Below are 60,948 nucleotides of genomic sequence, written 5' to 3' on the forward strand. Positions count from 1 at the left end.
AAAAACATCCGACAAGATAAATGTTGAATGAGTTAATATTGTACAGTATATCACTTCTCATAGTGGTATTTATTGAGACAACAGGTAACATTGTGCTCAGACTTAAAAAAAAAAAAAAAAAAAAAGTTAAGCCAGCAATTTACCTTCCCTGAGATGTAATCACATGTTTTTATGTAAAAAAAAAAAAAAAAAAAAAGTACTATTTATTCTTGGTAAGTATTTTTTTTAATATAGACTATTTTTCAGTTAGCTTACAGGTATTTTCGGCAGTTAGTGTTATATACTACTTGAGCTGACTTAAATATTTAAATTGTGAGATGAACCAATGTAAGATTTTGAACTGGGTATAGATAGTGTGAACTAAAAAGCAATGTGAACTGTTTTATTTAGCCAGCAAATTTCTCTAAAAGTTGTGCAACTTGTTACTAAACCTTTTTACGTTGAGGCGGCTTGTTCGTTTTTCTACAGTTCAGGTGGTTGGTGACACCAGTGTTCCCTGTCAGGGGATGATTCACTTCTACCCGAGTAAACACTCTGTGTTTGTTGTCACTGTCACAAAAGCATGTTTCACACCATTTCATCCACACCCAAAGCTCACACCTGATTAATTTCCATTTGTTGTCCTTTTCTGGACAAACAACCTTAATCAGCAGTTTTGTTTATATATTGCACTGAACCCCCAACTTTGTGAGGACATTCTGTTAATATGATTAGTTATTATGTTCTGGCTCATTTACTTTATATTAAAAAAAAGCTGCATTTTTTTTGTCATATATTTTCCAAGTGTAGACCATACAAAAGTTTAAGATATCCTATCCACCTGATATATATATATATTTTTTTAATACAGGTTCTCATTTGCATTTAAGAACTGAGGTGTGTTAGAACAGGTTTAACATATGGTCTCAAGTCATACTCTGAAAAAAGAAAGAAAGAAAGAAAGAAAGAAAGAAAGAAAGAAAGAAAGAAAGAAAGAAAGAAAGAAAAGAAAGTCGACTACACTGGATACCTCAGACAGCAGCAACTAATGAACAGTCTCACTTATTTCCTGTCTTACTAAAAGTTTTAAACAAGACCATTTATCTCAGTTTTTGTCTGTCTATCTCTCGCCATCTTACCCAAAGCAACCTTCAAGATCCTGACTGACCTGGCTTCAAAGTAGTACACATTACAGAATCTGCCATTTATTGCCAAAAATATCAATTGAAAATATTTTGAAAATTGCCTGTCTATTATATGATAAAACCCCTATATTTGAGTATATGATTATTATATATGATACTGTATGATTATTGCCATAACTTTTTATTTTGATTCCAGAGGGAAGTCAATTTATCTGCCAAAAAACTAAGATAACTTAAAGCTTGCAATATGTAGTATTATACAAGATGAGTTTTTATCTGATCGATAATACATAAAACATAGTGGCGTAGTGGTTAGTTCTGTCGCTTTGCACATCCAGAGTTCGTGTTTGATTCCTGCCCTTGTGTGCATGGAGTTTGCATGTTCTCCTTGTGCTTGGTGGGTTCCCTGATATCCTCCTCATATTTTCTGACAGAATGTGTGTTTTTATACATTTGTACATCGCTATTTCACTGCTATTTTTGATATTTTTCTACAGACTCCTGTACTGCTTAATTACTTTGCTCAATATTGTGTCAATTACAGCTCTGCAACTATACTCAATCTGAGGTTTCACATGTTAAAATTCAGTTAATTCAGTTTCCATCAGACATCAGAATGGGGACAAAATCTAATCTCTGTGACTTTATCAGTGCCATGGTTGGTGGTGCCTGATGGGCTAGGTTAAGTATTTAAAAAACTACTCTTCTCCTGTGATTTTTACACTCAACAGTCTTTAGAGTTTTTACACACACAAAAAAATTCCTGTGTTTAATGGGTCTGCGGGTCAAACCACCTTATGGATGAGAAAGATCGGATGAGATCTTTGCTTGATGCAGCCCAATAATTTCAATACTTACCTGAAATGACAATGGCTATATAGATAGAATTACACTATAGAGCATAAAAGTGCAACCTACTTTAATGAAACAGTAACAATACTTTGTTACATTATTAAATAATTATAATTTGTTTAACAACAGAACTGCTTGTGAATGATTGATTTTCTATATTAGTCCTGGGTATCCCCTTTGTGATGACGGGCTGTTAGCTATAACCTCTTTCTGATAGACAGCTTCGCGCTCGAACCACAAAAGGCAAATGCAAGCGCATATTCAGCACAAAGGACAGCTCCGCTGGGTACAGGGAAGGAGGTACCCTAATTCACTATTCAGATACATATGGCCTATAAAATATTGGCGTATAAAAAATAAAAACTTTTATAAATAACTTTATAAAAAGTCCAGATTGACTTCACGCAAAAGACACCCACACAGAGTGAATGAGTGCAGTTGCCATTTGTCATACGTACTGTAGATTATGTGTGCTGCTACACTAAAGTACTTTTGGTTACTTGCTGATGCCCAGTGGTCTCCAGTAAGTGCAATTAAACTAGCTTCTGCCAAAGGCCACTCTTTTATAAAGTTTTTCAGTGTCTTCCTAGTAGAAGTAGTGATGTCCAAAGCTTGTGTCGAGCAGAAAGGACATTTCCAAAAAAAGTCTCATTTCGAGGCATGTGTTGTTTCATTGAGAGTCATGTGACCAATGAAAAAAAAAGATTCGCAATCACATGACTGACTCGTTTGGACTTCAACTGGTTTACGTAAAGGCTCGATCAAAATGATGTCTCTCTGTTGTCAATCATTATATTGATTGTTAATTGTAATTGTGAGGCTTGTTAATTGTATTCATGTTTATGTTTACAATACAGAAGGAAAGAAAAAAGAAAAAGAAAGAAGAAAGAAAGAAAGAAAGAAAGAAAGTACTTCCTTCCTCATAAGCCTTCTCTGTTTCACGGTTCTTCACTTTTCTGTTCTAGTTCTTCACTTAATTTTCAAAGATTCAGAGATGGTGATTTTCAAACAGGAGCAGCACACACACACACACACCCACACACACACACGTCAATGACGTATGCAACATTAAGTGCAGTTCCATGTCCATAATAATTCTGCTATTTGTGAACCTAAGATATATTTGTTACTCATAATTTGTCCACTAGATGGCAGTATAACGAGCTCCTAAATGTAGTTTTATGAAATGAACCCATCTGGAAGCTTTTTATAATGAAACTTGCTGTTCAGCACACCTGGTAATGTTTCCTCAGTCATCTTATTATTGGCGTTAAACCACTGTGATCATGGAAAACTTGGTTTTATGATTAATTTGCATTTAAAAATAGTAAAGTGTAAAATATAGTGTATGTATAATATAAGTATTGGTCAGGCCCAGTACATAAGTATCTTCTTTGACACAAACCATTTTGTTAAGGCATTGTCTTTCTTGAAAAGATTTGGTGTAGGCCTCTTTAGCAACAGTAAAGGGAAACATTAACTCTTAATGTTCCAATGTTCCGACATTCTAGAAGATGATTTCGACAAATATAAAGTGACATATATGTCATATGTTTAGTGTAAACATGACACATGCACGGCCTGCAGTCTCAGCGTTGCAGCTAGTAGATGATGTTCTCCCACTGCATGTTTTTTTTTCAATGCTGGGGTCCCCTTCATTAAACGTCTTCATTCATCTGCATACATTGCTCTTGTCAATTTCCTTAAGCATTCTGTAGCACAGTGGGAGACCTGCAATAGCTATAAAGAGGATTTCCAAGGAGGATTTGAGAGTTGGATTCATATATTGGATTTATATTGTGAAAATGTTGACACATTTCTTGTGTCAAGCCACTCAGAGACAACATCAGAGGGGACTTACCTGGACTAAACATGGTTTAGAAAAAAGAATGGACTGCTGCTTACTTTCAGATGAAAGTAAATTTTGCATGCAGTTGGAGCGGTGGTTTGGGGAGACATGTCATCTGCTGGTGTGTATCCACTGTTTTATCAGGTCCCAGGTTAGTGCAGCTGTCTACCATAAAGTTTTAGAGCATTTCATGCTTCCCTCTGATGACCAGCTTTATGAAGATGCTGATTTAATTTTCCAGCAGGACTTGGCACCTGCCCACACTGCCAAAAATACTAATACCTGCTTTAAGAAACATGGTATTGTAAAGAGGAAGATGAAATACAACGCAGAAAAGCTGAAGGCTGCTATTAGAGCAACCTGGGCTTCCATAAGACCCCAGCCCTGCAACAGACTGATCGCCCCCATGCTACGCTGCATTGCTGAAGTAATTCATTGTCGTTGTCGCAAAGCAGCTTTACATAATCAAAAGAATTATTTAAGTTTGTATGGAATGTGAGTGTGCATGAATCAAAATGGTCAGTTTGTCCCTGGTGAGCAAGCCGAGGGCGACAGTGGCAAGGAAAAACTCCCTGAGATGGTAGTAGGAAGAAACCTTGAGAGGAACCAGACTCAACAGGGAAGCCATCCTCATTTGGGTGAAACAGAAAGCAGGAATTAATCTGCATTTATACAGTGTGTTAGGTGGCAGCCAGTTGAGCTATAACAGTTGATGTTAATTGATGTTAATATGGAGTCCAGGTAGTTATTGGAGACTCAGGTAAACTTGTAGGAAATTCCAGTCTCGAACTATCGAGCAACTGCAGCCAAGTCAAGTCCTCAGAAATACAGCTGTCAACACCAGTCGAGGCCAGAACTATCTTCATGGTAGAGTGAAACCATCCCCTGACACCAGACGCATCTCAAAGAGACACACGGGGCATCCATGCGACGAGATCTCCAACCAGAAGCAGGGCACCAGGATGGGTCAGACAGGTCCGGAGGGCAGAGGGAGTCTGGATCACTGGCAGCGCCGGAGCGACATGTGTAGCTCGACTTAAACACTAAGACTGTGTCTGAGTCCTGAACACTATTTGGAAGACTATTTTATAATTTTGGGGCTTTGTAAGAAAAAGCTCTGCCCCCAGCTGTAGTTTTCATAATACGCGGTACTGACAAGCAGCCTGCATCCTTTGATCGAAGTAGGCGTGGCGGATCGTAAGACACTAGCAGCTCACTCAGATAATGCGGCGCGAGACCATTTAATGCTTTATATGTCAAGAGTAGTATTTTAAAATCAATCCAAAATTTCACCGGGAGCCAATAAAGTGAAGATAAGATGTGTGATGTGCTTATATCTTCTGGTTCTAGTGAGGACTCTCGCTGCTGCATTTTGGAGTAGCTGAAGCTTGTTTATGCACCTAGTTGAACAACCAGACAGTAAGTCCAATACGATAGTCCAATCTAGAGGTGATAAAAGCATGAACAAGTTTTTCTGCATCGTTTAGCAACAATATATTTCTTATCCTGGCAATATTTCTGAGGTGAAAGAATGCTATCCTGGTAATATTATTTACATGAGCTTCAAATAAAAGACTGGAATCTATAATCACACCAAGGTCTTTTACTGTTGCACTTGATGGAACAGAAAGGCCATCTAAAGTTACAGTGTGATCTAAAATTTTACTTCTAGCTGTATGCGGTCCTATGACTAGAACTTCTGTCTTATCAGGATTAAGCAAAAGAAAGTTAATTAGCATCCAGTCTCCATTTATCATCCAATTATGTCCTGAACACATTGCTCAACTTTAATAAGCTCGTTTTTCTCATCTGGTTTTGCTGAGACATATAACTGTGTGTCATCAGCATAACAATGAAAACTAATTCCATGCTTACGGATTATGTTGCCCAAAGGAACCATGTAAAGGGAAAAAAACAGTGGGCCTAAAACTGAACCCTGTGGAACACCAAACTCCACTAGAGAACATGCAGAATAATCACCATTTAAGTCTACATACTGATAACGATCGGGCAAGTAGGATCTGAGCCAGGAGAGGGCTGTACCCTTATTTCGTACTACAAACACTTGAAATATATTGGTTTGTAATTATTCTATGTAATATGAGTTTCATTTTTTAATTGATTTACTAAACTAAATCAAATTTTCAATAATATTCTAATTTATTGAGATGCACCTGTATATAAAGCAACTACTGTGGGCAGCTGTGGCTTAAACACCAGGTACTGGATTACTGTGAAAAGGTTAGGGGTTCAAGCCCCAACATGCTCCAGGGACGCCATATCAGGCACCTGTATTCAGACCCAAGCTTTCTGAGATGAGATAGAAGTATTTAACTATACAGTATCCCAACTTATAAAACAAGTATACACTTGCTTTAGTACTGTTGCTTAAATAATCAAAATCCTTAGAATTCACCTTGATAGATAGCATGTGTACTGGAACTGATGCTATTTTAAAAACTACAAAAGAATGTGTTCACATACATATTATGTTCACATACTATATGCAGCCAGTGAAGGTGGCATTAGGAATCTTAGAAACATATTTTTCCCATAATTAGAAAATAAGGACATGTCTGATAATACAGACAAGTCAAGCTCAAGTGTTTATATATGTGCATGTGTGACAGTCTACATTATATTAGCACTAGTTCCTTAGCAACCACTTCCGTTGTAGAGATAACAGACACTTTTGTAAGGTGCGAAGGCAGAAAAAAATAAGAGAGAGGTCTAAATACATAGATATAACAATGACAAACTATAATATAAATTATGTATGTTAATTATTTTTATTTACTATTTAAGTGCTTAAGACATCAGCTGCAATAAATTGAGAAATGCAGTATTGTTAATTTAAACAAAGAAGCCGAAGTGACACTTCCTTATTTTAATACTTACGTCTTACTTGTTTCTAACTTATTTCTAAATAATGTTGGGAAGTTGTCTAAGGAAAAAACTAAGTGCTAGTTGAGAAATGAATTATTGTATACCATTCTGCTACATAATCCTAAACATTTGGTGTTTTTTGGAAACTGTAAAAACTGTTGTAGTTTTTTTAATATACTAATCAAATGCTATTCACGCCATTATGCCAGTACTGGCATGACATATTTATTTATTTTTAACACAAAGGATCCACACCTGAAGAGCCTTTGTAATCTTTATTACTCTAGAGAATCATCAATTATGTTTGTACAGAGTGTGAGGAGAAAAAAAAAAAAAAACCTACATCCTGTTTCAATGAGTCATTTGTCAAGCATTACGCTGTATATGGAACTGACTAGTGGTTGCAGTTCTTGTGTTTTACACAATATATAGGCATTGATAAAAGAAATACATGTAAACTTATCTGTCCTTGATCTATTCTCAATCCTAGTTAATACTACATGTGTCATGTGTCCCTTTTATATGCAAGCTTAAACTCCTTTATTTTGCACTGCATTACATTGTTATGGGAAACTTTTCCCAAACCAACAGACTTTGCTTAATTAAAATGCATTATATGATTATAATAATAAATCCATCCACAAAAACAAAAGTAGTTAGCACCTGCATTTAATAAGGGGTGCATACACAATAATATTCAGTAGAAAAAAAAAAAAAATTTCCAACTCTGACGCTATTCTTCTTCTGCTTTTACTTTTTTTGAGCGGTTGCTTTCTTGTGCATCTGGTAACACTGTTCACAGGCAATAGACAGACCGACCACAAGGGCCACAAATTCTTCAAAGTTCACTTCTCCATCCCCATTGGCGTCCAGATCACGCATCATCCTGTCAATGGTGGCTGGGTCTTTCTGAGACTGCACAGAGAGAGAAAATTTAGAGGGAAAAAAGGAAAAAAGTGGTACAGCAACAACAAAAGTGCAAAAAACAAAAAGAAAAAATTACAAGCTCATGGTCTGGTATGGGGGAAAATCTATGTGAAATGTCTGAGTTACAGAGTAAAATACAAGACTAAGTACAAGACTTACAAAATCAGTAAACATTATTAGTTGTAATGAGGACAAAAATGCTTCTAAAACCAAAGTAAGGTGTTTGTGTGGTACCTTAAGAAAGTTGGCGAGCTCTGCCTCCATGAGCTGCCTGAGCTCTCTGCGGCTCAGCGTGTTGCTGTCTCCCTCTTTGCCCGCATAACGGTGGAACACTGTGATCAGTGTTTCCATTGCTCTCTCCAGATCAGACGGCATGCTGACTCACTGCACAGACACAATGAATAGCACGTTAGCAGCATCCATATCATCTCTCACCATGTCTCTCTCTCTCTCACTCACTTTTGACTTTCGTACACTGCATTAAATGAGGTAATAAGGAAATCTTTAGAATAAGACCAAGCCTGACGCTTAACATTCTTTCTAGGTAACTTCCTCTAAAATCCTGTCTTGCTCTTTCTCCAGTAGTGAGTCATTTCTGCACAGACCACCTCCCCATCTCCGCCCTAATGTTCAGCAAATTCCTGGTCCACGCCTGTCCTGCGCAAAGCAGTAGTAGCTGTTTGTTTGGACTCGACAAACTGATGTCTTACAACATGCACTACTTTGTCAGACAAAATTTCCTGCATGCGGGCATGCACACACTCTGATTTCTTTTTTAAAGCCACATGATTCAAATATGGGTATAACTCCTAGAATTAGTTAGTAGCAACATTAGTTAACAAAAAAAAAAAAGAGAAGGAAAAAAAAAAAAACACAACCAGAGAGAAACAGATGGACTGATGTTACTATAACTATGTTCATTACTCTTGGTCTGTGAGAAGTGTCATGCAACCTGGACTGACATATGTGTGCTTCAAGCCCAGTTTCATGATTTATTATCATGATTTATTATTCCTGAAGGAATAAAGCAAAGGAACGTGATTACAAATGACCAATCTGGCAACACCCATCTCCCTTCCCTAGCGCAGTGGTGGAAAAGTACACAAGATCTCCTAGACAACGTAGAAAAGTATCTACTAGACAAACTTTTTTTTGTATTAAATGTTAAATAACACATTTTATTCTACTGAGTAAACCTATTGCCCACCATCAGATTTTCAAAAGAACTACTTTGAGGTATTGAAAGTAAAGGAAAGACAAAGAGATTGGCGTTTTAATTATTTTTCAGTTTATAGACGCAATGTGTTAAACAAAAACAAAGCAAATTATCAGCAAGACGGTTATTACGTACAAAGAAAAAACTTACCCTTTTTTTTGGAGTGGACAGACAGGAATTTATAAAGCAGAGATTTCCCCTTGGAACTGAAGAAATCTGCGCATTCCCCGCACGGTGTATTTATAAAGCGGCTCCACCCGACCTGGATGTGGGTGTGGAAAAGCAGAGCATTAACCCCTGACTGCTGCTGCTGAGTCACTTTGATGATTCGATTCTTTGAACTACGTTTTTAAGTGAATCGAACTTTTTGACTCGATTGCGTAATTCACCACTGAGGGCGTCGTCCAGAGTCAAAACTCTCTCTGTAATTACTGCGGCCTACACTTTGTATTTTTTTTGTTTAAAGGGAAAGCAGGATCTTAAATCAACCATCACAATTTACTTGATAAACTTGAAGTTTAGCGCCCAAACGGATAAGATTTAAATATACAATGAAATATGTATTCGAATTTAATTCGAGTTTCTCAAGTGAAAATTCATATTTGCCACACAAATCTTTCTATAAGAAATAATGACAGTGCAGATAATCCGTTCCAGCTACCCCCGAAAAAATGATCAATATTACCAACTTCCAACTCCAATAATATGTTTGCATATCAAAAAATTTAGAGAAGACATGTAAATTAAGTAAAATATAAGACATTAAAAAATAAAAGACATTAAACCTCATTTAACCTTAATTTATTATTCCTCTTGGTACCGGCTGCCTTGAAAAAAACAGAACTAAAAGTGGCTCTCTTTTCTTCTTGCTACCGTCCTTGCTAACATTCATGGGACCCATCTTCACAAAATCTTGCACAAAATGCAACACACACACACACACACACTCACAAATACTTGCTTTTCTTGAAACAGCTTTTGCTGAGTGAAAAAAAAATCTTAAAATTCGTAAACTTGCTGTGCTTGGCTTTCCAGTGACGCAAACAAGTTTTGAACAGATTTAGTTTGGTTTGGTGTATTCGTTCGTATCCCAAAAATCTTTCATATGCAGATGCAAATTTCTTGCAAAATTTTAATTCTTATGGCAAAAAATGACAATGGAGTGCATTCATATGCTGATTCTGTATACAAGTGCATTCTCATTAGTTCCACAGTTATTTTAATTGCTGTGCTATCATGCATTAACATTAAGATTTACATTTACTTTCTGGTCAAGCCGTAGTCATAATTTGTTTTTTTCCCCCTGAATTATGTTTAAACTTTACAATTTTAAAAAAAGTTTGTATTTGCATCCTGCCTCCCTAGTTCCTGACACTGCGTAAAACAAATCATAAAAGAAATAATAATGTTAGATTGACCTTGTTGAAGGTGGATTAGGGATAGCAGTCTAAACTATACTTTATACAAGTTATTTCTGGTCAAGATTGTTTAAATGACTTGTTCCAAGATTGCTTATATTTAGTATAACTTCCCAGAAATGTTTTCACTATCTACAGATATATTACTCCAGCGTCTGTGTTCAGTAGGTAAAATTCAAACAGCTACATTTAAAACCATCACTACAGTCAGACATAGTGACATCATACTACAGAGTTTGTGATATCATCAGCAGACATGGCACATGAAAATTTTGACTTAAAATATGTTGTAAGATGCATATAAAAATAAGAAGGGAATGGCAGTTTTACTGTGTGCAGATCTGTGTGCAGGTTGGATAGTCAGTTATCCAACCTGCTATTAACTGAATGGTGCTTCTGTGGGATGTCATATGTGGCAATATTATTAAAAAAAAATTCATTTATTCTATATAAAGTTATTGTTTGTGTAATTTGTAGGCGTATGTGAAATACACTATAACCATATAACCCTTTTGACCACCATTTTGAAACACCCATGATGCAATATTCTCCTGTGGTGGTAAACTGGAACGACCGTTTAATGATGAAGTTTAGCAATTAGTGGTGAAAATCCAGCTTGGTGTGACCAACTACCAGTTGCCAACACACAGACCAAACTCAAACCAGTCAAACTGGTAGATCATCTTTGTCAGCTCTTAAGGTATTTTCCTTATTTCTTAATACTTGCCTGAATTTAAAAAATAATGCTAATTAAATGCTAATGACAGAGCATTTATAATAGTAATTTAGAATTTAAAAATCTTTTTTTTTTTTTTTACTATCACTTGCCATTTGGTACAAATGTCTCCATCATCTCCATCATCAATCAGCTCAGTTTTGGGGAAATACATATAAGAAAGTGATTTAAACTCAGCTTACAATAATTGTATTGTATAATGTTAAAATTTTGGATTTGTTTTTGAAAAAATAGTAAAGGCAGAATGTTTGTTTAAACTTCTGCCATGACTTCCGTCAGATATCATCATCGTCTATACCGCTTTATCCTGCATTCAAGGTCGCAGGGGCCTGGGCATTTAAACATCTAAAAAAGCTTAATAATCAGAATTCAGTCATGCACAAATGGTGTTGTTTTGAGCAAAAGTTTACCGAGACACTGGAGTCTGGTTCCACCCTTTCTCACCCTTTCTTTTCTCCTCTATTTCCCAACTCAGTGAGTCACAGCTTCCAGCACTGCCCTTAAACCTAGAATCCTGTGCGTCCACTTGAGAGAGTGGGAGAGATAGAGAGAGAGAGATAGAGAGAGAGAGAGAAAGACAAAAGTGTCTATTTTGGATTGTAGTCAAAAACCAGCCCTTTATTTTGAAGGGAATGGCTGCGTTGGGCCACATACCACACATACTACCTCAGATCCGCAGATCCTTTGTAACCTAAGCCAGCGACTGCAAAGTTAATTTAGGTAGACAAACTGAATACACAGCAAAATCACCCAAGTTATGTTGTAGTGTGCTTTTCTGTCCATGAACATAATGTGTTGGTTCAACAATGAGGACTGTTTAGGCTTACTCATGCTTATTCGGCCTACACAAGTACTGTAGCCCCACCACACTTTCGTTATGTTTAAATCAGACCACAAGACATTTTCTTTTGTTTTAAACTGTTTCATGCAAATGTAAATTAACAAGTAAGGAAGAAATTTCAACCAAACCATATATATATAAATGATGGTAAAGTAACATCATTCTAATGCAAACATGGGGGAAAAAATGTCAATTTCTTAAAATTGAAAATCCTCTAGTCAGTCAGAGCAACATTCCAGCATGTATCACAGAGCATGCAAACAGAGACAGAAGAGAGGTGCAGCTCAGGAAATAAGGGCTTGCATGAGCCTGTTAGAATCCCCACTCCCTCACTTCGGGTGTGTCTAGTGGCATTAGAGCCCTTGAGTTGGAATGAGTTCACTGTCCTGTCCTATTGTTGTTGTCTTTTAACATTTTTAGCAGACATTTTATTCTGTACATTACAAGGCATGTCTGCTTCAAGTGTGAGCATTACACACTATTACATGAATCTTTTTTACAAATCATTCTTACTGCACTTCACATTTATTCAATTTGGCTATTTTAGTTTTATATTATAATAAATGTAATGATTTTTCATGTACAACATTGGAAATATGCAAAAGTGATACACTTTACTCCTGTTATATTTAGCTCAGTATTGTGCTCTAAGTGGATTTTCACATGTTTGTGTCCATTCTAGAATCAGGTCCTCTTTTTGTAGTCCTTCTGCCTCAACGTTTCGGTATGCTTTTTGTCCTAAAACACCTTTCTGCTCAACACTGTTGTAAAGAGTGGTTATTTAAGTTCCTAGAATTGTAGTTTTGACATTTTCAACAAGTAGACTTTCTACCTACAATATTTATTTATTTATTTATTTTTTTACTCTATGCAAAATGTACTGAGAGTATATTGTAGGACTGATCTAGACAATTAACCGTATACTTAAGCTTAACATAATTTTGTCTATTCCTTAATATTCCCATTTATTAATGTATCTCACAAAGAACTAATTTTAAAAAATTTAAATTCAAACATTGTCATTTCATAAACCTAAACACTAATCTAAAACAGTTATCATTGTAGCACTTATAGTGTATATACTGTGTATTGCAGAACATCATAATGTACATACAATTTAGAAAACACTAAGTGAAAAAATGCATTGGAGTGTCACGGTAAGAGACATTTGGCATATGGAAAAGATTGTTGTGACCTGTTTTTGTGACCTGTTTTTCCTGATTTTATTAGTATTCTGTAAAGCGTTAAAAAGTATGTAGTTATCAGTAACATCAGTAACTGGTAACAGCGGCGTTCCATTGTACAGTAGTTTGGTTTTGTGTGTGTGTGTGTGTGTGTGTGCGCATATACAGTACAGTATATAGACCTCTGAAGGTGTGCTCTGGTATCTGGCACAAGGCCTTTATGCAGATCGTTTATGTCCTTCCAGGGTCAGAGGTGGGGTCATCATGGATTGAACCTGTTTTTTTCCAGCACATCTCAGGGATTCCCGATCAGAGTGAAATCTGCGGAATTTGGAGGCCAAGTTAACTTAAGTTCATTCCTGAACCGTTCTGTAGTGTGCCAGGGCTCATTATCCTGTTGAAAAAGGCAAATGGTAACAACAGTGTACTTGGTTTGCAATTTCTGCTACAATAGATAAGTCACTTCCCAGATGCATCTATGAGCATTGTCACCAGCTTCCTTGGGTGACTTTTGGTAGAAACTAACCACTGCATCGTGGAATCGCAAGATCTGCTGTTTTAGGAATGCTCTGACTCAATTATCTGGCCATCACTATTCAGCCATTGTTCAGTCATATTTTTATGCTTGCCCATGTTTCTTTCTTCCAACACACATAACTGGATTTTCACTTGCTGCCTCGTTTATCCCACCCCTTGATAGTTGCCACTGCCATACTTTTTATTCTTTCTTGGGTAATTTCTAGAGAAATGTCCTATGGCAGGTCAGACCATAAAGGTAATCAAGCCCTCCCTTCGATTCAGGCATGAATGAAATCTGATTAGATGGTGAATGTGGTGAATGACAAGAGCTGCACCCAGTCAGCACTAAAAGGAAAGAGCGTAAGTATGTAAAACATAGCAAACAGGACTGACAAGGAGTCTAATACAATGAGTTGTAATTATTTTTTTCTTCTTGCTAAACTATTTCATTTGTTCTCTGATTTGTTCGGAGGCTACTGAATGACAGATAAGCTCGATAAGTCAGCTGAGTGATCCTGACTGTGGAATTGTCCAAAGTCAACTTTATTGTTGATTCTATTATGTGCACAGTACATACATATAAATAATTTCAATTACACTACTCCCAGTCCCCGTACAAACAATACTAAGTACAAAAATTTTAATGTAAAAGAACAAAATAGTGTTAAAAAAACAACAACTAAATAACACAAACTAAAACTAGGTGTTGCAGGTAGTGACCTGCAACTACAATGCATTACAACCCCAATTCCAAATTCCAAGTTGGGGCAGTATGAAAATATTTAATGGCATGTATACAGAAATATAATAGGCAATAAAACAGAAAAAATGCGCAATCTTTACCTTGTACAATACTTAAAACTCACAACACTACTCAACTTCTTATTTGGTGATTTCCCATGTGAATTGAGAAATTGGTGAAAATATGCACTAATTTCAAATCTGGTGGCTGCAACATCTTCCAAAATAAAAAAGCTTTGGGACAATTAACTGTTTAACAATGTGTACTATCATCATTTCTGTTTATAACATTTTTTAAGCAATTGATAACTGAAGACACCAGTTGGTCAAGTTTCGCTAGCAGGAGTTACCCCAATCTTCTATTATGCAGGTCTTCAGCTGCGCAATAGTACAGGGTCTTCATTGCCATATTTTGCACCTCATGATGTGCCACACATTCTCAACTGGAGTAGACAGGCTTGAGTTGAACAAGCATGCATATGTAATCTGAGCAGAATGTTCTTGGCTTTGTCTTACCAAAAAATACAGGAACATCTTTCAAATTGTATGGATTGCATATGGTGCGAAAAAAAACCTTTTCTGCAGTAATGGTGCCCTGACAACTTAACCATGACACAAGCGATGGAACACCCCATACCATGACTGATGCTAGCTTTTCAACCTAAACAGCTTAGATGGTCCTTTTCCTCTCTGACCCAGAGAACACGACAGCTGTTGTTTCCAAAAACTATTATAAAAGTTGTTGACAATACATGTTTCCAATGTGTCACTTTCCATCTGTCCATGTTTCCATGATGGTTATTTATGACAGTGATATCTGCGGGATCAGGATATCACTGTCACATAGAGATTTGATAAGTTTCCTTGAAATTCTTGACATTGTGTACTTGGGGAATGTTTTTGTAAAAGTATTGGATAATTTGCTCGTGTATCTGTTGGCAAATTGTCGGTCCTTGCCCCATCCTTGCTCTGTTATTTAACAGCACTTGTTTCTCATCACCTTGTAATTTCTACTTGTCACATTGTTATTAGTATTAAGTTGACTGTGTCCCACCTTTTTCCTATCTTTGGGGGATGGTGCAGCCACCAGAATGGAAATGAGTGCATATTTTAACCAAATAATTAAATTTACGTGGTATATCAACAAATAAAAATGTGTTTTTTTCAATATAGTAAGTAAAAACTTTACAGATGCCTCATTGGTCTTACTGCCAGTTTCCATAGTCCCAACCTTTTTGGAATTAGGGTAGTAGCAAGTTTTTTTTTGTGTGTGTGTGTTTAAAAACTTAAAAAAATAAACATGAAATGAATGTTGAGGGAATTGCGTTACATTGGGATCATCATGGGATCATCATGAGTCTTAGCCATGACTGCTTTGTGTGCAGTGCAGAAAGAAGTCAGACAGCAGCACAGTCTTACAACTCAGACTCTTGCCTAGGTGTCTACACCATCTTACATTCAATAACGAGCATGTACACTAGGTGGCAGTGGACCATAATAATAAAATTTACATAAAAGGACAAAAAAGATTGATTTGGAGTCGCTTCTGGGATTTGCATAACAATAGAAAGGAGCGAGAGTGACAAAGTTACCAGAAGAACTCATATTGTCCAGAAAGCTCAGTATATATATATATATATATATATATATATATATATATATATATATATATAAACAAAAAATAGAAAACAGAATTTTGTTTTTAGAACAAAAAGCTCAGTTCAGTTATTTTGTGTGCAGAAACACATCTATTCAATCCATAAGACATTTACATCTTGAAAAGGATATATTATCATATTGTAGCGTTTTTACGCCGAGAAGAATGCTGGAGAGACGAGTGAGCTTATTTGCTACCCAATGCAATGGCTGGGAGTACTTTATTTAGCACACAGCCAGTAATGGCATGAGCAGCACCTTCACTCAGGAGCCTACCTCTAATTCAGCGTCAGCCTGAACTAGAGCACATTTCACACGTCACACACCTCAACACACACACAACAGGGCCAAAGTCACTAACCCAAACACCTTTCCCCATCATGGTGAACACACCGACATCCCCGCAAGGCATGCTGGTCGTCAGCCGCCGCCCCGCCCACGCCACACTATCATATAGTCTTATGAGATAATACTTACAGTTGTGTTCAAAATAATAGCAGTGTTTTGAAAAAAAGTGAGTAAAGCTCCATATCCATATAATAACTTTTAATTTAAATCACACAAATGCTTTGGACACCCTGCACGTTCTATTCTTAATGACAACATGAAGGAAAATGTGCTAAATGGATTATTAATCCATCTCTGAACTAATATTTAGTTGTATAACCATGCTTTCTGAGAAATGCTTCATATCTGTGACAATTGTACTACACACCCCAATTCCTCTGCATTTCTTGGTTTTGCCTCAAAAACAGCTTTTTTATTGTCAGGCCACAACTTTTCTATTGGATTAAGGTCTGGGGATTGGGCTGGCCACTCCATAACGTCAATCTTGTTGGTCTGGAACCAAGTTGCTGCTCGGTTACTGGTGTGTTTGGGCGTCGTTGTCTTGTTAAAACACCCATTTCAAGGGCATTTTCTCTTCGGCATTAGGCAACATGACATTTTTAAGTATTTTGATGTACTCAAATTGATCCCTGATCCCTGAAATGTAATAAATAGGCCCAACACCATAGTATGAGAAGCATCACCATACAGTATCATGATGCTTGTGTCTCCATGCTTCACTGTCTTCACAGTGTACTGTGGCTTGAATTCAGTGTTTGTGGGTCACCTATTAAGCTCTCTGTGGCCTCTAGACCCAAAAACGACAATCTCGTGTTCATCAGTCCACAAAATATTGTGCCATTTCTCTTTAGGCCATGCTGGAACTGATCATTGGCTCAGTCTTTGCCAATTTTGTTTTTCTTTGATCCATTCGAATGGTAGTTTTCCATTTTCTTTCACATCTTTCTGGTGGTAATCTCCATTTTAAAGCATTTGATATTTTAGCAGAGCAGCCTATCATTTTCTGCACTTCTTTGTATGTTTTTTTTTCATCTCTAATCAACGTTTAAATTAAAGTACGCTGTTGTTCTGAACAACGGCTGAAACGACCTGTTTTACTCTGATTTTCAGAGGGAAATGCACAGGACAACCTTTTTTAATTTTATTTATCCTTAAATAAGGGGAACTTGTTTGACACCTGTTTTTAAACAGAATAATTTACCTCTCTAATTGAACTTTACACTGTTATTATTTGGAACGTGCCCCATTTCAATTAATGATTAAATTACACAGAATCAGGTGCATCCAATCATGACTGTTGGGTCTGTTGGTTTTCTATTACTCCACAACACCTACAAGTAAAATATTTACCATGAAGAAATAAAATTTCTTCCCAAAACAATTATTGATCTGGTTACTGATGTTGGACTGCTATTATTTTGAACACAACTGTATGTGCGGCAATACTTAGATAAGCTCCCTCATTTTACAAGTGATCTCATTTACACTAGAATTAATTTTTAGATACTCTCAGAATATGACTAATAATTTACCATAACACTATACATGAACACTATACACTTTAATTTTACATTAAATGCTTTTAAGGCCTGCTTCCTGAAAATTAAAATTAATAAATATTGCCATTATTTTGTCACAGAATAAAAAACAAGCACAATTTAGGCTTTATTTTAGACTTTAGTTGTTTTAATAGCAAATTCTTTAACAAAAATACTTTTGAGAAACCAGTTCGCACAGTTACAACTAGTAAAACATGAAACCGAATCAATGCTGTATCAGGAACCAATGCTGCATTCGTGTCAACAGATAAATATGTACATGTACATGAATAGTGTGTGTATTTTGTGTTAGTGATAATCTGTGTCTCTCCTGAATTTGGTTTTAGATGGCTTGTGTAATGGAATGTAGCAATCATAGAAAGGGCCAGATTTTAAACAAAACATTACTGCGAATAATGATTTTTGGGCTGATGGGGCAGATTCAGTCATTTAGTTTTTCCTTTTGCCCTTGCCAGAGGGTTTTGTGGGAGCTGCTACAGGAGCAGCCACCTGGTAAAGAGCTGCAGATACTTTGTTGATGTAGTACAGAGCGAAGAGCGAGAAGATCAAGCTGTAAAACAAAGTCAAGGGGTAAAATATTGAATGTGTGCATCATATCACTTTTTATCAGGTGAAAGTTACCAGGGGATTCACCCAAACAAGGCCCTGGATATTCTGTAATAGCTCTCGCTATGTGTTCCTTGGTATATGGAGCTTCAAACATGTACTCCTTTACTCAGTCACTTGACTTTTCCTGATGTACCCTCAGATGGATATTCAGAGGATTGTATAGAAACTGGAAAACAACAGGATCACTAATTCATTCTTATGGTGGAGGCCTTACGCAAATTTCGCAGGACAGAATCAGTGACGTGAAACTTTGTCTGCAGCGCCACCTATGAAATCTCTAAGACAGGAGACACTCAGACAAAGACAGGACTAGAAGATCCTATTCAACATGTCAGAGAGCTGCGAAAAGGGCAAAAGTGTGTGCGTATTGTGTCACTGTCGTTCAGAAGCTCAAAGCAAGAGATATGGAGAAGAGAGTCAGATACTGTCACTGGTTCTGGTACGTTCAGGAACATGGAGTGCGGCGTAGAAAATGTGTGTCTAGCATCGCATGTAATGCAATCGATTACACATAAGTCAAGGTATGTAGCATGTTTTTGTGGTTCCGATTGCTTTATCATAGAGAGAGCTATTACAGAATATTCAGGGCATCTTTTAAGGGAATCACTCTGTAGGTATAACACTCATACAGTAAAAGTGGTGAGATGCCATAACATGCCAATTTATTATACAGTGGCTTGCAAAAGTATTCAGCCCCCTTGAACTTTTCCACATTTTGTCACATTACAGCCACAAACATGAATCAATTTTATTGGAATTCCACGTGAAAGACCAATACAAAGTGGTGTACACTTGAGAAGTGGAACGAAAATCATACATCATTCCAATTTTTTTTTCACAAATAAATAACTGCAAAGTGGGGTGTGCGTATTTATTCAGCCCCCTTTGGTCTGAGTGCAGTCAGTTGCCCATAGACATTGCCTGATGAGTACTAATGACTAAATAAAGTGCACCTGTGTGTATTCTAATGTCAGTACAAATACAGCTGCTCTGTGACGGCCTCAGAGGTTCTAAGAGAATATTGGGAGCAACAACACCGTGAAGTCCAAACAACACACCAGACAGGTCAGGGATAAAGTTATTTAGAAATTTAAAGCAGGCTTAGGCTACAAAAAGATTTCCAAAGCCTTGAACATCCCACGGAGCACTGTTCAAGCGATCATTTAGAAATGGAAGGAGTATGGCACAACTGTAAACCTACCAAGACAAGGCCATCCACCTAAACTCACAGGCCAAACAAGGAGAGCTGAGCGCTGACTCTGGACGAGCTGCAGAGATCTACAGCTTAGGTGGGGGAATCTGTCCATAGGAAAACTATTAGTCGTGCACTGCACAAAGTTGGCCTTTATGGAAGAGTGGCAAGAAGAAAGCCATTGTTAACAGAAAACCATAAGAAGTCCCGTTTGCAGTTTGCCACAAGCCATGTGGGGGGACACAGCAAACATGTGGAAGAAGGTGCTCTGGTCAGATGGAAAAATGGAACTTTTTGGCCAAAATGCAAAACGCTATGTGTGGCGGAATACTAAAACTGCCCATCACTCTGAACACACCATCCCCACTGTCAAATATGGTGGTGGCAGCATCATGCTCTGAGGGTGCTTCTCTTCAGGAGGGACAGGGAAGCTGGTTAGAGTTGATGGGAAGATGGATGGAGCCAAACACAGGCCAATCTTGGAAGGAAACCTCTTGGAGTCTGCAAAAGACTTGAGACTGGGGTGAAGTTTCACCTTCCAGCAGGACAACGACCCTAAACATAAAGCCAGCGCAACAATGGACTTGTTTAAAACAAAACATATCCATGTGTTAGAATGGCCCAGTCAAAGTCCAGATCTAAATTCAATCGAGAATCTGTGGCAAGATCTAAAAACTGCTGTTCACAAACGCTGTCCATCTAATCTGACTGAGCTGGAGCTGTTTTGCAAGAAGAATGGGCAAGGATTTCAGTCTTTAGATGTGCAAAGCTGGTAGAGACATACCCTAAAAGACTGGCAGCTGTAATTTCAGCAAAAGGTGGTTCTACAAAGTATTGTCTCAGGGGGCTGAATAATTACGCACACCCCACTTTTTAGTTATTTATTTGTAAAAAATGTTTGGAATCATGTATAATTTTCGTTTCACTTCTCACGTGTACACCACTTTGTATTGGTCTTTCATGTGAAATTCCAATAAAATTTATTCATGTTTGTGCCTGTAATGTGACAAAATGAGGAAAAGTTTAAGGGGGCCGAATACTTTTGCAAGCCACTGTATATGGAGGCTGTCAATTTAAGCTTAATTTTGTCTAGGTTTTGGGTCACTCTGTATATTACACAGTACCTATGGTGGGTTTAAACTCATGGTTTATTCCACAATCCATGGAATTGGCATGTCATGTATGACGTAAAAAATTCACATTTTTTCTGTCTCTAGTTTTGGAGATATGATTATATTTAATCAGGAAAGGGATTGTACAAGGTAAATAGAAACGTTGCTCTCTTGAGGTGAATCCTAACAGACAGCAGGAGAGACATAAATGTTTTGTGTATTAACAGTACAAGTATCTGTAAAACCCACCCGAAAAATTTATAAAAATATATATATATTCAAATATAGCCAGATTTCACAATATTCAATTAGATAGGGATTGCATTCATTTCTTCTATGCCCATGTATTTTTTAACTGCTGTTTGTTCAAGAAAAAGCATTAATCTACTTTAATACAAATCCTCTTTGAAAAATGCCCTGTCACAGTTAATGATCTCCCACCACTTGGCTTGACTGCAATGCTAATTTCTGCTTCTTTATCCTTCCTTATCTATTTGTGCAGTTTTCTCTTGTCAATGGGGTCAAATTCATAAATGTTGTGTAGCGCAGTGGGAGACAATCAATTGAGACAAAGAGGATTTCAAAACAGGATTCAAGAGTCGGGTTCAGCTATGATGCAACTGCATAGCTTGTGAAGGGTTGAGTAGTACTTTTATCTAGAGCATAGTTACTCTATTAACAAGTGCATTTTAGAAAATCAGTGTTAAAACATTATGAGTGTTTCTATGCATCCACCTAGCTATTGCTATTTAGCATATATTTTATTACTCACCATGTGGTGACGCACACACGATGCACCAAACCAGACGCAAACAGGGAAAGACACAAGCACAGAAAAACTGTGGCGAGAAAGACAAACAGGGAGATATTGATTTGAATTATTTCTTTCCATACATGTTCAAGTACAATCAAAAAAAAAAAAAAACCTGCAAAAAGATTTTATAAAAATTACTGAAATAAAATCCAAAAAGGATGTAACATAATTATGGTGTGAGTGTTTTGAAATAAAAGCCTTGGTTTGAATACTCACTCTCTGGGAAGATCTTCGCCTGGAAACCTTTACCGAAGAAGAGATTCTCCAGATTGTTAAAGGCCTGAGAGTGATCGTTAAGGTGAAAGAAACTCAGACATCATTTTTACTTAAAAAAATTCACAAAGGTGGACAAATCATAGAGGAAATACACTGTAGATCTCACGTTGTAGATCCTTCCTCATGGCAAAGGCAAAGTTCCAGGATGGAGTCTAATGAGTAACTAAATCATCTTAAGATTTATAATGACTTTTTTTAGAACTAAACAGTGAAAATGTATAATTGAAAATAACAAAACTAATTCATGCATTAGTTAAATTATTAATCTTTCACCCCAAGTGACTATATGGAAAGAAGAATTATGATTCAAGAGCAGTGTTGTTTAAGATCCCACATCACAGTCGCTCTGTGCAACACAGCTACTAACATATGGTAGTTGTACATTCCCTTCATATCTGGTACAATGTAATGACCACAAACAGTACTACCCAGAATTCAGCAGCCATGTTAGGATACAGTGAGAGAGCAGATGAAAAGCATGGAGCCTAGGAAACCTCCAAGGATGGTAAGCCACTCAGAGGAGGCCAGCTGCTTGCTAAACATCTGCATTCCAGCAAAGACCAGCACGGACAGCAGGCTGGACAACACCAAAGAGGTTCCTGTATTCACCGCTGAGAAAAAGTTGACAAAAAGCACTCATCATTACAATAGTTAATACAAATCAAAGGACTACAATGTTATTCCTTCACTCCAACAACAGTGTTAAAGCTGTTACAAATTAGTTATATTTTCAATCATATTTTTTATAGACTAACTGCCAGCAGTGATATGAACCTTATTATACTGTTATTATACAGAACAGAACAGGTGACTCCAGGGCTGGAAAGCAGACTAGAAAGTGGGCAGGGGTAGCTTGGTGGTTAAGGCATAGGGAGATGGTCGGAAAGGTCCCAAGCTTAAACCCCACCACCACCAAGTTGCCCATATAGGGCCCCTGAGCATCAACTGATGATGTAAAAACATACCTCGCTCTGCCAAATGCTGTATATGTAATGTAAATGGGAAGTATGGCTGTGATGTATGCAAGAAAATCCCATATATGGCAAGTTAAGGGAAATTAAGCAGGAAAAATATTGATAAATAAAAATTAGAATAAAATAATAATACATTCCAATAATTATCACAAACCATTAGTGGACCCCATAGTGCAATAAACAAATAACGCCTGGTGTGTGTGTGTGTGTGTTGACTTTTGCAGGCGGAAACATGTAAGACACGGCACTAGTAAGAGGCCACGTCAGTGTCCGTCTCTCAATATGTTCCGACTGGAAACAAGGACAGCAATTTCCTCTGCCTTGTTTCATTTTTTAATCAAAATTCAGATTTTTTTGTCAAATAAACATACAATTGTCTTCCAAACTGAACACTGTGCTAAAAATGCATTCCAATACCTAAAAAAAAAAAAAAAGGAAGACAATAAGTTAAGGTCAGTGATGAATGCAATGGAAATGAATGCGGCTCAGAACTGAGCAAACATTCCCTGAACAAGCCCTGATACCGCACTTTACAACATCCTCTTCGGATATCTGCAAATTATATCTGATTTACATCTGCTAATGAACAGAAACAACGCGCGAGGTAGTCCTGCTAATACACTACTGACACTCTTCTCCTTATGCAGGTGATGTGTAGTCGCGTCTTATCATCAGTAATATTTTTAATTAAAAAATGTATTACCTGCTCTTGTTTCTGATAGCTTATAAAAATAAACACATACCCATGTTTTATTCCGAGTGTGTGCAGGACTGTAAAAAAGCAGAGAGCTCAGTATTCAGTACAGCACCTCCGGCGAGCGGCGACATAGAGTGACGTCACACCCAGCGACATAACAGCCATCTCGCAAATAGTGCACTAGAGGGCAGCAGCACACACTCGTAACGCTCTTATTGCTATATTGCCTACGTAGTGTACTTGATTTGGATCAAATAGTGTATTTGGGAGTAAACCAGAGTGAACGCCCCTTTCTTTATTCTGCGTTTTCAGCAAAGAAAAACTACCAATGACCAATAAGAATACCGCCACCCAGCGGAATAAACTTGCAATAACAATAACAGCAGCAGCAGCGTAAATTATATTTTTAATAGTAATAATAATTATTATATATTTTTAAATCATCACATTATACTGATTCCGAAGGACGTTTCCAACATCCAGTAGTAAGGATAATAAGACAATAGACAATAAACATGTACTGTAGTGGCAATTTAAAAAAATAAAAAAGATGTAAGTTCACCATGCTACAACACAAACGACTAAGAGAAAAGAATATAATATATAAAGAATGAATTGAATCGAATATGTGCAAATATGGATGAATGAGAATACGTAGAATATAAGTGAGTGCAATGAGTTATACCCATTGAAAGGAGGACATGCTTATGTATTCAGTTATATATAACTTTTCTTCTTCTTCTTCTTCTCCTTCGTATTATTATTATTATTATTATTATATTGATGCCTTTTTAAATAAAAGTTTTACTTGTCCTGATATGCAGTATGATATGTAATAAATGCGTATATGACATAAATTTATTTTTATTTATCAATAAATATGACATAAATAACTGAATTTCCTTTTTTTAATTTATGAAATAATGAAAGAATTGGGATGAAATCTAATATATACATTTACACGTTTACAGATTTACAAAAGTTACAAATAAAATTCAAATAGAAATATACAGAACTATATATATATATATATATATATATATATATATATATATATATATATTATACAGAAAATAAAGTGAAGGATAAATACTCTTGCATACTTTACTATACAAAATATATATATTATTAGTAGTAGTAGTCATGGTCATGTGGCTCTGTTCATTTCTCCTCCTGTGATGTTACATGTGACTCATTGTCATGTTTACAGTGTTGTTGCAACGCGCCCTCTGGTGGCCAGGACTGGGCTGCACAGGTTTACTTTACATCTCGCTCGTACCGATTGCGGGGGATAAATCCTGGACCGTGATGAGAAAGTCAGAGGCAGCGTACAAGCCATTTTTTCAGTTTTTGAAGACAGGAATATACCAAGAGGGTTTGTCTTTCTAGATTTGGCTCATACAGAAATCCCCAGTAGCCTCCAGCCTGCCCCCAGCACGCATGCTCTACATTGAGTGAACTCGTTTCATCATCCTGGACGTCTGTTTTTGACATTTTATTTCTCTCTCTTTCTCCTTTTCAGAAAAAGAGAGCCTATTGCATTTAAGTGTACAGTCATAATAAACCAGGCCGTGCAGTGCAGATGAATATTGTGCTGGAAATGAGTTGATTGGGATGTGTAACAGGCTGTATTTTATGTGTGTCACGGTAGCTCCAGGTGAAGGCCAGCGCCGTGTTCCGATGCTCCGTGTGTGGCGTTACACCTTTAACCAGATGGGATAATCTTCTGCACCTTGCCTGGTATAATCGCAGACATGGCAGACGCGGAGCTGCAGACCTTCACGTCTGTAATGGATGCGCTCGTGCGCATCAGTGTGAGTACATGTTTTGCTTTTAAACTGTTTTATTTGTTATTTTTATTTATTTATCTGGCATCAGTTTGTAACGTTGATAACGATTGAAAAGCCACCTTCCCCGCAGGCCGCCGAGCGCGTGAACCTCCTCATGTGGTTTCATGTCATGATTAGCTATTTTTATCAGGAAAATTCCTCCTCCTCCTCCTCCTCCTCCTCGGCGGCGCGCGCCTTGTTTATGCGCTTGAAAGGGAAACGCAGACCGTTATACTCGCCTAAGAAAAGCCGTTACTGTATGACGTTTGTAAATGAACACAGTACATATATACAGTACTGGATTATGTCTGGTTTATTTCAGAACCGCCTGGGAATAATCACAGCGTTTATGATTAAAACACAATGCCGCGTGAAGGGATGCGCGAGTGGCACATGTTGCTATGGTGACGGACGGTGCGACTGCGCGGGGAGGTGGGGGGAGGTGTGTGTGTGTGTGTGTGTGGCGGGGGGGGGGAGGTAAACCTCAATAGGAGAGACTTATTATTTTTTTATTGCGTCTAATAGTCGAGTCTAGTCTGGGTGGGAAAAAACATTTATTAGGTAAATACTACATACACAAATGTAAATGTTCAGGGAGAAGGCACGATATCTTCCATTTCAAGGTTGATTTAAAAATTATTTTGGAACATTACAAGGACTTTTAAGCCGGATAAGGATGCATTTAAATAACTAAATTCCTCCTCTCTATTATAATTATATAAGTATACCCGTCTTGTTCTTGTTATTTTCTTTTGTATGTTATTTTTCTTTCCGATGTAATATAATAATATGTGAATATAATGTTTATAATGTTTTATACATGTTCTTTAATGTTAAAAAGACACACACACACAATATATATATATATATATATATATATATATATATATATATATATATATATATATAAAAATATATATATATAAACATAGCAGTGAAAAAGGATTTTACCTAAAAAAGTGATATTATATATATCAGAAAATATTGGCATAATGGGACATTGGCAAAAAAAAAAAAAAAAGAAAGGGAAAAAAAAAAATCACATAAAAGCTGTAAGATAGTGTATTTGGGAGTAAACCAGAGTGAACGCCCCTTTCTTTATTCTGCGTTTTCAGCAAAGAAAAACTACTAATGACCGATAAGAATACCGCCACCCAGGGGAATAAACCTGCAATAACAATAACAGCAGCAGCAGCAGCAAAAAATTATATTTTTAATAGTAATAATAATTATTATATATTTTTTTAAATCATCACATTATGTAGATAGATAGATAGATAGATAGATAGATACTTTACTGATTCTGAAGGACGTTTCCAACATCCGGTAGTAAGGATAATAAGACAATAGACAATAAACATGTACTGTAGTGGCAATTAAAAGAAATAAAAAAGATGGAAGTTCACCATGCTACAACACAAACGACTAAGAGAAAAGAATATAATATATAAAGAATGAATTGAATCGAATATGTGCAAATATGGATGATTATGGATTTAATAAAAAAAATATATATATGTATCGAACATACATATATATATATATATATATATATATATATATATATATATGTTCGAAAAATAATAACTCTATTATTAGAAAAAAGCTAGAAATTATTAGCTAGAAAAAAAAGTCAATATATTTCAAGGAAAAAAATGCCCTTTTTGTTTATGAAAACTCGCCAATATTTCGCGAGACACCGTCGAAATACGGAAAGGGAGAGATCCGAGTGCAAACTGAATGTCTGTCTATTTTAGGCCAAGCTGAAAGTAAAATTCAAAAATTTTTTCCATACCTGTTTAACAATGCAAGTACAGTATAACTTAGCTTAGTTTAAACTGTTGGCAGCCAGCTTTTAGATACATTACTGCCACTCACTGGATCAGCAACGCTCTGTATCTCGCGTAATGTTCATGATATCTCGCAAAATGTTAAAGAGATCTCAAACAAAAATGCCATTTTTTCCCTTAAAATATTTTTGTCCTCACATTTTTTTTACATTTATATACAGTATTATTTTTTAAGGGTCAGTAGGAAAGACACTTCCATCTACTGGGAATTAAAAATGAAAATGTTTCAAAAGGTAATTAATACTAATAACAATAAAGTGCAATAAATAATAAATATTTACAGTGTCAGTGTTACAAAATTATTCCCAGAACAGACAGTGGAAAAAGTAATTCTAGCCTATATTGTGTTTCAAATCTATAGATCAGCTTCAGCACCAGCTCAGGGCATCATGTAACTTCTACTTAAAAATGTTTCTGTTATGACTGTGTCTTGTTGTGGTGCCACAGTTGGTGTAGTGGTCATTACTGTTGACTCGCATCTCCAGAGTCGGGGGTTTGGTTCCAACCTTGAATGCATGTGTGGAGTTTGAATGTTTTCCCCATGCTTGGTGGGTTTCTTCTGGGTACTCCCTCAGTCCAAAGACATGCAGATTAGGCTAAGTGGTGTTCCCGAATTGCCTGGAGTGTAAGTGAGTGTGGGCGTGTGTCCTGCAATGGACTGGCACCCTGTTCAGGGTATACCCTGCCTTGTGCCCATTGTGTCCTGGGATAGGCCCCAGGCCCCCATGACCCTGTATAAGGATAACTGGTATAGCACATAAATGAATAAATGAATAAATGACATCAATATATTGAATTAAATATGATTTAAACTTGGTAGCAACATCGGAATAAACCTGGAAAGATTTTTGGAATGTCCAAAATAAACCCTATTCTGAATTTAGTGCATTATATGTGCCATTAAGTTGACATCCCCAAAAATATTGCGTAGGATGTTTAGCACGCTTACATAAATAACATTATAACAGATCCAACGTGTATGTATAACCGTTTGGATGGAATAGGTAGTTAGGCACGATTTCAGACACAGAGAAGCAATGGAAGGCAAATGAAAAAGCACAAAGTAAACAAGTATAGAGTATATACAGCACTGTGAAAATTCGTATTGTGAAATTTCCTATTTGTCCATAGGAAGTAATGTAAATGCAGATAATCCATTCCAAAAATATTACCAATATAACCAATATAAAAACAATCAAACCATTAAAAAAATACAATGTTATGAATTTGGAACTTGAAATGTCTGAAAGTGACAGGGGTCTTAGTTGCTTTTCTGCAAATGTCTGAAAGTCACACTTGTCTGAGTGCCACCCAGGAGGTGGCAATAGTTAATCTTCCTGCCATCTTAACCTGCATAGATGCATGTATTACTGAAGTCATGGATAAGGCCATAACTTTGTATTTAGACAGGTAAGCCACTTTATTAAGCTCTGTAAAGCAGTTATTTAACATGCATATAATGTGGGAGTCCTCCCAGAATGTAGATCTGATCTGGGAAGATTCTCAACTACAACAGCAGATGGACTGCATGCTACCAATATGCTGTGAGCTTGTTAAGTATGATGTAATGTTTACCTACCAGGTCCAGTTATATTTAATAGTCCTTAGTTTTCACGCGTAATTTCATTGGTGTAAAATGTGTCAATGCATGCTATTTGACCTCCTGTTTGCGGTTTATTTAATTTACTTTCCATCACAAGGAAAGTGGAGGACCTAAAACAGTACATGATCGTCACTACTACACGTCATTACTTAACCAAGCCATAGCATCAGTACCTTTGGCAGAAATGCTGGGTTTAGCCACGACGTGGCATGTTTGAACGCAACTGTTTCTAAAAGTTTCACTTGCATATGTAACAATAGTCTTCCTCTGAGTGCACACCCTTATACTGTGCTTTATTCTATGGGTGCTTTATTTTGCTATGCTCTATTCTATCAAAATCCCAGGGTTTGTCCTGTGCTGTGGTACCGTCATAAATTTTCATTCCTTTTAAATCCATCATCTGTATATTTGGCCAATTATGCACCAATGCATTCTGGACCGAACACTTCTTCTCTGTCAGTTCACAAACGGATCATCCTATTTATTCACCCTATGGATGTTGTTTTAAACATGTTTTTATGTCTAGAGAATTATATTAAATCAAGAAAAAAAAGCATCTTCATTCTGATGAACCGTCCTCTGCTAACACCCCAAAGAATTTTCACTCTTTGGATATGAAAGTGGAAAAATTTCACAGAGATCAGAAAGCTGAAGTGTTTAATTACTGCTCACATTTAAATCTGGTGCTGACAGCGGTTTTAAGAAAACTTCTTAGATGCAGTATGGAGCAGTTTCTGCAGAATGATTCCGATTCTATTCCTGTGTCTCAGTGATCTAATGCACAACACTACTACGCCCCCTATTGCTCAGAGGTCCGCCCATAGGATTTCTGCAGTCTCGATCTGCTGCGTCAACACTGCTACCTGCTGACACAATCACCAATGTGTCTGTTCAAAAGATACAAAAATGGTAGAATAGGAATCTCAAACACTAGAATTGCAATCACAGGTTAGAAAATTAGACATTTAATGAGAAACAGTGAAATAAAGCACTATATTTGGCTTTTTTGATTCCTCAGCCTCTTTGGGGCATGAACATGATGCACTGGGTGTTGGTTTAATTCATGGTGAAGAAGTAAAGACATTCTCTCTCTCTCTCTCTCTCTCTCTCTCAGTCCAATATGAAGAGTATGGAGCGGGAGCTCCGCTGCCCGGTATGTGAGGAGATGGTAAAGCAGCCGATCGTGTTGCCGTGCCTGCACAGTGTGTGTGTGTTATGTGCGGCGGAGGTGCTGGTGCAGAGAGGTTATCCTCCTCCTGAACTCCCGAGGGAACCCAACACGCCCACGTCAAGCCCCAGCACCCGGTCACCACGACACGCTCGCCGACCACCACCCAAAACTGACCGCCTTGAGCATGTGCTCAAAACAGGTGTGTGTGTGTGTCAGTTTTTCATGTTACATAAAAATGTGTGAATTCACCGCTTCAGTGCCACAGTAAGAGAGAGAGAGAGAGAGAGAGAGAGTCTTTTTAATAATCTGAAAATTATGTTCTGGTTTAATGTTATACAGATCGCTCTCTCTTTCTCTCTCTCTTCTCCCTCTCTTTCAGTATGTGGCACATATCCGGGACGGAGACGGAAAGACACAATTCCTTTGAACATGTTGTTCCCGTGTCCCACTTGTTGCCGGGACGTGGAGCTGGGAGAGCGAGGCCTTACTGACTGCCTGCGTAATCTCACACTGGAACGTATCATTGAGAGGTCAAACACACACACACCACATGCAATTAATGTTAATTATTGCTCTCAGCTGTAATACCTGCACATTTTTATATAAATGCAATGCAAGACCAATAATAATAATAATAATAATAATAATGATCGAAAGTCATTGAGATAGATACCTAACATGGGTTTATTATATTGCTAGTATAAAGCTGGTTTATTACCATCATAACTAATAATGCAAATGCAATTAGTGCAATGCAAATGCATTAATTTTGTATCAAGCAGCATGTAGAGTATATTATCAAAAATGTTTTATCTTCTATTGTACAATACACAACCAAATATACACACACCTAAACACACACACACACACACACAAAGACACAAAACATAATTATTTCCTGAATGCTTTAGATGTTTTAGCTGATGGTAATAATAACTCATGTACTGAACATTTCTCATAAGTACACTCATTCCGCAGAAAGATCTTACCAGATAAACAACTGTTTCTCGGCACGCTTTCTTTCTTTATGTTCAGCATGACATTATTTAAGGAACAGCGTGGTACAAACCGGTTTAGGTAACATAGCAGAGAGGCTGTGCATTAAAAAAAAAAAAAAAAGGATTGATGCAGAATGAGGAAAATGCTCACAGACAGACTAGGACGCTTTGCCTGCTTTTTTCCCCTTAGAACAGCAGACAGAAAGTCCACGCAGCCCTACATTCTTTATACTGACAAATGTGGCTGTCTTGATCTGGGCCAAAAAAAGCTCCTACAGAAGGGAGATCAGAGACATGCTTAATTAAAGAGAAGAGAAGCGAGAGGGACTGAAAGCAAGCAAGCGAAAAAAGAAAGAAGGGCCCTTAGTGGTGTGTGATGTGATGTTTTGTACTTTTAATACGCTGAGCTGTTGCAATGCGTGAAGATCTGCTGAGAACATTCCGTTCCCGAAACACTCTCAGGTGTTTTCACACACAGACAAGCGGAAAAAAAAAAAAAGAAAAGAAAGAAAATCACATACTTTACTATCATTGAGTCTTATTTAGTCTTATCATGAACAACTTTGTTTATAACTAATTTATAGAGCAATGTACACAAGAAAGTGTCATATTATACAAGAGATGCTGAGATTGGTTACATTATTTATGAAAAGAAAAATAGTATGTAAATTATATGAATAGATTAACAATAATGTTATGATATATATAAATAGCAATACATTTAGTGCTAAAATATTTATACAAATGTATTTTTCCTGAAGTGTGTATACATTTTATTTTGCTAACACTGTGTATATATACAAGATATAAGATAAGATATACCTTTATTCGCCCCGCGGTGGGGAAATTTCTTTTATAGATTCTTCTACAAAATTCTTCTTATATATATACACTGTATATATGCACACACACACACACACACACACACACACACTATACAGCTTATAATTTTGGGATCACTTGCAAATTTCTTTGTTTTTGTTTAGTGATTTATAGTAAGTACGTTGATGAAACTGGCTCTCATGAAGACCTTCCCAGAAAAGCAAGACCAAAAGGAGGAGAAGTTTGTTTATGTTATTGCATTATTTGGACGCCTTCAGCATTGCTTTACCATGTAGAAAGAAGTTAAAATCAGAAACGACCATGGAGTTAGAAAGTGATTCCAAAGTTTTGAACAGTAGTGTGTATTCTTATGTATAAGCCTTGGCGGTGTGTATTTTATTTTATTTTTTTAATCTTTGCTGAGGCATGTTTGCAATTGTTTAAAATTAAATAACATTCAATCATCAAATTTCCTGGGTTGTGCAGAAAAAAGGATATGTCTCTCGATACTTCCCAATCCTGGGTCCTATATACCTGTATGGTTATTTAAAAAGCTCCAAAACAAATAATTGAGAGTTTTAAGGATGATTTTGTCCTTGTGATTTGGACTTTTCAGAGGTAACTTCTTGTTGACTTGGGCGTCATTAAATGCCGTGCACTCTATGCAAGTGAATCCAAAAGTAATGTGTATGTACTGTGTATGTTTAGGTACAGACAGACAGTGAGTCTGGGCAGCATGGCAGTGATGTGTCAGTTCTGCAAGCCCCCTCAAGCACTGGAGGCCACCAAAGGCTGCGCTGATTGCCGGGCTAATTTCTGTAACGAGTGTTTTAAGTTGTACCACCCCTGGGGTACCCCACGTGCCCAACATGAGCATGTTCTGCCCACACACAGTTTCCGACCCAAGGTAAGCCGATGAGACTCCTAGGTATATGAGGTCATCATTGCAGGTTTAATACAACATTTAACACAGATTATTTTTTTTATTATATAGACTTAAATGCATTAAATCCAAACCTCAATAGTTATTACAGGCAAAAAGTGTCAACCTGGACCTAACAGCTTCCATCAGTGGAACATAAGCTATATGGCTCCAATAAATAACATTTTACTGTGCACATTCACAAGGGACGTTCAATTACCCTAATGATATTAACTGTGATCCGGCATGGGTGAAAGTAGATCGGTAGGGTCAGCAGTACTGAGGAGAAAGCAGTGGCCTGGCAAAATCCACATCTGAAGTCATACAGATTAAGCAATGAGAAACGTGAGATTATTAGAATGTTTATAAAAATATGTTTTTCATTTAATTATTTTATTGAGGCCCAAAAAAGTCGCAGTAGAGACAGGGTTACTTAACAAATTAACTGTCATCGTAATCATGCTACAGATGCACTGCAATATTCTTTTGCCATTTGTTAGGTTACATTTTAATAAGATCTCTCATCCTTTATCGAGATCATTATTTATGATATACCTATATGTGCATATGCCTTCTAAAAAATAGGAAAATAAACATACAGTAATGCCATGTTATTAGACTTTATTCCCTCTGAATAACAAAGCATATAGAATGTCTTTTAATGCACATGCTGCCTCCTTCAGCTGTTTTGTAGGCAGCAAAAATGCTTTTTTTATGTCACATTTATAACACTTACAGTGTTTTCTTTTTACAATTCACTAAAAGTGTAAGATGCTGATCTTATTCTGTTTTGAAACTTTATGTTTGGCTCAATTTTTGTGATGAAGTTAAAGAACATAAAAAAAAAAAAACAGATCACTACTGACTTTTTTCTGGAAAAATTATTAATAATGAATAAAACAAACTGGTGATTTATGTAATCCGTGAGCCAGACAGCAGTAATTCCCAATCCTAACATGTGTGTGTGTGTGTGAAAGTCATCCTACAAGCCGCCACCCTCTGTTATTCCTGTCAGGGGTATATGCTGTTATACCCCTATCTTACCTACGCGGTTTGACTATGCAAGGGCTGACGGACGGAAAGATGGAAACCTAATCACTGCGCCAAATCGCGTGGTGAATCATGATGAACCGTACTTCAGCAATTGCGCGAAACCGCGTAGGTGAGATAGGGGTATTAGTAGTTAACAAATTATGGACCAAACTTTGCTAAGTGATGATGGTAGAATAATTATAAAGGTCTAAAACAACATGCATGAGGAATCACAAAGGAGTTTTTATTTTCTGCAATGGAAAAGTACTCTAACTAGTTACTTTTATCAGAAAGTAACGCTGTAATGTAACTGATTACTTTTTTAAGACAGTAATTTTGTAATGTAATTAGTTACTTCTAAAAGTAACATCCCCCAGCAGTTTAGCACAACATTGGTTAATTCTTTAATTTCAGTATTAGTTTAAACCACATTAATATACATTATGTAATTTATAAATAATTATGGTGATTATTAAAATAATAATAATAATAATAATAATAAAGATTGCAAAGCTGTTCCCTTCTTTCAGCAAGCTTGTGGAAGGTTAAGAAATCATGCCTTCTGCATTATGATTGGTTATAAGGAGCAAAACTTTTGCAAGATTGCACAAAATGTTTGTAAAGTTTTGTGAAATGTTACAGTTAAAGGAGTTGTTTCTTCTATTACATATTTTTTTAGAATTTTTTTTCCTATGTTTTTTCTTTTATGTCTCTTAAGGGGCTCTGTAATTTTTTTTTTTCATAAACATTACTTATATTGCTAATAAGACATAATTAGTACTTTCTTAGTAATTTCTCTTTGGGATTATTAAAGTACTTTATCTATCTATCTGTCTGTCTATCTATCTATCTATCTATCTATCTATCTATCTATCAATCTATCAATCTGTTAATATACCTACTATCATTATATACTATATACTATCACATTAATATACAATATAATTATTATCATAAATAAATAGATATAGATGTTAATAGATAGCTTGTTAAATGTTTCTCCTGTTTTTCTCCCTCTTTCAGGTGCTGGTGTGTGTTGAACATGAGCAGGAACGGATGCAGTTTTACTGCCGCTCGTGTCAGCGTCTGTTGTGTGCACTCTGTAAGCTGCGCCGAGTCCACAATAGCCACAAGGTCATGCCCATAGCACTCGCCTACCAGACGTTGAAGGTACTTCCTTAAAAACTTTATAGTGTTTTAGTAGTGTTTTGCTTCTTTCATCGTCAGGCAAATACATCCCCTGTTCGGTAATCGGAGAGTGAGTCGCAGATGATAAATCTAAAAAAATTAACTCAAGATTTTGAGTTCACTTAAGGTGCAGATCAAACTTCAAAAGTTTTACTAAATTCTTTCCACACTGTTTTGCATGATAAAATGATGTTGTAATAGACATTTTATAGTGATTATGTGTGGGGGGGCTCTCTTCATTAGCGCCACAGTTTTTTGGAACATATGAGACTTTCTGCAGTAAGAATAAACATTAATCTGTTTATTTCATATAGACACACCCACCTCGAGGAAAACAGTGCTAAATAGAGGGGAAATTTTTCTTCTAATTTTTTGCAAAACTTTCTACAGAGATTACATGGAAAGGTGTAGAACAATAAAAAACACCCAGCAGTTATGTACAGTAGGTGGAATTGCTTTGTTAATGATAAAGGTCAGATTAACCTCTGCTTCTGGTTAATACTGACAGGAGTGGAACCCAATATAGACTTCAGTTATTGGTTACATTTGAGTTATTGTAGCCTTTCTCACTCTGGCCAGCTTGAACTGCCACTTACTGGATGTGTTTTGGTTTTGTAAATCCCAGGAAAACTGCAGCCTCTGAAATACTTAAACCGAAGCCCTTTTGGCTCCAACAACTATACCATAATCAAAGTCATTGAAAACATTAAAAACAAAATGGCATAAGGGACAAATATATAAACCTGGCTATGCTGTAATACTGGTATAGCCAGCTAATAGAAAGTACAGAGCGTACATTTAGATAAGTATGTGTTTATTACTAAGTTATGTGTAACTCAATACGCAGGGCAAGTAAAAAAAAAAGAAAGAACAGAAACAGAAACAGAACAGAGATTATACTCAGTGTGACTTAAGCTCCACATATCTTTAAGGTCTACCTACCGTTAAGTATGAAAAACAAGTATAAACAAATGATAAGTGGAAGTTCTTTAAAAAAGGCAGGCAGGTTTCAATTGAATGGCAAACTGAAGCTAAACCAGTTTCTGTGATAAATTAATGCCTATTGGAACTATTGTTGGAACCTTGTATTGTGAGCATAATTCGTTCTGGAAGCATGCTTGTATATCAAAGCACTTGTATATCAAAGCGAATTTCCTCATAAGAAATAACAGAAACTCTGATGGTTTGTTTGACAGCCCAAAAGTATTCATATAAAAATAATGAATTCAAAATATAAAGTAATAATAAATGAACAAATGAACCTTCAATTTACCTTTGAAAGGTAAACGCAACGTTGTTGCAGTACAGTTACTAAAGAACAGTCACCACATTTGGACACAAAAATACTCGCGCTACAACACGCACGCACACACATGGTCACAATGTTATAGTAAACAGCACTATTAGCACTAACAGTGCATGGATGTTGACTATACAGGTAACGCACGTGCACTAAGACGATGATTACGAACAACCCCGAACCATTGGCTCAGTTGTGATCACGTGATGCTCGGCGGACAAAGCACATGCATACTACTCGTATTTCAAGACCACGCTCGTTTATCAAGTTAAAATTTATTTAAAAATTTTATCTTCTTGAAAAACGCTGCCACACCAAGTTACTCGCAATCCAAGGTTCCACTATATTTTGTTTTACCATGTTCTTATAATGTTTATTTATTATGTATTATTGGTAAGAAGTATGGTCAGAGTATGTTGGCTAAGTTTTTATAATAACCATTGTTAAGTGTATGAGTGGTACATTAATGAGAGATGCAGAATAACTATGATACTTCTTTTCTTAAAATAACACCCTGCTACACCAATAGACTTACCCAAGCATTTCACGAGTGCTAGAATGCCATCAACATCAGACTGCCTGCTTCACGGTTGAAGCACTGGCCTCCCAGGAACTCCTTTAATGGCCCAAATATGAGGAGCAAAAGTACCACTAACACAATAATTTATTCATCATTCATTTTCAGTTTTACTTTATCCAGGGCAGGTTTAGTGTGGCAGATCTGTCCCTTGCACCACCGTACTGCCTCACCTCAAACACAGACTTAATTTTTTATTAGTAGATTGTTGTTCCCGCAGTGCTGGAATCCTTGTGACAGCAGCGTGGGCTGATTTAAAATTAAATGTTCGTATGATTAATAATGACCCTGAACTGCATTATATTGCATGAGTCAATATCACATTGAAGCAAATATGAATCAAGTTATATTGAGTCCCTGGCTGCTATAAATATATATTTCATCAAGTCATGGATTGTGATGATTCCATGTGACATTATATCACTGAAGGACCAATGTGCATCGACTCTTGGTCAATATGTAACTTGTAAAACCAGTGTAACAATGTTTGTTTTGCTTCATGTGACTTCATTTTGTGATTGAACAGGATAAAATTACTAAGCAGATGAACTATGTTCTGGCCCATCAAGAGAGAGTGCAGGCCCAAATCACTCAAGTGGAGAGTGCCATCGCTCAGACAGAGGTAAGTTTTAATTCTTTTATCTATTGGACACTCGAAAGGTGTGAATATTTCAAAATAAATAACTCTAGCACTTGCATTTATATTAGCATTGCAATTACCAATAATACAACTACAAATTAAGACTTTCTGGAAAGGTTTATGCCAAACAACAGAATGTGGAAAAACGTGATCTCAGTACCTCAGACTGTAACATATTTCCTGGTACCAGACAGGCAGGTTTGAGTAGTTTAGAGTTTCATTTTCTCACACAAAAAAATTGCTAGAATTTATAAAGACAGGTACAGAATACAATAAACCATCCGGTTCTGCAGGTGCAAGCCAAAGTCTTGTACAATAGACAGAAGTTAGTGGACACTGCATAGGCTAGTTTGAACTAACAGGAAAGCTAATGTGACCCATATAACCACTTTTTATCACCATGTTGGGCTGAAAAGCCTCTCAATAAGAACATAATGTTGTAATACGCCGCGTTCCAAATTATTATGCGAATTGGATTTAAGTGTCATAAACATTAAATGTTTAGTTTTAAATTAAACTCACGGATGGTATTGTGTCTTAAGGCTCTTTGGATCACTGAAATGAATCTCAGACATGTGTGATAATTAGTTTGCCAGATAAGCTCAATTAAGGGGAAAGTACTGAAGAAGGTTGTTCCACATTATTAAGCAGGCCACAGGTTTCAAGCAATATGGGATAAAAAAAAGAATCTCTCTGCTGCGGAAAAACGTCAAATATTGCAATACCTTGGACAAGGTATAAAAACATTAGATATTTCATGAATACTTAAGCGTGATCATCGTACTGTGAAGACATTTGTGGCTGATTCAGAGCACAGACAGGTTCGTGCAGATAGAGGCAGAATGAGGAAGGTTTCTGCAAGACAAATTCATCAGGTTAAAAGAGCAGCTGCTGAAATGCCATTACAAAGCAGCAAACAGGTATTTAAAGCTGCTGGTGCCTCTGGAGTCCCACGAACCTCAAGGTGTAGGATCCTTTAAAGACTTGCAGTTGTGCATCAACCTACTATTCGGCCACCTCTAATCAATGCTCACAAGCAGAAACGGTTGCAGTGGGCCCAGGCATACATGAAGACTAGTTTTTAAACAGTCTTGTTTAAGGCTGTGACATCAACAAGGAGGTGCCGGAGTCATGTTTTGGGCCGGAATCATGGGGAAAGAGCTGGTAGGCCCTACCTGTCCTACTGCAGAATACATTTTCGGGCCAATCAGACACCACCCTGATGGTATTGCATAGAACTACTTGTTCTAGAGCACATGCTGCCATTTTTTTGCCCTCCAGTTTCTATGTTTTCGAAAAACTGCACAGTACATTAAATATGTGATTCTTGCTGATTGATTGATCTCACCTGTTCCCACTTTTATAATTTAAACAGGATTGTTAAAATGTTTTTCTTAGAAAACTCCATGCTTTTGTGACCCTAAACCTTTCCTTGTGCATCTGTGTGTTAAGGTGAACAGTGCGGTTGCTAAAGAGCACCTGAACCAGTGTGTGAACAATATGCGCGAAGAGCTAGATGAACGGCAGTGCGCTATGATCAAAACTCTGGAGGAAACTCGTGTTCAAAAATCAGATGCTCTAAGCACACAACTTTTAGAGAAACAGAGTCTTCTGGAAAACACGGGGCTCGTCATGTACACACAGGAGTTACTGAAAGAAAACGATCAGCCTTGCTTTGTGCAGGCTGCCAGAGTCACCCACAACCGGTACGAATGTGTCTGTGTGTCCAAATGCATGTGCATGAGAGTCGTAAACATTTCAAGTGTGATTGCAGTGGAGGTGGAATATTGTGGAATATTTTCAGCATCATTACCACATAACCTAAGTATGCTACAACACCTATTTGTATTTTTAGCTTGGTTTGTTAGAATAAGGATGATGGCTGTACAAGTATTAAAATATTTGCTTTAAGCACTAAACTTGCAGCTTAGACTTGCTTTTTTTCAGTATCATTATCTATTCATGTACAGTGTCTCAAGATAAAAGTCTTAAACCACCCAACATTTCTTCAAATTAAATTAAATAAAATTAAATTTAAGGAATGGGAACCAACGTTTTACTGCACGTTCTGCAAAGGGCCTAAAGATACAATTAAAAAAATGGTTCTTTTATCATTTCCTTTTAAGTCTATTACAACCACTCAGCATTCAGCATAAGAAGTATAGTATCCTAACCACCAGCTTGATTATCTTTCATCATCTGCACTTGTTTGTCACTGCTTCCTTGAGATGATGCCTTAACATTTTATTTTTTCATTTATTACTTTATTGATTTTATGCATGAATGATTTATTGGTCTCGTTGTGGCGTAACAATGATACAACTACAATAAATATTTCTCTTAATACGTAATTTTTGAGTCCGAGTTCTTGTCCATTCTTGTCTTCTCTGTTTCCCGTGCGCAGGTTGGTCACAGCCATAGAGAACCTGCAGCGCTTCTCCCTCTCTACAGATCCCTCATTCCATCATTTCCATGTGGACATCTCCAGAGAGTTAAAGCTACTCAGCAGCATCAATTTCATACAAGGTTGTTATCAGATCTACCGAACTAAATGCAGTCTCACAACAGAGCTGTTATATTTATTTAAATGTGCTTTCACCGGGGTCGAAATACAAAGATGAATCTGTTTAGAGGAGTGATTCCTGTAGTGGGTGTGTGTGCACACGCGCAAGAGTGTATGAAAATCGTCCTACACAGCTCCTGCTTCTGCTCTTGTCTAACACCAGTCATGATTCTTTTCAAATGTTTTTTTATATGAATCTTTTTGGGCTGTGGAATGAATAATTTCAGTTTCCATTATTTCTTATAGGGAAATTCACTTTGATATACGAGTATATAAAGGCACGCTTCCAAAACGAATCATGCTTGCAATACAAGGTTCAACTGTGAATGACCTAGTCAAGCTAGGTGAAAAGTGTGATAATTCAGTGTACAAATTTGGAATTTTGCTTCGGTTTAATGATAGAGTGTGATGATTCGGTATGCTGATTCAATTTCATGATTTTATTTTTTGCTTTTTTTGATGACTGTTGATTTGGTGATTCAGTGTGCTGAGTCAGTATTTCTTTTAGTTTGATGATAGAATTTGATAAGTTGGTATGATGATTTATTGATTCGGTGTTTTGCTTTAGTGTGATTACAGAGTCTAATGATTTAGTCCTTCGCTTCAGTGTGATGATTTTAAATGCTGATTTCATTTGTTTATTCTGTGTATTGCTTCAGTGTTATAAGAGTGTGATGATTCAGTATTTAGCTTCAGGGTGCTGCTTCAGTGTGATGATTCAGCAATGCCGATCCAATACGCTGATTTAGTATTACGATTCATCATGAAGCTTGGGTGTAATCATTCGGTGTGCAGGTTGATTGTGTAGATTCATTGTGGTGAGTGATGTTAAAAGTGCTGACTGAGTCTTTGTGCTGAGTGTGTTTGCTGAGCCATTTGCTTTTAATTTACCGTGCTAATCCTGTTGGTAGTGCTGATTTGATGTGCTGGTTTGGTGTTCAGCTATCTAACAGCATACTAAGAAAGCCTTTCTTGTTTTCTGCTATAGCTCCACTGGCTCCTGTAATCGACACCCAAAAGACTCTGGCATACGATCAGCTGTACCTGTGCTGGCGCCTCCCTCAAGACTCTGCTCCTGCCTGGCACTACTCCGTGGAGTTTCAGAGAAAAAATGGCAGAGATGGACCTTTGTGGGGTGGGGTCAAATCTGAAGTCTTCGGAGGCCCCAACAGTCCGTGGCAGCGCATAGACGAGGTGGGCGGGACTAGTGCTGTGATTGACAGACTGGAGATGGACAGCGTGTATGTGCTGAGAGTAAGAGGCTGCAACAAAGCAGGTTTTGGCGAATACAGTGAGGAAGTGTATCTACACACACCGCCTGCACAAGGTAACACACAATATTAACGTCGCAACTTTTGTATGCAGTGTGTCCACACTCATGGGGGTATTCGCCATTCTAAATTCAGTTTTCTTTTATTTATTTTTGCACTTATTTTCCCATACCTTTACTTTCTCATCCATCCTTTGAATGGCCTCCTGCTTTCTCACTTGTTTTCCCCATCCATCCAGATTTTCTTCAATTTATCAAATTCCTTCAACCTCTTCTCTCTCTCTCTCTCTCTCTCTCTCTCTCTCTCTCTCTCATGTAAATCATACTCTTTATCCACTCTCTCTCAGCTTTTCTTCTTCTTCTGCTCTGACTTGTATTCCTGTTTGATCTAGAATATATCACCTGCCTGACCTTCTCCCAGTCCTTGTATATGCATAAGGGTCCTACTTTCCTCTTTTTCCCTCGTCCTTGTTACCTCCTCTCTTTAACCTTCTCTTTAAATTCTGGTCTTTTTCTTGTCTACTCCCTCCGTCCTCCTTTCACCTGTCCTCCTTATGGTGGCTGTCCGTTTTCTCTGTTTGTATACGATCCCCACCACTCCGTTCCCTACTTCTCCCCCCACTCTCCTTCCCTCATTTTCTTTCTGACTCTCAGTGCTGTCATTTTGTCTGGACTCTCGCTGGGGGCTCCATGCTGAGCGTGTGGCACTGGGTAAAGGGCAGACGTATGCCCGCAGCGTGCCTGGTGTCACTTTGCTGCAGGCTGCCGACTGCGCCCTCACTTCCTTTCATCTGACCTCTGACCTCTTGGTGGCAGACGTATCAATCACACAGGGTCGTCACTACTGGGCATGTTCAGTGGAGCCTGGTTCCTACTTAGTCAAGGTAATCAGATGACAGATTGGACAGTATGGACCTTCATATTTTAAATATTTAAATGAACTTCTTGTCATTCTGGGCATTTGTATGTTTTTGTGCTTGTGTGTGTGCAGGTTGGTGTTGGTCAAGAAACAAAGCTTCAAGAATGGTTTCACTTACCACAGGACATGGCAAGTCCCCGGTAAAGCTAAAAGAATTTTTTGTTTAAAAACAAACATGTTATCCCTCTTCATTATAAAACACACTTATATTATACTTTATCCACTAGTCTGGTAATGTTAAAAGACTTAATTATTTTATCTGTATGCTACAATGCTGTTGAATTCTCAGTTGTTATTGGCCTAAAAGATTATAATAGATTTTTTTTTTATAATTAAAATTAGATTTAGATTTAGAATCGAAAGTGATTTTTGTGTGTTTGTGTTTATTAGATTTTTTTAAGCTGTTTTTTATAAGCAATGATTTAGCAATGAGCATTGTGTCGGTTTTACTACACTTAACCTTAATTTATAATTCCTCTTGGCATGGCTGCTTTAAAAACGAAACTGAAAGTGACTCCTATTTTCTTCTTGCCGCTGTCCTTGCTAACATACTTGGAAAACATGGTGCTATATTTTCCCTAAATCTTGGACAAAATGCAAAAACAAACCAAAGAAAACCATAAATTCGCTTAGCTTGGCTTTCCACTGACCTAAACAGGTTTTTAACGGCTCCCAGACGTACGCACAACTTAGCTGCCATTTGGTTCAGCTCGGTTTGTTCGTTCGTTCGTATACCGATGCAAAATATTTAGCTAATTTTTTATTCTTAAGGCAAAAATTCTTCAGGTTAAGTTCATATGCCGAGGTACCACTGTACATTGCTGTCTCTATAGGAACAACTTACAAGGGAATTTACAAAGATGCTGAATATAAACAGATTTGAAAATGTGCATTTAAGTTCAAGACAGAACTTGTGCTTTTTAGTATTATGACAAATTATAAATGAACAAAAATATGACATCACACAACACCATTTATTAGTTACTTATAACAGTATACTCTATTGTGTTGTAATATTAATGTAACAAATAAGAACAGCAAAAGTCCTGGCTATTAAACATGATTCAGACAAAGATAATTAAAACTTATTAATGACTGCAAACACAATATGTATTGTCATCACACTAAATTATGTGCTAAAGTGCTCACACAACTTAGCAACAGTCAAAACGCAGAAAAAGAAGAAGTCTGGTAAAACACATTTGTTGGTTTACCAAAAAAAAAAAAAACAAGCACTGAAAGTGTCTTTGTCTTTGTCTTAGATCCTGTAAAAGCTCACCACATTACTAGTTTCATTTTATAATTATACCATAATTCCATAAAATATTTCTGCCACACCTATATGTCTGAAAGATTAAAGCATGCCTTGCCCTCTCTTCTTTTTAGGTATGATCCTGACAGTGGGCATGACAGTGGTGCTGAGGATGCCCAGGACTGTTCACCTCCCTTCTGCTTCCTCACCATGGGCATGGGTAAGATTCTCATGCCCAAATCAGGGGCATCTAATGGCATGTCCGGCCCCCTGACTGCTCCCCTGCCGCCGCGCCTTGGCGTGTGTCTGGACTTTGATAAAGGACGTGTTACTTTCTACGATGCCCACTCGCTGCGCGTGCTATGGGATGGGACCGTCGATTGCTCCGCCCCTGTTTGCCCGGCCTTTTGCTTTATTGGCGGAGGGGCACTTCAGCTGCAGGAGCTGATAGCCAATCGCAGCACAGAGCAAACCATGCCCAGGAGAGTCACCATTCAATCACATGCAACAAATCTGAGCAAATGAAGCCATAAACAGTGATACAGGAAACTCTTAACTCTTAAGCACCTTGAAATGTCATCTTTCATTAGTACTTTTTTTAATATATATATTTGATATTTAGTTTCTATGTTCAGTTAATTTTGATTTCCACCTTACAGGCAGGGTTTTATATTAAGATTTGCATTCTCCTGCATTGTGCTTAGAAACTGCGGCATGCAGATAATCAGGATTTCATGCTACTAATATAAAATAAAGTTTGTCCGGTCTGGTGCATGAACAGCATAACTCATCTATAGGCATAAATCATGAATGATGCATTTCTAGTAAAGGGAATGATGATTTATATGCTATTTTTACACATTCAGCTTGTGAATCAACTAAAATGGGTAAAATAATTTGTACAGGCTTAGTACACACAACACCAGTGTGTTTGCTTTTTATAGGACTGTATAATTGTTGCCACCTTTGATTTTTGTCTCGATTAGTTTAGATCGTGTCTGAGGTTAATTATGGTTAGAGTCATGAGAGTCCCGAGCCTCTGTTTTTTTATTTAACACAGTAAGATCACTGTTAAGCGCTCTGCATACGTTGCCCTGCATTTAGCTTTATAAGTAGACGGCCAATTACAGCAGGCCCAAACTAAAAGATTCACCATCTGATCAGATGCTACATGTCTCTAACAGAAGCCAGTAATGTTTGTGTGTGTAGAACATTTATGTCACAGTAATATTTGGTATATGTCAATTGCTAAAAATCACCTAAAATATTGTACTAACAATTGTATTAACCATATGTGGCCTAAATGTTCAATTTCACAACAAAGCTTGTTACTGTCAGCGAATATAAAACAAGAAAAACAAACAATATCACAATGTTACAGTTGTTACTATGTCACAATGTCATGTCTCAGATAAAATGCATAGAAGAATACAATATATAACGACTAAACATGTACTGTATGTTTATTACTAGCTAAGCATGTTAAAAATACCTTCCAAGAAATGCAAAAGTATTTTTTAAAACAGAACAGAAATCCATGTCTTGTTATGTTTATACATCCAAAATGACATCATCAGATCCATCTTTCTGCTGATGGAAATATCCTGAAACGAATGATTAAAATGTCGTCCAGGTGGTAACTCAGGCCTTTAAAGTCACAAACAAAAGTGAAACTATTGGAAAAGGATTCTGTCAAAAGACGATTTGCAAAGTGCGTTATTGTTGATGTGCTGACTTTTTCTGTGAGATATCCATTTAGCATCTTTGGAAGGAATCTCCAGCGTTTATGTTCCTTTTTTTTTTTGGACATTAAAATCTTCAGGACAGATGGTTTGTCTTTGTCTATGACATGATGTTAAAAGCTGCATTTTTTGTCTTTGAAAAATAAAACGAGATGTTTGTGAGGGAGCGACTGTTTTTCGCTGCTACGTAAAACAACTTTGCAGACATTAAACATTAAATGTATCTATAAATGGATAAAACAGGCATGTTGTGTTGTATTTCTTACCTGATAAAAAAATTTATACAGTCATTGGCAAATTATTGCTATATGCATTTTGTCAGGCAGGACAAAATAATCAAATTTAGGGTAAATCAAACTATACTGTGTATTTGGATTCTTTAGGTAGCAAATGTCTTAGACGCACTTTCACATCTGAACATATTTGAGACAAAAAAAAAAACTGTGACAGGCTCTTCAAGATGCTTGAAACAACCTATCACCCAACTTTCTTATACAATCACATAATAGTGTGTCTAGAACAATTTATTCAGTTTTAAAAGCAAAGTGTGTATTAACATGAGCACTTCCTCATACTTCTTTTTGTCACGATTGAATACTTAAATATTATAGTGAGGTGTTACAGGTAATACAGGTTGTTCTTTTTTAATGCTGCTTAGACTGTACTAATGATAGGCAACTCTTTGTTTAAGCAAATTTTTATGTATGCTTGTTTTCACGCACGTGTTTGTCAAGGATGAATTGTGTGTGCTCAAAATTGTTGTTAGTTGAGTCCAAAGATACATCAGAGCATTCATTGTGTACAACATTGTTTTGTACAACGTGTCAGATGAATACTTTACTTATTACTGACACGTAGCTTTTTATAATTTTTTAAAACAGCTTTTATAAATGCATTAAAATTCAATAACAGTTTCTTTTAAAGAAGAACAGAAATCCAACTCTATGTGTAAATATCCAAAATAATCAGTATATGATCAATTTTCTGCTTATGAAAATACCCTAAAATTGATAACCAAAATATTGTGCATGTGGTTAAACAGTGAAAAAAAAATCAAAGAAAACAAAAACATGAAACCAGTGGGAAAAAAAAGTTATTTTTTAAGTTTTCTTGTTATTATACGATAACCAAGTTGAGTTCTTGATTTTGGTCTGAAGAGGAAACAGGAGCAAGCATTTTCACAAACAAGTCAATGAAAAATCTTAGCAATGATAAAAAGGCACCCGAACAGCCAGGTCACATAAGAAGGATTATTCCTTTATCTGGTGGCATGAAAACATTGCAAAGAATAGCTCAGCATAGCAAGAATGCAAGAAGGGCGTTGTAATGGTACATTCCACTGTTGTATTTACTGGAAGGCCTTTTTATTAATTCCATAGTGTATATGTATTTCCTTCTTTTTTGTCTGTCAAATTTTATTTATTTATTTATTTATTTTTAAATGAATACTGCGTAGACTGTACTAATGACAAGCAACTGTCAAGTACACCCACACACACACAAAACAGTGTTACACACATAATTGTATATTTTATTATGTCTGTATTATTATGTACAAAACAATTAAAAATATAAAAAAATAAAAAATAAAAAATAAAAGAATTATGATTCATTAAATAACTTTTTTTTAGAAGAATATTTACATGCCCGTAAAAAAGCAACATATTGCATGATGGACCAGTGTTTAAATGTGAACGAACCAACAAACAATAAACAAACAAACAAAACCTAATGTAAGCTACTTGTTTTTGCATGACAACAGAAAGAAGCAATTGTGACAAAGTTACCAAAAGAACTCTGGCATATTCTCCAGCACACTTATTAAAACTCCCACCTTTTTTACTTTTACACCAAATACTGTTTGTATTTTTATTGTTCTTTAATGCTCTTTATAGATGTTTCCTTTAAATGTTTTCAAATGCATCTTTGCTCATGTCTTTTTTTTTGTTTGCACAGTACTGTATGTAAAACAGCTGTTAGCTTTTACTGATTGTGCTGGAGAATATGAGCTCTTGTGGTAACTTCGTTAGACTTGCTCCTGTATATTTTCATGCAAAACCCAGGAGCCTACTGTACATTAGGTTTTTTGTTTTGTTTTGTTTTTCTATTTGTAACCAGGTCTATCATGTAATATGTTGCTTTCTTTATACAAATCCAAAGATTCTTCTGTAATGTTGTTCATTCATTAATTTATAAGTTATGATTTGGAAATAGTGATTTGTGCATAATTACGCATATATCATACATACAGAACAACATTTGCACTACAGATAATACATCTAATAGGGCTTATATATAACATATATATAACCCAGTGAACACTTTATTAGGAAAACTGGAGAAAAAAACTTGCTGTCTATGGTACATTGAAACCGTCTGGTCATTCTCCTCTGAACTTTTTTGGTGCAAACTCTTGCCACGTGAATAAACCTAAAAATTATATATTTTTCCTATTCTGATCCTCTGATGTTTTTGATCTGTATATGTATGATGTTTTGGTTCATGCTTCTGCCACGTGCCTGCCTACATAATAGCATAAATGTACATATGTACTGTAGAAGAATTCTTTTAACCAAGAAGTTAATCAATGAGCACATTCTCAAATAAATAATCATGATCATATGCAAACAACCAAATATATATAATAAAAACCAATATATCATATTTCAACAAAAAAGCTGATAAGGATTATATTTAGTATTGGGGGTGTTTTTATGGACTGGTATATTTGTTCTTTGTGTATGTTAATAAACATAGTTGTCATCCCAGGAGGAAAATGCAACCTCATTTAAGTAGTATCAAAATCAAATTTGTATATGTGAACTCGAAACTATTAAAACTGATTAATATAAGGTACTGGTATGTGTGTTTAGTAGATTTTTCCTCATAATAACTTAATTAAAGTAAGGCTACATGTCCACCTGCAAATTAATGAAACATTTTGGATAGTCCGAGAACACTTTACACCCTATACTGATATTAATAAATGCTGTCTTGTGATGGATGCAGACTAGCTTATTTTTTCTCTTTAGGCTAGTATTTATCTGCAATGATTGCTGTATAACATATAACAATAATGAATAAAATTTAAAAATGTCACAGCATGTATTTACTTGTTCTTTTTAAGAATGTGAGATTAAAATTACCTCAAATATTTCTACAAGAATCCTCCCACAGGCCACACACCTAATTTCCTTGTCCCTCCCTCTTCTTGTTGTGGTTACTGTAAATGACAAAGCTCATAAATAAAAAGATTGCATCGTGTTTCTCTTTTAGTTGATTTCACCTGGCATCCAGCAAAAGCTGACACTTCTGAAGACCTAGCACTGGTAAGGATCTCACCTTTAATGAACATTGCAGGCCTGAACACAGCACTATACTATCTTGATGAAACAGGCTAGTTTAATTTTTGTTTTGTAGAGTATTGTGTTTGTATTTGCATTTATATATTTAGTATATTAATATTTTGATATAAATTTTTTTGCATGAGTATATGCTCTGAGAAAGCTGGTATTTTCCTTGTTGCTGCGGTAGTAGTATCAAGAGTGCATCATTTGCATTTTTTTTTTGTTAGTAATTTGCAGGGACAGTATAGTGCAAAAAATAAATGGATCTAACCTTTTGATTAATAGCAAGAAATTATTATATCAGTTTATATTTTAATGGTGTGGTATAGAAAACCACAGCATCTTGCTAGATTGATGTGATTTCTGTTATACACATTTTTTCCCTTTTGTCTTTTGACTGCTCCTGTCAAGGGGGCACCATATCTGGTGCTCACACAACCCCTTCCATTTTTCTAAGAGATGTTTGGGACCATTAGATGGGTAGTATAGGATGAGCGTAGGGGTTAAGGGTCTTCCCCAACAGCACCAACCCAGTAGCAACGGGGCTTAAATTCAGATCCTCCGATCTACAACCTAGAGCCTTAGCTACCTGAGCCATCAAAGCCCAAAGTTTGTTTTTGAAATTTTCAACTAAACCATGCACACATTGCAGCAAAGCCATGACCTCAATGTTTATGACTTAAACAAACTAAACAATAGGACTAAATGGTGACTAATCAACTCATCACATCATGATTTGAAATATACATATTTTTAGATTTCTGGTTTAATACGCTCTATTTTGAAACCAGATTTATTATTGTATCATATCCAGTGGCTGAGATATGGGTAGTGCAAATTTGTTTATGCCTCGAAAAAACCTGTGAAAATCTTACTTTTTTAGGATACTTAGCCTCAGTTTGACCCCAGGTTTTCCCTGTTACCTCTAAAAAGAACTTTTCCGGTGTGTTTTTATAACAAAAAAATGCATGTTTTTCTATCACAACTAATATGACCAGCTTGCATATTTTTCATTAAATGCTTTAAAACAATGTTTAAGATTTAATCCATTCTGTTGAAAGATCAGGAAGATCAATGTTTTTGTTTATTACTGATTTTTTCCAAAATTTTAAATATAATAAATTTCACCTACTGCACACTACTGGCCATAGTGCAAAACTATCGGTATGATTTAATACCTGACTGGATATGAAAGGTCATATATAAGATAAGTCATTATTTTTAACTGATACATATTTTACATCTTCTCTCTTACATGTACAATGAACTTGGAGCTCTTGACCCTTCTTGGAGATTTCTTGAGGCATTTCAGAAATTTATTTTAGCTTTTCAAAAAAAAAAGTATAGAAAGGTTAAAGTTGAAAAACTGAAATGTTTCATTTTAGATTTACGTTTAAGTGTGGACAGAGAGTTAGATAACAGCATTAATGATGATATCAGTGGAAGGTTGATAAACAAACACATGTGGGGCAGGGGTAGAGAGACCTAGTTTTAAACCTACTTCTTCATTTTCATCTAATCCCATCCTCATGTCATGTCTTCGACTGTCCTGTTCCCAGTGCTGATTCAAATGTGTTTGTGTGTCACACAGCACTTGGCTTAGACTTTGCTGTAATGGCTCGCTTTGGTCTATGGATTGCAGCCTTGAGCCTGATTTGCCTCATCGCTCTGGCCACCTCACAGAATGGTTTGTATTCCTGTTTCAGGTATCACAAGTCTAGCTTTATTACAAGAAATGCTGGTTACTCTAAGATTTCTGAGGAAAATTTTTCTCGTTATCTAAGAAGAAGCCTTATTTGTGCCCTCAGTGTCCCTGTTGTAGAGGACATATTGATTCCTCCTAAGGGACTCAAATAGCAATGAGAAACATTTGTGTGGCTGCAAGTTTTATTGCATATTTTAGTAAAATTTAGGATGTCAATCATGTTTTCTCTCTCTCTCTCTCTCTCTCTCTCTCTCTCTCTCTCTCTGTGTGTCTCTCTTAGCTCCCACTAACGCAGACAACAGCAGTAATGGGGATATTACGGCTACCTGTACCAAGTACTTCGATGTTGACTCCAAAATGTGTGTTAACAGTGTAATAAACATGATCTTTAAAGAATACATGAAATATTTTGAGGTAAGGTCTGATTTCATACATACGTTAATTTCCTTTTGTCTTTTTGCCACTTCCTGTAACTGAAGCTGGCATGATCATATATGACAATATATTTTTTTTACATTCATGAGCCACACTTTTATACACATAGTGTGTTTTTCTCTCTCTCGCTCTCTAGATGATGAACCCTGACCAGGTGCGCCGCCTCATGCAGGACTTGGATACTGACAAGGATAACCTTCTGAACCTAACCGAATGTCAAAATTTCGTCCAACACATCATAAGAAACGCCCCAAACACCAATACCAAGTAACTTAGCGGTTTGGAGGTCATAAACTAAGCAGATGCAGCAAAAGACCATAAAATGCTACCTTTATTTTCCTTTACTAAGTGAACTTTAATTTTAATCAGCTCATAAACATGCTTATATCTATACAAATTATTCTGTATTTAGCATATCTTGTACTTGGATTTTGATGGGACTTACTCGTGTACGAATAAATTCTCATTAAAATGGCATGACTTGAAATGGGTGCTTATTTATATAAGAATTTGCATTTGTAAGATTTGCATTTGTATAAAAGTGTACAGTATGAACTTGCAAACATGTATTTGGAATTTTAGTTTGAGTCACACTTTATCTTTTAAAAATATGAATTTTCTTTTATAGTTAAATATAATCCCATTACATTTATCTCTTGATCTATCACTCACATATAATAAGCCTTTATATTCACTACTTTTAATTCTCACACAGACATCTATTGTTCCTGCATGTCATTAGGTCTTATGTGTTAGAAGTAAACTGAACATAAGAGTGCTGAAACTGTACAGTATATGAGAGATATAAAAGATGAGAATTACATTTCTATATAATACAGAAGGTTTGGGCTAATGCATAGTTTCACAAAGGATTATAATCCTGAAGCTCTGTCCTATCTTATCTTGCATTTTACTTTATTGGTGGAGGAACAATCTCAGCAGGACTAAACCATAAGATTCATCTGATCAGATGCTACATGTCTCTAACAGAAGTGATGAAGGTTTTTGTGTATAATATTTGTCAAAATCATGTTTGGTTTATTTCTGAAAATCATACATCTTTAAGCATACATGGTCTAAATGTTGAATATCACAAGAAATCTTTTTTTGGTGTCAGCAAACATGACAATAGGAAAACAAAATCAGATTCTTACAGTTGTTAATACACTGCTTGGCTACAAAAAAAGTCACACACTCTAATATTTTATTTAATCAACTTTAGCTTTGACTACAAAACACAAAATGGTGGCCAGTTCATGTATGAAAACAATTTCTCATGCTTCCAATATTACTTATTCACAATTTCATTTCCAGAACATGCCTGTACCATCAGGGAAGAAAACTCATTCAGGTCATCAGCTGTGTTGACTTCATTTCATTGCCACACAACATTGCTGAGCCTAACTGAAGCAACCCCAGATCACAAAACTCCTTCCAGAGGCTTGTACAGGGGGCACTATAAATGATGAGTGCATCCTTTCATGCACTTCCCTTATTAACCTGATGCACCCCTAACCCATAGGGTCAATCTGAATGCCTCAGACCAAATGAACTTTTTCCCATTGCTCAAAAGTCTAATCTTTATGCTCCATATTAACTTTCTAGATGGTTTAGTTTCACTAACGAGTGTTTATCTTATGGCCACACATGTGTGTAGTTCCATGGTCTCAGGTTGTGTGTGTACAAAAATGCTCTTACTTGCACTATTAAATATAGATATGTTTTTACCTTTGAGTTTTTACCATGCAACTTTTCATGCAACTTTTTTTTTCAATCAAATGCTTTCAAAGTTGATGGTTCAGCACTATCTTTCCAGGTTTTGATAATGTAATGTAATGCAATAATTTAAAATCACCTTAGGTGTTTTCTTTGCTTGATGCCACCTAATAATTTGACCCTTGCATGTTAAAAAATAAATTCTATGTACTGCAAACATATTTTTCAGGAAAAGAAAAACAGAACAAGAAATCCATGTAGATGATTTTATATTAAAATGATCATTATCAGAGCAAATCTGCTTATGGAAACCCTCTCAAATAAATAACAAAACTGTTGTCCAGGTTGTAATTCAGGCCTGTTAAGTCGCAACCAAATGTAAAACCATGGGAAAAATCAAGAGGATTTTTTTTTTTTACTGCTAATTGCTCATATAAAACTCGGGAGACTAAATTGAAATTCTCATTACAGCCTCAAATTATTTTCTACTTTGTCTGAAATGTTTGATATGTTTCTCCCAAAATTCACTAGGAGAAATAGGTGAGACAGGACAATTAGAAACGTGAGTCATCATTGAGATGTACACTAGCTAACCTCACCACACTCCATTCAATGTTATTGAGGCCTCATAGAGCTGACCAGGGCCTTAAAATTATTATTACTCGTAAGACTCAGAACAAGTCAAAGTTCTTGAAAAATAAAGCAATTTGAAGGACTGGAAAGACCTTATTGTTAATAATAACTGCATAATAAATCATGTAAAGGTTAAAGATGGAAATCTTCATACATACTGTACATCACACTATTTTATAGTATATTTATTATATACTATTTTTACCTGAATTAAATCATTATAACAGGACAAGACAAGGTTAAAATCAGAGGCCTACCCCTGGTAAAACAAATAAAAAGACTAATAAGCTGCTGCCCAAATGATAACTTTTCCGTTAGCCCAATGAAAGGGTGTCAAGCTAGCCACGAGATTCCTAGGATGATGGGGTTTAAGGAGAACTGACTACCAGGCATGAAAGCCACTCACAATGCGTTTCTCCAATGATGTGGTGAAGTATATGGCAATTCAATTTGTATGCCATTACAATGGAGGAGAGCGACTCAAGCTCATCCCAAGTGACCCCAAGTTGATTTGCAAGATTTTAATCTATGAACTCGGAATCAGTCCCTGAGTCATCAAAAGCCACCTGAGTACGGAATGACCTACTTGGATTCAGAGGTGAAGCAAAGGTTTGGCAGGCTTGGAGAGAGAAAGAGAACTAGGGCCTGACACTGATTGCCAGTCACTGTGATGAGTCTTCTCTTTTAAAAGACAGGTATGAACGATATGGCCAGACACACCACAATACAGGCATATGCCAGTGGATGATCTTCTTTTCTTTTTTGCTGTTTGAGACAGCAATATTTTTTAAGTCAATAGCATATTGTGTGCTTCTTGACTTGGAGTGGAAAGGGTCAAAAACAACCAAAGTTTAGGAGAGAAAGCAGCATAGAAAGAGCAAATTGCCGAATAGCGTTTCCACTTTGCAGTGGCCCACTGCCTCACCTTGCCAGAAAGCAGGGGAATGACATAGGCAATCTTAAAATGTTCAGAAGGAAATTAAGAAGTTTGGTGCTCAAGGATTATGGAACATTGCTACAAGAATTATCTACAAAGGCGTGGTTCTCCTGCATATCGTTCCGGGTGAGGCAGATGAGGTTCACTATCAAGGTTTACGACTTGAGCAGGATGGACCGGGTGAAAAGCAAAGAGTCCTGGAAGTGACAGTTTGGTCGCCATAGAGCCCTGATCTCAACATCATTAAGTCTGTCTGGTATTACATGAAGAGGCAGAATGTGGTGAGAAAGGATTTTTGAACCAATCTTCTTTACAACATTGCCTCAGTGCATTCAGGTTTTTTGGCCATTCTTTTACACACAGCCCTCTAAATATCCCACCCCAGCATTTCAGTTGTGTTGAGATTTGGGCTAGATCATTTTAAAACTGTAATTCTTTTATTCGGATGTAGATTTACTGGTGTGCTTTGAATCATTAATCTTTTGCATAAGCGAAGTTTTAGCTGCGAGACAGGTGCTCTCACATTTGTCTCTAGAATGTGATGTTGAAGTGTTAATGTGACATAACTCTTGTTTTGTTTTTTCTCTGACCATTGCATGGTCTAACCCTGGGATGAATGTGCTGCAATGTCCCCACTTGTGAATATTCTTTCTCACTGTAGAATGATGATTTCCAAACTTGGAAATTGCTTTATAATCCTTTCCAGACTGATGTGCGGCAACAATTGTTTCTTTAAAAAAAAAATTGCTTGTGTCTTTCACTCTTGGCATTGTGGTAACTAACACCTGACTGTTCCAGACCAGCAAACTACAAAAACTTCAGACTTTACACACCTGTTAATCAAGGGCTCATGATTAGCAGCACCTGGCTGCAACTTACCCTTCCGAATCCTTTGAGAGTAGTGAAGGAGTACTTAGTATTACCCACATTTTTTTTTGTTTTTTTTTCATTTTGGCTTTAATTTTGTTAAAAAAATAATTGAACTGTAAAAAAAAGTTCTATGTTTTTGTTTGCCTAAGGTTGTATTTGCTTAATACTAAGAGCCACTACAGTCAGATGTTTTTTATTAAGGTTTTACGCAAAAACACAAGAAACACTTGCTAACTTTTGACCATGACTGTAGACAGGTTGTCCCCTACTTACGAACGATGTTCTTTCCGGTAACCCGTTTGTAAGTTTGATTTGTTCTTAAGTCCAACAAAGTGAATCTTATTTGCCTTTGACACGAATATACAATGTAAAGCATACTGCTCCATTGCCGATATCTCTCCCCTTTCCTCACACTGCCATCATGTGGCCAAAAACTGTAATTGCACCTAAGGAAATGAAATTACATGTGAAATATAACAATGTTGTCTCTGAGCCTTTAAATCAGAGGGGAACGCCATTTTGTCTCAAAGCTGTACACACTTTTCATTGTATTACACTGTTTGTTGTAAAAAAACTTTGCAGAAAAGTTGTTTTACAGGTTTTTCAAGATGAGCACTTCCTTATACTTCTAATCTGTCATGACTGTAAAGATCAATATTAAGTATTCAGGTAATACAGTTAATATATGTTCTTGTTTTATTTATTTATTTGCAATGTACGCAAGCTAGTTTGTTTAGTTTAAAAATAATTCTTAATATACTTCATATTCTTTATACTTTTGGTAAATTCTTTCTTTCAGCTATTAATTCCCATCTGTAAAGACTGCTGTACAACATGTAGAGCAGCATTCCAAGAAGGAACAACAGAACATTTAGATCATTCACAAAAGAAGAATAAAGTCTACACTATTAGTGTGTGTGTGAGAGAGAAAAATATATATTCTGCAATAATGACAGTGGTCTGTTATGCAAAGTGGTCATTTTTGGCCAATTTTTCATATTTGTCTATGTGAGTTTTAAAATACTTTAAATATTTCTGCCTGAACGCTTCCATATGCCGCACATTAAACTGCCTTGTCCCTCCCTCTTTTTGTTGTGATTACTGTAAATGACAAAGCCCATTTAAAAAAAAAATGGTTGCACCGCATTTTTCTTTTGGTTTCTTTCTCCCCGCATTCAGACCTAGCACAGGTAAGGATCTCATCTTTACCACAGTTTTCTTTCAACCTTTCATCCATACTACTATTAATTTCTGTACCTCATATTAAAGTCAAATAATGTTACAGACAAATAGCAATCTTGTGAAACTTAATACCTGACTTGATATGACGAGTACATATATAACATAAGTAAGTATTTCTCACCCTGTCTTGGGGATTTCTTGAACCATTTAAGAGACGACTTCTAAAGTCATACCATTTCATTTAATACATCAGGATTATTAAAAAGAAAAGAAAGAAAAATGTTAAATTATGATTTGTCAGAACCAAAAAAAATATATGAATGTATAAATATATATGTAATTACAGTTGGGTCCAAAAGTCTTAGACCAGATTGATGTTTTTTTTTCCAGAAAGAAATTTGAAAAGGTTTTGAATTTTTTTTTTTATTATAACAAAGAAAGAAAGCACTTAGTATGTTAAATATTTAATATTCACGATATTGTGGTGAGGAGGACTGTTGGGGAGTATAATATCTGACAGCTTTGACACTGTAGGGACATCAACTTATTGTTTTAGCTGGGTTTTTAGCTGAGATTTTTCTTCCAAAAAGTGCAGTTAAAATAAGTAAAAACACAAAAACAACTGATTAATTTTGTTTCCTATGGTTTTGGTTAGGGTTAAGTTAAGGTGTTGACACAGAGTTTGCATTAATAATTATTATTAGACGGACATGTGTGAACATTTTTACCTAATGCCATCCATACATGTCACGTCCCTGACTGTCCTGTTCCCAGGGCTGATATAAATGTGTTTATGTGTCACACAGCGCTTGGTTGAGACTTTGCTGTAATGACTCGCTTCGGTCTCTGGGCTGCAGCTTTGAGCCTGGTTTGCCTCATCGCTGTGGTCACCTCACAGACTGGTTTGTATTCCTGTTTCAGGTATCACAAGTCTAACTTTATTAAAAGAAATGCTGAGTTCCCTAAATACCACAATCCTAGACAAATTTCTGTCACCCGTTTTCCTGGTTATCTAAGAAAAAGTCCCACAGTATCCCTGTTGTCTAGGATGTATTGAACCCTATAAAGGCACTCAAATAGCAATGACAAATGGGTGTCTTAATCCAAGTTTTATTACAAAATGTTAATTTAATAAGGGAGGATCTCAGGCACATCTCTCATTCTCTCTGCCAAATTTCAGGAAAAGTAAGATGAAAGCACAAGTAGAAACAATTGTGTTATCAATAAATATGTAAGCCTTTAAATAACACTATTAATAACTTTTTAAGGGGCTTATAATGGGCTTAATCAATCTCTCTCTCTTCTAGCTATCCCTACCGAGACACCGAGCGATGATGATGGGACTGTTGGGGCTACCTGTACCCAGTACTTCAATGTTGACTTCACCATGACTGGTCCTCGTGTAATGGACATGCTCTTTGCGCGATACCTCGACTATTTTCAGGTGCATGTGTGCTTTTATACATATATTACATCAGGTGCTTTTAACTTTCTAGTAGTTTCTGTAACTGAAGCTGGCATGATCACTGACAAGGGAACTCAATTGATTTTATTTTATTTTACACTCCTTTAAAACTCTCTCTTTCTCTTTTTCTCTCTCTCGCTCTCTGTAGAATCTGGGCACTGAGCAGGTGAAGGGCTATTTGGCGACCTACGATACCAACCGCGATAGGCTTCTTAACCTTGGCGAATGTGAAAATCTTGTCAATCACATCATACAAAACGCCCCAAACAATTGATGGAGGTCATAAACAAATCAGATGCAGTGAAATAGTTTAAAATACTATCTTTCTTCTTTTACAAAGAGAATTTTAATCACAATCAACTTATAGATGTGTTTGTATCTATGTAAATTATTCTGTACTTAGCACTTGGATTGCACTTGAACTGTACTTGTACTTGGATTCTGATGTGACTTACTTATGCAGGAATAAACTCATTAAGACTTGAACTGCATGCTTATTGATGTAAAGATTACCATTTTCACGAAAGTGTATAGCCATGCAAAGACGTATTTGATGTTTTAGACTTTTAAAAGGTGCCATTTGCCCCATCAGTCACAATTCACCTCTTTCTCTTTCTATCTTAGACACAAAACATTTCTTTCATAGTTATATAAAATGCCTTTACATTTACCTCTTGAGTTACCCACTCATACATAATAAGAATAAGAGTTTATATAAGAATCTCTACTTTTAATTCTCACATCAAAATTAATTATTCCTTCATGTCATCAGTATGTTAAAAGTAAACTGAACATAATATACAGTGGTGTGAAAAACTATTTGCCCCCTTCCTGATTTCTTATTCTTTTGCATGTTTGTCACACTTAAATGTTTCTGCTCATCAAAAACCGTTAACTATTAGTCAAAGATAACATAATTAAACACAAAATGCAGTTTTTAAATAAAGGGTTTTTATTATTTAGGGAGAAAAAAAACTCCAAATCTACATGGCCCTGTGTGAAAAAAGTGATTGCCCCCCTTGTTAAAAAATAACTTAACTGTGGTTTATCACACCTGAGTTCAATTTCTGTAGTCACCCCCAGGCCTGATTACTGCCACACCTGTTTCAATCAAGAAATCACTTAAATAGGAGCTACCTGACACAGAGAAAAGCTGTGTCAGGTAGCTCCTATTTAAGTGATTAAATAGGAGCTACCTGATAAGCAAAAGCACCTCAAAAGCTAGACATCATGCCAAGATCCAAAGAAATTCAGGAACAAATGAGAACAAAAGTAATTGAGATCTATCAGTCTGGTAACGGTTATAAAGCTTTGGGACTCCAGCAAACCACAGTGAGAGCCATTATCCACAAATGGCAAAAACATGGAACAGTGGTGAACCTTCCCAGGAGTGGCCGGCCGACCAAAATTACCCCAAGAGCGCAGAGACAACTCATCCGAGAGGCCACAAAAGACCCCAGGACAACATCTAAAGAACTGCATGCTTCACTTGCCTCAATTAAGGTCAGTGTTTACGACTCCACCATAAGAAAGAGACTGGGCAAAAATGGCCTGCATGGCAGATTTCCAAGGCGCAAACCACTTTTAAGCAAAAAGAACATTAAGGCTTGTCTCAATTTTGCTAAAAAACATCTCAATGATTGCCAAGACTTTTGGGAAAATACCTTGTGGACCGACGAGACAAAAGTTGAACTTCTTGGAAGGTGCGTGTCCCGTTACATCTGGAGTAAAAGTAACACAGCATTTCAGAAAAAGAACATCATACCAACAGTAAAATATGGTGGTGGTAGTGTGATGGTCTGGGGTTGTTTTGCTGCTTCAGGACCTGGAAGGCTTGCTGTGATTGATGGAATCATGAATTCTACTGTCTACCAAAAAATCCTAAAGGAGAATGTCCGGCCATCTGTTCGTCAACTCAAGCTGAAGCGATCTTGGGTGCTGCAGCAGGACAATGACCCAAAACATACCAGCAAATCCACCTCTGAATGGCTGAAGAAAAAAAAAAATGAAGACTTTGGAGTGGCCTAGTCAAAGTCCTGACCTAAATCCTATTGAGATGTTGTGGCATGACCTTAAAAAGGCGGTTCATTCTAGAAAACCCACAAATAAAGCTGAATTACAACAATTCTGCAAAGATGAGTGGGCCAAAATTTCTCCAGAACGCTGTAAAAGACTCGTTGCAAGTTATCGCAAACGCTTAATTGCAGTTATTGCTGCTAAGGGTGGCCCAACCAGTTATTAGGTTCAGGGGGCAATTACTTTTTCACACAGGGCCATGTGGGTTTGGATTTTTTTTCTCCTTAAATATTAAAAACCATCATTTAAAAACTGCATTTTGTGTTTACTTGTATTATCTTTGACTAATAGTTAAATGTGTTTGATGATCAGAAACATTTTGTGTGACAAACATGCAAAAGAATAAGAAATCAGGCAAATAGTTTTTCACACCACTGTATATACAGTATGAGAGGTCAAACTACTAAATAATAGAGAACACAAATTTATGATTCTTAAATTGTCTTATAATCTGAAAGCTCTGAGCTACTGTAGGTTGAGTTTTGTTCTCCCTTATTGGTAGAGGACCAATCACAGCAGTATCAATCCAAAACATTCACCTTCTGATCAGATGATACCTCTATGCTATATCTCTTACAGAAGCCATTAATGTTTGTGTGTGTAAGAAATTTATGTCAGAATCATGTTTGGTACTGTATATGTCTAAAAATCATTCAAGCATGCACAGCCTAAATCTTGAATTTCACAACAAATCTTTTTACTGTCAGCAAACATTACTGTAGAAAAGTTAACAATACGAGGGGGTATCAAAAACTTTCTAGACTAGTTCTGTAACACGTCAATAGATGGCAACACAAGGGTGAAATGACATTCACAGTGAGCACTGACCTTCATACTGTAAGTCAGTTTGCCAAAAGACGTTGTCCTGTGTACATCAGGAGTTGTGCAACTGGTGCTATTCTAACCACATGTATTCTAATCACGTGTGCTATTTCTTCCTGAACAGCAAGAACAAAGAGCGATGAAACATGAAATTCTGTGTGAAACTGGGTAAATCTGCCACAGGGAATGTCAAAACCATTTGTCAACTTGTGCAGGATGATCATAGAACAATCCACATCATTGCTGCCATTGTTGGGGGGGTGGGGGGGGGGGAGGTCCTACAGAACAGTCCAGACCATTGTGTTCAAGTCTGCCAAGAACTTCATGTCCAGGATCATTACTGGTAACAAAACTTGGGTGTATGGGCATGACCCTAAGATGAAGCAACAGTCTTTACAGTGGAAGAGCCTATCATTTCCAAGACCAAAAAAAGGCCCAATGTGAAAACGTAATTACCCCTAAACCTAATAACTGGTTGTTCCACCCTTGGCGGCAACAACTGCAATTAAGCATTTGCTATACTAACAATTAGTTTTTCACATCGCTGTGGTG

The 60,948-nt window shown here is 36.6% G+C and overlaps 3 protein-coding genes across 5 annotated transcripts; 1 reads left to right on the forward strand and 2 right to left on the reverse strand.

The window, feature by feature from the left end:
- Positions 1-7,364: 7,364 nt before the first annotated feature.
- Positions 7,365-9,152, reverse strand: s100a10b (S100 calcium binding protein A10b). Its single transcript, XM_053495405.1, has 3 exons — positions 9,005-9,152; positions 7,873-8,022; positions 7,365-7,626 (listed from the first exon to the last, which is right to left on the reverse strand). The coding sequence occupies exons 2-3, from the start codon at positions 8,011-8,013 to the stop codon at positions 7,462-7,464; spliced, it is 306 nt and encodes a 101-aa protein (XP_053351380.1). The 5' UTR covers positions 8,014-8,022; positions 9,005-9,152; the 3' UTR covers positions 7,365-7,461.
- Positions 9,153-17,961: 8,809 nt separating this feature from the next.
- On the reverse strand, positions 17,962-23,689 carry krtcap2 (keratinocyte associated protein 2). Of its 2 annotated transcripts, none has more exons than XM_053493770.1 (5): positions 23,577-23,689; positions 22,316-22,470; positions 21,800-21,863; positions 21,542-21,608; positions 17,962-18,406 (listed from the first exon to the last, which is right to left on the reverse strand). In XM_053493770.1, exons 1-5 carry the CDS (start codon positions 23,578-23,580, stop codon positions 18,286-18,288), a joined length of 411 nt encoding a protein of 136 aa, XP_053349745.1. In that variant the 5' UTR covers positions 23,581-23,689; the 3' UTR covers positions 17,962-18,285. The 2 variants fall into 2 exon arrangements, with proteins under 2 accessions (XP_053349745.1, XP_053349744.1); XM_053493769.1 differs by lacking the exon at positions 23,577-23,689 and adding an exon at positions 22,988-23,072.
- Positions 23,690-25,187: 1,498 nt separating this feature from the next.
- Positions 25,188-45,442, forward strand: trim46a (tripartite motif containing 46a). Of its 2 annotated transcripts, none has more exons than XM_053493627.1 (12): positions 25,188-25,344; positions 29,927-30,182; positions 30,363-30,513; positions 32,512-32,710; positions 34,781-34,927; positions 37,349-37,444; positions 38,915-39,168; positions 39,867-39,988; positions 41,014-41,352; positions 41,950-42,179; positions 42,287-42,354; positions 43,601-45,442. In XM_053493627.1, the coding sequence occupies exons 1-12, from the start codon at positions 25,285-25,287 to the stop codon at positions 43,989-43,991; spliced, it is 2,313 nt and encodes a 770-aa protein (XP_053349602.1). In that variant the 5' UTR covers positions 25,188-25,284; the 3' UTR covers positions 43,992-45,442. The 2 variants fall into 2 exon arrangements, with proteins under 2 accessions (XP_053349602.1, XP_053349603.1); XM_053493628.1 differs by lacking the exon at positions 25,188-25,344 and adding an exon at positions 29,714-29,760.
- Positions 45,443-60,948: the final 15,506 nt, after the last annotated feature.

This window comes from Clarias gariepinus, chromosome 4, assembly GCF_024256425.1.
Source record: "Clarias gariepinus isolate MV-2021 ecotype Netherlands chromosome 4, CGAR_prim_01v2, whole genome shotgun sequence".
Taxonomy (NCBI): domain Eukaryota; kingdom Metazoa; phylum Chordata; class Actinopteri; order Siluriformes; family Clariidae; genus Clarias; species Clarias gariepinus.

What these genes read in the sequence shown, in the direction of transcription:
- trim46a (XM_053493627.1), top strand. Translation starts at nt 25,285, where the DNA reads ATGGCAGACGCGGAGCTGCAGACCTTCACGTCTGTAATGGATGCGCTC. An exon ending in TGAGCATGTGCTCAAAACAG is followed by an intron (nt 30,183 to 30,362) that starts GTGTGTGTGTGT and finishes CCTCTCTTTCAG; the next exon opens with TATGTGGCACATATCCGGGA. An exon ending in ACACACACCGCCTGCACAAG is followed by an intron (nt 41,353 to 41,949) that starts GTAACACACAAT and finishes TCTGACTCTCAG; the next exon opens with TGCTGTCATTTTGTCTGGAC.
- krtcap2 (XM_053493769.1), bottom strand. An exon ending in TTTTCATCTGCTCTCTCACT is followed by an intron (nt 21,864 to 22,315) that starts GTATCCTAACAT and finishes GATCACTCTCAG; the next exon opens with GCCTTTAACAATCTGGAGAA. An exon ending in CGTGTGTGCGTCACCACATG is followed by an intron (nt 18,407 to 21,541) that starts GTGAGTAATAAA and finishes TTTGTTTTACAG; the next exon opens with CTTGATCTTCTCGCTCTTCG.
- s100a10b (XM_053495405.1), bottom strand. Translation starts at nt 8,013, where the DNA reads ATGCCGTCTGATCTGGAGAGAGCAATGGAAACACTGATCACAGTGTTC. An exon ending in AGCTCGCCAACTTTCTTAAG is followed by an intron (nt 7,627 to 7,872) that starts GTACCACACAAA and finishes CTCTCTGTGCAG; the next exon opens with TCTCAGAAAGACCCAGCCAC.